The 69866-nt window shown below is 36.1% G+C and overlaps 10 protein-coding genes and 3 non-coding genes across 13 annotated transcripts in view; 7 read left to right on the forward strand and 6 right to left on the reverse strand.

Annotated features, from left to right (window-relative positions):
- Positions 1–746, reverse strand: part of LOC147559492 (uncharacterized) — a 1908-nt gene extending 1162 nt beyond the window's left edge. Inside the window, exon 1 of the mRNA XM_086659180.1 lies at positions 1–746. This exon is cut by the window's left edge and continues 29 nt beyond it. Coding sequence (XP_086515306.1) covers positions 1–746 — 746 coding nt within the window.
- A 6233-nt stretch (positions 747–6979) lies between these two features.
- On the forward strand, positions 6980–11481 carry LOC147559493 (pectinesterase-like). The gene is made up of 2 exons (XM_086661396.1): positions 6980–8284; positions 10635–11481. Exons 1-2 carry the CDS (start codon positions 7252–7254, stop codon positions 11327–11329), a joined length of 1728 nt encoding a protein of 575 aa, XP_086517522.1. The 5' UTR covers positions 6980–7251; the 3' UTR covers positions 11330–11481.
- Positions 11482–18199: 6718 nt separating this feature from the next.
- Positions 18200–30304, forward strand: LOC147559494 (pectinesterase-like). The gene is made up of 2 exons (XM_086661399.1): positions 18200–19351; positions 29480–30304. The coding sequence occupies exons 1-2, from the start codon at positions 19261–19263 to the stop codon at positions 30172–30174; spliced, it is 786 nt and encodes a 261-aa protein (XP_086517525.1). The 5' UTR covers positions 18200–19260; the 3' UTR covers positions 30175–30304.
- LOC147559495 (pectinesterase/pectinesterase inhibitor 3-like) lies at positions 18286–19077 on the forward strand. Its single transcript, XM_086659181.1, has one exon. It carries the CDS (start codon positions 18286–18288, stop codon positions 19075–19077), a length of 792 nt encoding a protein of 263 aa, XP_086515307.1.
- Positions 30305–34990: 4686 nt separating the features above from the next.
- On the reverse strand, positions 34991–37179 carry LOC147559496 (large ribosomal subunit protein eL19y-like). The gene is made up of 5 exons (XM_086661400.1): positions 36837–37179; positions 36237–36359; positions 35750–36063; positions 35336–35385; positions 34991–35222 (listed from the first exon to the last, which is right to left on the reverse strand). The coding sequence occupies exons 1-5, from the start codon at positions 36946–36948 to the stop codon at positions 35198–35200; spliced, it is 624 nt and encodes a 207-aa protein (XP_086517526.1). The 5' UTR covers positions 36949–37179; the 3' UTR covers positions 34991–35197.
- Positions 37180–37650: 471 nt separating this feature from the next.
- LOC147559497 (uncharacterized) lies at positions 37651–39264 on the forward strand. The gene is made up of 3 exons (XM_086661398.1): positions 37651–38487; positions 38595–38767; positions 39007–39264. The coding sequence occupies exons 1-3, from the start codon at positions 37762–37764 to the stop codon at positions 39086–39088; spliced, it is 981 nt and encodes a 326-aa protein (XP_086517524.1). The 5' UTR covers positions 37651–37761; the 3' UTR covers positions 39089–39264.
- A 687-nt stretch (positions 39265–39951) lies between these two features.
- On the reverse strand, positions 39952–41415 carry LOC147559498 (Core-2/I-branching beta-1,6-N-acetylglucosaminyltransferase family protein). The gene has a single exon (XM_086661397.1). It carries the CDS (start codon positions 41346–41348, stop codon positions 40038–40040), a length of 1311 nt encoding a protein of 436 aa, XP_086517523.1. The 5' UTR covers positions 41349–41415; the 3' UTR covers positions 39952–40037.
- A 3445-nt stretch (positions 41416–44860) lies between these two features.
- LOC147559499 (small nucleolar RNA snoR69Y) lies at positions 44861–44965 on the reverse strand. Its single transcript, XR_015235485.1, has one exon. It is a non-coding gene; the product is annotated as a small nucleolar RNA snoR69Y (small nucleolar RNA).
- A 96-nt stretch (positions 44966–45061) lies between these two features.
- On the reverse strand, positions 45062–45164 carry LOC147559500 (small nucleolar RNA snoR69Y). The gene has a single exon (XR_015235483.1). It is a non-coding gene; the product is annotated as a small nucleolar RNA snoR69Y (small nucleolar RNA).
- Positions 45165–45849: 685 nt separating this feature from the next.
- LOC147559501 (uncharacterized) lies at positions 45850–47297 on the forward strand. Its single transcript, XM_086657819.1, has one exon. It carries the CDS (start codon positions 45873–45875, stop codon positions 47196–47198), a length of 1326 nt encoding a protein of 441 aa, XP_086513945.1. The 5' UTR covers positions 45850–45872; the 3' UTR covers positions 47199–47297.
- Positions 47298–53108: 5811 nt separating this feature from the next.
- Positions 53109–58397, forward strand: LOC147559502 (enolase (DUF1399)). Its single transcript, XM_086661401.1, has 8 exons — positions 53109–53546; positions 53624–53738; positions 53806–54186; positions 54285–54572; positions 55878–56398; positions 56713–56840; positions 56956–57116; positions 57766–58397. The coding sequence occupies exons 1-8, from the start codon at positions 53365–53367 to the stop codon at positions 58312–58314; spliced, it is 2325 nt and encodes a 774-aa protein (XP_086517527.1). The 5' UTR covers positions 53109–53364; the 3' UTR covers positions 58315–58397.
- TRNAS-GCU (transfer RNA serine (anticodon GCU)) lies at positions 55699–55780 on the forward strand. Its single transcript has one exon. It is a non-coding gene; the product is annotated as a tRNA-Ser (tRNA).
- Positions 58398–61756: 3359 nt separating the features above from the next.
- LOC147559504 (uncharacterized) lies at positions 61757–64418 on the reverse strand. The gene is made up of 2 exons (XM_086661402.1): positions 62889–64418; positions 61757–62799 (listed from the first exon to the last, which is right to left on the reverse strand). The coding sequence occupies exons 1-2, from the start codon at positions 63058–63060 to the stop codon at positions 62000–62002; spliced, it is 972 nt and encodes a 323-aa protein (XP_086517528.1). The 5' UTR covers positions 63061–64418; the 3' UTR covers positions 61757–61999.
- Between the last annotated feature and the right edge of the window lie 5448 nt (positions 64419–69866).

Here is a 69866-nt window from a genome sequence, read left to right on the forward strand (position 1 = left end):
AGCAAAGTCCCCTTATATTTGGATTTAAGATGCGTCCCATCAATCCAAATAACAGGCCTGCAGTACTTAAAGCCATGAATACAAGCCTTGTATGCTATGAAAACCCTTTCAAACTGATAAGTGTCCATATCAAGTTGTAGCTGCACATAACTACCAGGATTCCACTTCATAATGGACTTCGTATACCAATCAAGTTTAGCATATCCAGATTCCTCATCACCAAATGCAGAATCAAGTGCTTTTTTCTTAGCATTGTAAGCAATATAGTACGGGATTTTAACACCATAATCTGATTGAAAAGTAGTAATAATAGCTTTGTTTTTCTTTTTCGGATCAACCTTTACTTCACTTTCTATCAAATTAGATACAACTCTAGAATGAACTGCTGGCTTGTTTATATCAGTAAAACCCCCACCGCAAGTGTGCTCAGGAACATATTTCTTCAAATAAAATAACGATGAAATACCAAACCTTGAACAACCATGAACCTTCCACCCACAACCCTCAACCGGACATACTGCTACTACCCGATGAGCATGGTTCCTCTTCATTCTATACCCAAAACCAAATTTGATGGAATACCTATTCAATGCAAACCTAAATTGATCGGCACCTCCTTCAAACTTCTGACCAACTTCAGTAAACACAGATCCCCAAGATTCAGACCTGAGAGGATGTTGGAACAACTTCGATGAACCAGCTTGACTAAAACAAGATGAAGCACTCGATGACTCAACTAAATCCATTTCCTGAACATCAAAACAAATCTATTAACAATGCTGCAAATACAAAAAGCTAAGTTATACTCAATTGTGCAAGCACGATATGCAGTTCTACCCAAATTGTGCAAACACAATTTGCAGAACAAAATTCATCAGAAAAATAGATGTGTAAAATCATCAGAACCAACAAACCATATATGAAAAAATCAAAACACTAAAACATAAAGCAATCTATAATACATAATCTATAATACATAAAACACAAAATTCATATATACTATCTCCCAGATTCATCAAGTAGAGGAATATAAACAAAGAAACAAATCAAAAAGATAAATAACAAACTATTATATAAATAAAACTAGGTTTAGGATGAAGAAAACTAACTTACAGTAAAGAAGATGAAGAAGATGAAAACGAATGTGAATAGTTGATGAACAAATCAAGGCGAATACAAACCTCCCGCAGAGATGGAAAAACCCTAATTATTTGTGTTAAAAGAAAACTAAAGAGAAGATGAATCAGTGATGAAACTAGGTTAAGCAAGAGAACTTCATCATCGTCTTGTCTTCGTCTTCTCTCCACCGAAATCGAAAAATCGGTGCCCTAGTTTCTCCACTTTTCCGGTCGAACAGACATAAGGTAGAGAGAGAGCAAAATAGAACTAAAAGGGTATTAATGGAATATTTGAAAAATTCTTATAAAATTTTGACCTGAATAACAATTAATGAAATTATTTTAAACCTAATCTCTAGTTAGCCTTAATATTTTGATAGCAAATAACTAATAGTTAATGATGGGGGCTTTTTTAGTTATTTTGAAATTATTTACTACCTAATAAGTCATTTTCTAATATATATATATGTAAAAAAACTTCCGACCCCATATCGGATGTACTATTCATGGTATTTCTGTAAACGCGTTTTTACTCCGACAAAAGAGAAGTTAATCCGATCTGGGTCAAAGGGTAACAGTGTTACCAAACAAAAGAGGTCCCATTAATTTGGTGGATGGAGGACTTAAAATTGGGAGGAATGCCAGCTTCCTGTTCTAGCTTCCTTTATTACACATTGAAGAAGAACAAGTGATACTTTTTCCTTTATGTCGGTGCACCCACATAGTCAATAAAGTACAACAATGACCAGATGAATATATGCAATTTTTTTTCACCCCAATGAATGAATGAAGTATAAGCCATATCTGTCAATTCTTGTTATTTCTCACATTTTTTTTCAACATTGACAAACGATTAAACTAAATATGGTAAAGAAAAAGTGATATCGCTTCAGACCGCCAGAATGAGCGGAACTAATTAACAACTTGAACTAATATCTAGAGAAGAAAAACTACATCGTTATGAATTAGGATATGTAATAAGTGGAGCTAATAATTAAGGAAAATAAACACTCAGGTGTCGGACTATATAACATATCCAAGTTGTTTTTTTCTAAACAATATCACATGTCAATCAACGTTAATGTTTAGAAAAAAAATTCAACAACTATGTTTATAAAAAATATCAACAAGTTTTGTGGATATTAGGGAGTACCATTTAAAAATTCAACATCTATGTTTATAAAAATTCAACAACGCTGATAGGGGGACTCCATGTCGTACTCCTAATAAGGGGTATTTTAGTCTTTTCAGACTTTGAAAAAGACCAAAATAGTCCTTGTCGTAGTAGCCACCTCAGGTATGAAGTATGCCATGGAATATGGTAGAGAGTACCCAATCATTTTTTATTAGGCATCTCAAAAGTGTTTTAAAAGACAACAAAACAAAAGTTCTTTGAGGGACCATTGTCTTAAATGTATTACAGCAAATTGTTTGGTGACCCCTCTTAAGTCAAGTCTTTCACTAAGGACATTTCCAAACACACAACCGAATCGATAATAAATTGGCATTACGTAGATCGATCATCCAGCATCTCACATATCTTGTCGTTCAAAGCAGAATAACGAAAAAAAATTGTAGGAACAGTGCTACTTCCGCCTTTGATGCACATTATCGAAGTTTGTTAGGGGAATTTATTTGAGATAGTTCTGGCTAGTAATAAAGAAATAGTACCATTTAATGAAGCTTTTGGGACTATCTGTAATCGACAAAAGGTGAGTTCCAATATAAAGGTGTGGTTGAGTGGATTTCAATTCTTCACCCAAATAATAACACATTTCACACTTTATACTACTCATTCATCCACCCATGTTCTTTTTCAACATTATAGCAAAGACTATAAGGTCCCCTACTCCTAGCATCTGAGATGGATAGGAAGAAACAAAAACAATTTATAAGCACAAAAGTTACCAAAGTTAATACAAAGTATGATAGATATTTCATAATAGAGTTACAGTATCTCCAATGCAACAATCCACTTGAAAAATTCAAATTGAGACTTACGACTATTTGAGTTTTTAGCAAAAGCACATTCTTCAGTGCAACACGCAGCTAGAATCTCAACATGATGTAGCAACAATAAATGTTGGTACACTCAAAAGAAAATTCATTTGTTGAGTTTTTTTTTAGTATCTCAACATTTATTGTTTTATCTCAATTAGTCTACATCATCAATTTATACACTATTAAAATAAAAAAACAAGAGTAAACGTTGAACATTTTGAGTATTGCATTGGAGAAGTATTTTGAATTGAAGATCTTAATTGTGCCGCCTATGAAAGAAAATCTCAATTCATACTTGACAAATTGGAACAGTTGAGTTTTTATTGAGTGTTGCATTGGAGATGCTCTTATAACTAAGAGAAATGTTTATTTCTTTAACATTAGACTCACGAATGGACTCCTCATATTCTTGTAATTCTATCAAAATATATTTTTGAAAATCTCAATAATTTGACAAAATTGATCGAAAATTGAAAAGCTTTGGCTAAAATTTGCAAAAGACTTGACTCTCTCTCTCTCCATAGATAGATTTTCTCTCCCTAAATTTAGGTAGTTAATGGTCATTTTGGTAATTTTTGATCATTTTTTTCGGCAACAACAACGTTTCTTTGAAGCAGCGATAAAGACGAAGGGGCGTCCCCTTCGGCTTCATCATCCCAACACATCTCAAATATGCTTGTTTTGTTAGAGAGAAAAATATAGAAAGAGAAAGAAATATTATAGTGGTCGAAAATATTGATGGTAATCGAAAGTAACGAGAAGATGATTACTAAGAAGTCAAAATTCAATTAAATACAATTTTGGTTAAAATTAAGATGCCACGTGAGCCACTTTTAATTAACTAATGGTATGTTTGGATGACAGAATCATGAATCGGTGGATTCATGAGTCTAAGTAACTTTTTTTGTTTGTTTGGTAACTAATAAGAATTCTAGGATTTATTATTATTTGAATTTTTTAGACGCTTCTATAAACTTTTCTTTTAAAGAAATTGTTTTTTTTTTCAAATATCGTTTTCTTTGAAAACCCACCATTTTTCTTCATAAATTTTTTTTTTCCAAAATAGTTTTTCCAAATTTTCGAAAACCCTTTTTCTCGAAAACATTTTCTTTTGAGAAACCTTTTTTTCGATAACCGAAATTTCTACAAACTGTTTTTTCATGAAAATCATTTTTTCCTTGGAAAACGATTTTCAGGGAAAAAAAAGTTTGCGTGAAAAAATCATTTTTCAGATAAAATCTGTTTTCTGGGAAAAAAAATTTAGAGAAAAAAGAGTTTTCGAGGAAAAAAATTATTTGAGGTAAAAATAGGTCTCGGAAAAAAACGGTTGTCAAGGAGATCAGGTTTTGGGAAAAAAACGATTTTCGGAAAATAAGAGTTTTCGAAAATTAGTTCTCCTGGAAAAAAGATTTTCGGGAATAACAGTTTTTCGAAAAAAAAATTAAAAAGAAAAAAATTCTAAATATGTTTATAAGGAAATGTTTTTTATTTTAAGTTTGAAATTTGGATTTATTAATCCAATATCTTAACAAATCTTAGGGAGTAGGGCAGGTTTTTGTTCCAATACAAATTTTAGATTTAGGAATCTTTAAGATTCAAGAGTTCTAAGATTTTTAGTAGGCAAACAGACCAAAAAAATCTTGTTCCAACACGCCATTATATTTTTCATTAGAGGCCATTTAGATTTCCCCAATGCACCGAGCTTAGTTTTGCTCTCCCAAATTAAAACCACAAGTCATCTCACCTAAAATTAAGGGATTTATGCGTTTTTGCACATGAAAATAATTTAGGGTCCGTTTGTTACGGGGGATGTCTGAGTAAGAAAATCAGACATTTTCTAATAGAAAGAAAGTCAAATTTTCTCATATAAATGGTGTTTTAACTATTTGGTAGGGTTGTTGGAAATTCGGATTGCCTTTAGAAAATAATGTATGAATTGAACTTTTAAAGGATGGTTTTATAAACTAATATACAAGTTGGGTTTGAAGGGGAGTGCCATCCGAATTTCGTTTCAATGTCTTCTTCTTCCTTCTCTTTCCCAAATCATCATCATCAATATCCCTAACTCTTAATTTTATTAATCATACTCAAATGGTTATGCAATTTAAGAAGATCAACAACACAATCATGTCAATAAGTGCACTTGCCATGAAATCATCAAATTATCTACTCCAAAGCCATTCTTCTCAATGTGAGCATGAACCCAACAATTATAGTGTTCCATGTAGCAAGATCCTTCTCGGAAATCTCTTCGAAAACCTTTCTAGCATCATCGACTTCCCAAGCTTTGCATATATTAAGACTGCTCTTAAAACATGCTAAAAACATAAACTCAATTTGATGTTCTTACAAAACGAACGATATGTTAAACTCCCTAGGGTTTAAAGCATTCCATGAAACTAACTTTTTATTAGACATTTCATCAGACAATTCATGAGCATATTTTAAATCTTCAAAGCTTCAAACCCCATGAATCGGTTGAGAGACAAGGTATGACTGAGATCTCATTAGGGTTCAATTGTTATGAATCGATTGTCATCTTCTTCGATTGGCTGCAAGCCGATCAACCACCACCACCCTTTCTTTATAGTCATTAGTTTGAAGATCTCATTAGGGTTCAAATTTCAACTTTTGAGAGACAGTTCAGAGAGAGAATTCATATGTCATCTTCTTCGACTGGCTGCAATTTATTCGACCACCATCACCGTTCTTTGATAGTCACTAGATTGAAGAACAAAATCTAATCTTTGTCTTTGGTACAGATTGTTAAAGAACAAACCTAATTTTTGTCTTCATTATAGTTGTTGATGGTGACTAAGTTACTGAGATTGAAATATAACAGAGATGCAAGAGAGAGGGAAAGTTTAGGAGATCAATAGAAAGAAGTTCGGTTGAGAAAGTGAATTTAGAGAGAGTGTGTGATGTTTGAATCAAAGGTGGATAGGATTGTTGATGGTGGTATGAAGTTGTAATATGTTGAGAAGAGGAAGAGAGAGAGAGAAAAATATTTTTTTGTTGTTGAAGATGACGAGAGAGTTATGTTGAGAAGACGATAGAAATTTACTGGAGGAGAGAGAGCGGGTTTTTTTGGTTTGGCCAGGAATAGGAATTCGATTCCTGATAGATTCCTAACTTGGTGTTTGGTTCGTGTAGGAATCGGAATATAATTTTTTGTAAAATTCCTATTATATCCTTAAACTACATAAATAAAACGTCAATTTTATTATGTACTTTAATCAGTATTATTTATTCAAAATTGCAGATATGAAATAGTAACATGACACACCAATTAAATAGTATCTAAAATGCCAACAACCTTTGGTTGGAGTCGTAAAAGGTATAATCTTCCACTTCGGAGGTCAAAGGTTCGAGGGACGCTGACCATTTAAAAAAAAATTATTTAAAATAAATAAAGGTCATGGCTAAATTTTTTTCTTTTTAAACATTATGAAATCGATTGTAATGAAAAAAGAAAAAGAGAAGAGAGAAAAAACTAGAGAGGGAAAAAAAGTTACATTTGAGCGAGAGAAAGTATTGCTATGGTGGTGGCTAACCATAGGTTTTTAATTTTTTTAGTTGTGATATTGTGTGGAGGACGATTTTAATAATAGTCATTCTAATATTTTATTAAGGATAATTTGGTCTATAAATATTAAAACAAAGCATTCCCGGGAATGGGAATCACAAACCCACCCCACTCCCTGGGTTTGCTATTACCCCATTTTGAGGGAATTCTATTCCCCCGGGAATAGGATTCCCACTGCATTCCCGCGAGCCAAACAATATCAGGATTGTGATTCCCAGGAATCACATTCCATTCCCACGCGATTCCCGCGCGGCAAACATGGCATCAATGCTCTACTAAACGGCAGAAAACAATTTACTTACGACAATCGATTTTCTTACCCACTTTATGAGCATATCAAACAGACCCTACCAGTTAGAACTAATCAATCGAAATAGCTAAACTCCACCACTCACTACTTATGGTGGGTCTATTTCATCAAATCTAAGTTAAAGAAAAAAACCTTACCTTTATAAATTATCACTCTCTCTTGTCATCTAAAACCACAAATTCCGTCTCTCTCTCTCTCTCTCTCTCTCTCTCTCTCTCTCTAAACCAGAAACAACCATGCATAATCTTAACTGGAAAAAGATCAAAACCCCCTTACTTTCTTTCCTAACAATTTCAGCAACCATTTTCTTCCTTTTCTTTACTACAATTAACACACCTCTTAACAAAACAACCCTAAATTATTCCTCAAAACCCTTACTATCAAAATCAGAGTTTCACATCCATAGAAGACATCTTCAAATTGCTCAATCAGCTTGTGAAGATACATTATACCCAGAACTTTGTGTTTCAACTTTATCTTCTTTCCCTGACCTAAGTTCTAAATCAATCTCACAAATCATAGCTTCAACAGCTAATCACACAGTCTCCATTGTTAAAACCTCTGCTTCAAACTGTACTGGAATTAAAAAGAAACTCAAAAAATACTTAGACCCACTTCAGAAACAAGCTTTAGATGACTGTCTTGAGCTTTTTGATGATACAATTGCTGATCTTAGAGATGCAATTTCTGATTTACATACCCAAACCCTAAATAATTCTACAAAATATTACCACAATTTACAGACTCTGTTTAGTGCTGCCATGACTAACCAGTATACTTGTCTTGATGGGTTTGCTTATAGTAATGGAAAAGTCAGAAGACAAATTGAAAAAAGTTTGTATAAAATTTCTCATTTAGTTAGCAATTCTCTTGCAATGTTAAAGAAATTGCATAAAAAGAAGAAATCGAAAAAACATCAGGTGTTTCCGGAGTATGGTAAAATGGTGAACGGGTTACCGGGTTGGATGTCGAGGAAAAATCGACGGTTATTACAAGCTTCGATTAACCAAATTAAGATCAACTTGGTTGTGGCTAAAGATGGGAGTGGCAATTTTACTACTATCAGTGCAGCTGTTGATGCAGCACCTAATTCTACTAGTACGGGTAAATTTGTCATTTATATAAAAGCAGGGGCTTATTTTGAAAATGTAGAGATTGTGAGGAAGAAGAAAAATATCATGTTCATGGGAGATGGGATTGGAAAGACTGTTATCAAAGCTAGTCGCAATGTCGTTGATGGTTGGACTACTTTCCGATCCGCAACTGTCGGTGAGTTTAACTAGACTTTGACTTTAACTTCTTTACAAATTTTTATTCAGGCACAAATAAGTGATTCTTAGTTAGCACGTAACTATCGGTTGGCTAATTTAGAATATAATTTAAGACAACGTTACGTACAGTTGTATAAAGTGGAGACTAATAGGTAACCTATTCCAGATATATAGAAGTTGAACTGAGTCAATCTATCTATATAAGAGTAGATTACGTACAATACAAAAGAATTTGACATTCACTCCTAACCACCTATTGATAAATACGAGATAAGCCATAAGATTAAGAGTCATATGGTAATAGTGTGCTTAGAAACTATTAACACCAATAACATTTGAGCTAATGACAATAGATTTTGAAGAAGAAAGTTCAAAGCAAAATTTGTCTTTAATAGTCTGGTCCAGTCGTCCAGATACCACGTGCAAAAGCAAGAAGTTACCGACGCCTTTAATGGAGGAAAATAATCGTATTGTAGTACGAGTTGTGATGTATCAGACAGTCTGACACACACACAAGAACTGTCCAAGTTAATGATTGAATGGTTTACTTTTATGATCGACGACTCAAACAAGCACACGTCAGATGTTACTTTTTTAACAGGATAAGATTGGATCCACGTTATAAACGAGGAGATATTTATTTCAAATGGAAAGAGATTTGTGTGGTTGTTGCTGTAAGAGAGTTCTCTTTTCCCTTTTCCTTTTTATCAATCAAGAAAAAGAGAGTCCTGTTCTTGTTTCTTGGGTTAGAAAAGTCCATTTTTTGGGTCTCGCCCCTGCCAGATTTTTTCACGAAAAAAATCAACAAAACTATTTAATAGATAATTATTTATTTTTTCTTTTCCTTTTAATTAAACAGATCCAAAAATATATTTTTTTACACGCCAATCAAAAATCAAAATAATACTATATTAAGCAACAATTCTTCACATGACAGTATGACACTCTAAAATGGTGGGTAAATTTCTAAAGAACACTTTATAAAAGAAGAAGACGCTCTCTTTCCAGTAAAATGATAAACAAAATTTATCTCTCCTTTATAAAAACTTTGGTAGAAACTTTGTTTTAGCTACAACCCTTCTATACAATAGACTTCATTTTTATGGAATTTAGATAATTCCAAAATGAAATTAAGCCGTCTAAGATTTTAAAATGTTTATTGTTTTCTTAAATCAAACACAAGAGAGCCTGAATTTAGGTATCGTTGTTTCAAATAACCTCGAATGCCTTTTATCGTATGTTTGGACGCATGATTTTGAAGTAAGATTCCTATCATTAATGAGATTTAGTAGGAATTAAGATTATTTGTTATTTCAGCAAAAAGAAATTGATGCAGGGGCACCCGGCGTGGACGCTTTTGTCGTGGCCCTAACGGCCACGTAGGCCAACCGGCCATATTGATTAGTTTAGGAAGTCCCAAATTTAGTATGATTCATAAAGAATCTAGGTTCAGGAAATTATATTGTTTTAGTATTTCCAATAATTGGAAAGGTCCAGATTTGAGTCTATCTATTTAGGAAGTTGCAGTCTTTTAATTATTTAGGAAAGTCTAGTTCGAGTCTATCTAGGAAAGTATGTTATCCTATAAAAGGAGTTTCAGTCTGTCTTTTAATTTGATGTTGAAGAGAAAATCCCCTTGAGTTAAATAAAGTTTATCAGTTTTAGAGTTATTTTAATCTTTCTTTTAATCGTTCTTCGTTTATTTTATCGTCCTCTTTATTTCCGCTGCGTTCTACATCAGAAATCATTTGGTCTGTTTGGATACTAAAAATCTTAGGATTCTTGAATTCTTAAGTCATAAATTTGTACTGAACTTAAATTTAAGAAAAAAAAGAAACAAAAGAAAATAAATAATAAGCATAATACCAAAAAAATTAAGGTACTCAGAATATAACAATAATAAATGGAAAGTCGGGTGACATGTTTGGGGAGAATGCCTAGATCATACTACGGGACACCTATAGAAGTATTGGGTTAAAATTTCGTCACTTTGATTGATACAACTGTTCTAATCCTAAGGAATTTGATATTCGGTACCTAAAATAGAATAAAAATCTGTGTAAATTTGTTGGATCTTTCGACTAATATTACCTTTAAATTTCTTAAAGTAAGAGTTGTTGCTGTAGAAAATAAAAAGAACTTTACATATTATTATTGTACCTTCGCTAAAATTTTCTTGGCTCCACCGGGAACTATGTACATATAAAAATCTATTTAAACTTGCTATGGGGTCACTTATTATTATTTTGTTATTCTTCAAATTTGATCCGACTACCCCCGCTCTTAATGACTGGATAATGAAAGTAAATTAGGGCTTAACTGTTGAACTGTTCTTCATTAATTTGCAGCTGTGGTAGGAGATGGATTTATAGCTAGAGATATAACATTTGAGAACTCAGCTGGTCCAAGTAAACATCAAGCAGTTGCATTGAGAAGTGGTTCAGATCTTTCTGCATTTTATCGATGTAGTTTCGTCGGTTACCAAGACACTCTTTACGTTCATTCTCTTCGACAATTTTATAAAGAATGTGATATCTATGGTACTGTTGATTTCATTTTCGGAAATGCGGCCGTTGTCTTTCAAAATTGTAACTTGTATGCAAGAAAACCAGATGCAAATCAGAAAAACATCTTCACTGCCCAAGGAAGAGAAGATCCAAATCAAAATACTGGCATTTCGATACTCAATTGTAAACTTACTGCTTCTTCTGAGCTTATACCATTTAAGTCCTCATTCAAGACGTTCTTGGGTCGGCCATGGAAGAATTATTCAAGAACTGTTGTTATTGGTTCGTTGATCGACGATGTTGTTGATCCAAGTGGGTATTTAGAATGGGATGGTGATTTTGCTCTGAGTACACTTTATTATGGTGAGTATATGAACAGAGGAGTCGGTTCTAATACTACTAATCGGGTAAAATGGCCTGGATTTAGGGTTATAAGCAATGCTAGTGAAGCTAGTAAGTTTACAGTAGAGCCTTTTATTCAAGGAAGTGAATGGTTACCATCTACTGGTGTTCCATTTTATCCTGGTTTGAGTTGAAAGTATTCGACCTAGCTAGTACTTAGTTTCATTCCGAAGTATAATAACCACAATTCTTTTGTGTAAAGCCTTTCTTAGATTCTATATAGTATATGTTTACATAACTCTCTGGTTATTCATATTATACAATTTAGTAGGTGCACTTTCCGCCACGCTATTGAGGGTTACTTTCGGCAATTATTTCTTTTAACTCTTGACTGTCGATCTAAGCAATTTTAGAGATGTTGTTAATGACGCTTTCTACAGCGTGTTACCCACTTATAACAAGTTAAATCACAAGTCTCAGCCAAACTATCCACAAAAGGAGCCAAAAAGAAACATTAGCCTTTGTTTTGTTTATGTTTCTTGATTCTAACTTTGCACCATTTGTGTTTAACCTTTCTTGCAAATTAGTAACAAAAAGATATTCTCCTCAAAGTTGGTAAAAAATGAGGAAACATATTTGTGTTCAGACACTAACTATTGTTTGGATACTTCATCAGTTTGAACTTCAATTAACAAAGAAAGATACCGAGCAGTAAGTTGCGCATCCAACCCAAAACTATTACTAGAAGCTCATTTCCACTCCCATTCAACCCAAAACTATTACCAGAAGCTCGTGTTGACTCAGAAACGACTCGAGGTGACTCATTTTAAATGGACCATGTCCGGTAGGGGGGATATAGATACTAGCCCATTTTGGCTCGGCCCATTAAGGACACCACTCAACAAAGTTGCAACTAGTAAGGAAATGTTTTGTATTAGTTTGTTGAAAATTGGGCTTTAAACCAAATTGAGCTAAGGCCAGGTTATTACATTAAGTAATGAGGAGTTTAGTGAATTGTAAAAAAAAAAACTATTTTTTAAATGACCCCCTACTTCGTGACTAGCTTCCCGCGTAGCCCCTTACTTTGTCAAAAATATCCAGATGGCTCCATTTTTCTGCTATCGTTAAATGTATGTTAACTCTCTCTCCTCCATCTCGTCACCTCTCTTTGTCACGTCATCCCTCTCGCCACCTCATCATCTTCTCCGATAGGGTCGTCGACCGACTAAAATTTCCGATGGTCGGTCGACGACCTTCATACTTAAAAAAACATTTTTTTTCTTTCTCACTCTCTTTCTATCTGGCCGGCGAAGGGGGAAACCCTTCGCAACTCGTCGGTCTGGGAAAAACCCAGACCTTCGAGATCTGGGTTTTCCCAGATAAAGTAGGGGGCCATTTGGGAAATAATCCAAAAAAAAAAGGTTCAAGAAATGAGATTAGATGCTTGTTGTTTTTTATGAAAAAAAAAGGTTTTTCTAGAGAGAGAAAGTAAAAAGAGAATAGTGTAAAAGAAGCTTGAAGAACAAGACATATGTCTAATATGAATCTTGTGTTTAAGGTAAGAACTAACTTCAATATCTAGTTTATTATTGTGAGAGAACTTTGTATGTTTTGCTTATTAGATTGTATAGATCTAAAGAAACTTTATTCTACAAAAATAGGACTTCGGTCAAAGAGATATGAACGCATAGTGGCGAAACAATCGAAACTGAGAATGGTAGGCACCTCAAAAACCTCATAGATGTTTTGGTGAGGAAATGAAAGCTAGACAAATATGTCAAGCGAGAATACCGATCTCAAACGTCCGAATATAAAGTAAAGAGGACCTTTAGAAAAGGAGGAGTTGGTTCAGGGCTAGACACTAAAACCCATTTCACTTCTGCGAAGAATAATTTGGGAAACGGGAAAGAATCCTAAGAAGATTCAGAGACCGTGACAGTAGAACCATTAACACCATCGCTAGGGGTCCAGCGTCAGGAGGAAACATAAAAAACATCGTCGTAGATATGAAATGAAGCTGGGGGACCACCCCCTCCCCCCCCCCCCCCCCTATACAGAAAACTTGAAGTCGAGACTCCTCCAATTACTTTCATTGACGACGACTTACTCTTAGTAATTACCTTGCACAACGATCCTCTGGTGGCCACTGTAACAATTGCAAACTGGAGTCTAAACTGAATCATGCTTGATACATGTAACTCAGATGTCATGAGCAGTGCTTGCTTCCAATTGCTGGAGGTGAGCTCGAATTATTTACAACACATTCTTAACGGGGTTCGGTGAGAGTCAAGTACTCACAGATGGAATAATCAAATTATCCTTGGCGATTGGAGAAGGAGGGCAAACATGGTAATTTATCTTAGTCAGCTTATGCAGTCTCCGCGTCCCCCTCATGTAGGCGTTTCCCTTGGGGTCCTTCGGTATTTAAAAGAAACCATCGGACATGGTCTTCTTTTATCTTCATCTAGCACACTCACTATTTCTGGGTATACAAACTCTGATGGGGTTAATTGTCCCCTCACTCGTCGCTCCACCACTACGTATTTCACCATGCTCAGTTCGAGTCCGCTCTCTTGGAAATCCAAAAAACAACTGACAGTGTCTCGATCTTCGGTTGAGGCGGAATACCATGCCTTGACTGCTCTAACGGTTGGACTTCAGTGGCCTAGTATCTATTTCGCGATCTGTGCATCTCCATTCCTGGACCCCTCATGGTCATGGTGATAACGAAGACGCTCTGCACATTGCGAGCAACTTTGTTTTTCACGAACGTACAAAATATATTGAGTTAGACTGTCATTTCGTCTATGAGAAATTAGAGGCAGGTGTCATCTAAACATCACATCTTCGTTCCACTAATCAGATTGTTGAGATTTGTACCAAACCTCTTGGATTCGACCAGTTTAGTTGTTTAGCTTCAAAGTTAGGCTTGTGTCAGATCTCTTCCCCAACTCCAACTTGCGGGGTGGGGTATTAGACGATTGGTCAAGCTGAGGGCCAACCTCCATTATTATCCAACGGCAGAAGACTATGTACAATCCAACAGATATTATTCAACGTAAATACCTTTGTTCCAATTATTTTGTGCCTCTTTAATATTCACAGTAGGGCTACAAGAAGTTGCTTATTTTGTACCCCTTTCTCTCAGTTGCTAAACAGATATGGCTTACAATAGAAAATATTGAATGTGAAACACTATAACTATATTTTTCATATAGGGCATAAATGACTACTTGAAATAGTGGAACTCTAACCTCCCCAAGTGGGAGTGTAACCCTAGCAGCCTATCAGTCGCCTTTTCCTATTACTTCAGCATTCACGAATTCTTGCCTCCGTGACTTCGTCTAGTTCTTCTATCGTTCTGTGTCATTTCTAAAGGAAAGACAAGCATAAAGGAAGAAGGGAAGGTTTCCCAAGCTTCTGTAGAAGCTGGTTCACGTAGCATTAACAAAGAGATGACGCCTTCTTAAATTAAAGGGTCAATTTCTTCAATCATTCTGGACCATCCCCAACACTTCTAAAGCATTAGATTTAGCAACGAGTAAGTTCAACTAGATTGACTGACTGACTAAGATAAACAAGAGCAAAGCTTTCATTTCATTACCTTCACTCTAGCTCGATTCATCTCGTCACTTATATTAGTTTCGTAGATTATAGTGATTATCTGTAGGAATTTCTAATTCCACCTATGTATCAGATGCACTATTCATGCCGTTTCAGTAATCGCGGTTTTAATCGACAAAAGAAAAATTAATCCTATTTGGATCAAAGCCTAACAGTGTTACCAAGCAAAGGATGTCCACTAATAAGGTGGATGGAGGACTAAAAAGTTAAAATTGGGAGGAAGACTGATACTTCTTTATGTCGGTGCACCCAACACAACAGTAACCTAACGAATATATGCAATAATTCTTGGCCCCTAGCTAGGAATGAATGAGGCATGTACGAGCCATATCTATCTATTGATGTTATTTCTTTTTCTTTTCTTTGCTAAGAACGTTTGATACTACTTTAATATCAAGTCGTCCAATATTATATCTGTAAAGAAATAAGTCATTTTTGGAATATGCTTAGGGATCAGGATAATTTTAATCTAGCTGCTTATTGTGTCACCATTCTCTGGTTTATTTGGGAGGATCATTGCAATCTTAGAAGGAATTCTGTGGGCAGCTAATTGTACTCTCAAATTCATTTATATTGAAAGTAACAACTGACAATCATAAACCACCACCAAAATCCAGCTCACAAGATTCAATTGCTGACAAACATTAATGTTACAAAGATCAAATAACTAATTCGGAATTTTCTCGAGTCAAATAATGTTGTTGGGCTTTAGGCCATGTCTTGTTGGGCTATAGGCCCGATTCTGTTAGTGTTTGAGTGGGCGGTTATCGAGCTTATCACATCTATGATGTATCAAGTGCCAAATGTAACGACATACGTAGATCGTAGTCGACTTCTTAAAAAAAAAAAAAAAGTTCTCTTCTATCCTGCAAAAAATTAATTCTCAAGTTGATAGTCTTGCAAAATGGATTAGAACAAAAAAGCGATAAGTGGAGCTAATATCACCATAAGAAAACTAAAACCCTATAAATTGGGGAAAACGATAAGTGGAGCTAATACCTAAGGAAAATAAACGCAGCCTGTGTGACTAGTCTAGATAACATGTCCAAGTTGTTTTGCTATGAACAATGTCTCGTGTTTATCAAGAACTATGTTTATAAAAAAAAAAACTATCTAACATTTAATTTTCTGAAAAGGATCCATGCTTATTTGTCACAAGAATTTCTGAAAAGGATCCATGGGTATCTGTCATGAGAGTCATATGAGGGGCATTGGTATAAAGCGTAACGGAGAATATCTTTGGTTATTTAGTAACTGGATTAATAAAAAGAGTTTTATGTAATCAATTACCTGCATTCAATAATAGAAATAAATTAGTTGTTTCGTCAATTAAATCATGATTTAGTATTTAAACGACAGTCCAAACATGATGAAGCATTCTAAGTAGGCTTATCAGATACGTGATCTGGTAAATGAAACCCTACACTAAGTGAACTTAGAATAGATTCGTCATTGCGTCCCTAGTCCAGGTCGTTGAAATGGACAACAACGACTCAAGAAGACTAGCATGGGAGATTGACTGATAGCGCAATTTCATGGGCTATGAGAATTGGAAATTCTAGTCAATTACATGGGTGTATAATTGGGAATATACACTGGATAACCCAACATGAGAGTTTTTTCAATGAGTAATGAAATACGTCATGAACTCTAATAGACAAGATTGGGGAGATTCCTTAAAACATGAGTGATCCACTCATCTTATGTAAGGAATGTCAAACGTTGGTACCGCCAAACGTCGAGCCGCAAAAAGAGGTTATAAAAACGGATTACCAAGAATGACACGATAGACATGAAGTTAAGTGGGAGTACAAGACTGGATTATGTCCCCCTAACTAGGTTAGGATTAGTATCTGCGGGCCACTAGAGGAGAAGCAACTGAAAATGCGTGACCACACTCGAATGGATTAATGAAGTTAATCCTTCGCTAGGTCAGTTATTCTCTGGATCAAGAAAGTCTGAAAGGTACGACGTATCAGATGAGATGCGAAGTGACATGGAAATCAAGCATTGCACTTGTTCTAAGGACAAGTGGGACACTGAAGGATATATATGTTCTGTCTGAAGGAGTGTCCTTCGACCAAGGTAACAATGCGATCAATTTGTCAGCTAGGATAACGATGAACTAATCATGAAGATCATCCAATCCGGTCAAATTAGGGGTCGTAATGCTTTGTCAGAAGCCGCTTACAATCGTCGGATTACTTCGGTAATTCACAGCTAACATAGATCGGATCCTACCACGAGTTACACATAAGAGGGGTAGCTTGATCAGAGAGATTTGACTAGTGGGAGCTAGACTTAAGATGGATAGGATTCAACTATATAAGCCAAAAGGGTTCGAATGGAGATTCGGAATAAAGATAGAAAGAACCGGGTTTGAAAGAGGTGCCCGGAAGGAGGCTCTTAGGGCCGTCCATGTGATGGCCGACCAAGCTAAGTGGGTCGGTCAAGTCATACCCGTAGTGGGCTGGTTTGGACGGCCACACTTATGGGGAACCCTAATCTCCCTTAAAGGGTATTAAGGGAAATTCGGGATATTATCTTTTCTGAGGCTCTTAAGGAATCTTAGTTTGAGTGAAACTCAAATTAGGAATTCCCTATATAAGGACCAGTGAGGGTTCAGAAAAGGTGTGAAATTTTCTCAAGGAAAATCATCTCTCTCACACATCTTAGAGAGGAGATTTTAGAGGAAAAACACTCATTCTATCTAGCTAGTCAAGAAGAAAGGTTCTTCTCAACCTTCCATTAAGTCCTAGCAGATATTAAGGAAGGGAGATCAAGTTAACCTACTCGGTGTCTCAATTAGAGGAACGACAATTGGAGCTCTTGATCTTCACACGCGATTGGAAAGGTTCGAGGGAAAAATTGCGATAAAGGTTAGTTTTTCTCAATTCTAGTTCTTATTAGTTCTTGCATATGATCTCTGTTAGCTAGTGTCAAACATTAGATGTTTGAGATTCCGCTTGCAACACTAGCTAGAGTCTTAGAGATATATAAATCCCAACAGGTGATGCGAAGGAGAAGAAGAAGAAACATTAAAGATGGAGAAGAAAAAAAGGAACAGGGAAGGGAAAAAAAGTGGGTTGGGGGCAGATTTGGGTGCCTCCCCAGTAGGCACACAGTCCCTCTGGACTACAGAGTGCTTACAGGAACCCGGCACGAATAACAATTCCGTTAGGTGCCTTTAGCCGCTCACAAATCACTTAGTGTATAAGCACAAAAATTAGGAAATGATTACCCTTTGGGCCAAATCATTGGCCGGTTTTATGAGTTTTTGTACATTTTTTTTTTTGTTGAAATATGAGTTTTTGTACCTGATATGAAAATAATTGAACAGCTAGAACTAATCAATCAAAATAACTTCACTTCCACCACTCACTAATTATGGCTGGTCCATTTCATCAAATCTAACTTGGAAAAAGTTAAAATACCTTACCATTATAAAATCATGGTTCTCTCTTGTCCTCTAAAACCACAAATTATCTCATTCTCCCTGCTTTCTATCTCTAAACCAGAAACAACCATGCATAATCTCACCTGGAGAAAGATCAAAATCCCCTTCCTTTCTTTCCTAACAATTTCAGCAACCATTTTCTTCCTTTTCTTTACTACAATTAACACATCTCTGAAGAAAACAACCCTAAATTATTCCTCAAAACCCTTACTATCAAAATCAGATTTTCACATCCATAGAAGACATCTTCAAATTGCTCAATCAACTTGTGAAGATACATTATACCCAGAACTTTGTGTTTCAACTTTATCTTCTTTCCCTGACCTAAGTTCTAAATCAATTTCAGAAATCATAGCTTCAACAGCTAATCACACGGTCTCCATTGTTCAAACCTCTGCTTCAAACTGTACTGGAATTAAAAGTAAACTCAAAAAATACTTGGACCCACATCAGAAACAAGCTTTAGATGATTGTCTTGAGCTTTTTGATGATACAATTGCTGATCTTAGAGATGCAATTTCTGATTTACATACCCAAACCCTACATAATTCTACAAAATATTACCACAATTTACAGACTCTGTTTAGTGCTGCCATGACTAATCAGTACACTTGTCTTGATGGGTTTGCTTATAGTAATGGAAATGTCAGAAAACAAATTGAGAAAAGTTTGTATAAAATTTCTCATTTAGTTAGTAATTCTCTTGCAATGTTGAAGAAGTTGCATAAAAAGAAGAAATCAATAAAACATCAAAATGAAGAAGATAACTCAGTTGATAATGATCAGGTGTTTCCCGAGTACGGTAAGATGGCGAACGGGTTGCCTGGTTGGATGTCGAGAGAAAATCGACGGTTATTATAATCTCCCGTTAACCAAATTAAGATTAATTTGGTTGTGGCTAAAGATGGCAGTGGCAATTTTGCTACTGTAAGTGCAGCTGTGAATGCAGCACCTAGTTCTATCACTAAGGGTAAATTTGTCATTCACATAAAAGCAGGGGCTTATTTAGAAAATGTTGAGATTGTGAGGAACAAGAAGAATATTATGTTCATCGGAGATGGGATCGGAAAGACTGTTATCAAAGCTAGCCGGAACGTCGTTGATGGGTCGACTACTTTTCGATCTGCAACAGTAGGTGAGTTTAACTATGAATTTGACTAACTTCTTACTAACTTTAGTGATGCACAAATACATGATTCTTAGTTAGCTGGTAACTATCGGTTGGATATTCCGGATGAAACTTAAGACAACCTTATACACAGTTGTATATAGCGGTAACAAATAAGTTAAATATTAATTTTGTTATAGTTCCCAATTTGTGACCAACTCATCTGTTTCGTCCCTATAAATATTCTGCAGCTCGTTTTAGTTACTAAGGCCAAAAAAGAATTCAACTTTTTCGAGAAATATTCTTAGGGGCCAAACAGGCTCCCAAGAATTTTAAAACCATTAAAATCCACCTCATCTCTCCTTTTCTCCTCAATTTCATCACCTCTCTCCCACACTTCACAACTCTCTTTTGCCACCTCGTCATCTTTTCCGACGAAGGTCGTCTGCGGGTTATTTTTTTGTCGACCTTCAAACTGAAAAAAAATAAATAAATAATATTTCTACTTTCTTGTTCTTCTTCTCTAAGTTTCTCTTCATCAACGGAAAAAGTGGTATGTCACCGACATTCGTAAGAGAAGATGATGAAGTGGCGAGAGGGAGATGTGAAGGGGAAGAGAGAGGTGATGAAATGGAGGAGAGAAAGAGATATGAGGTGAATTTTAATGTTTTAAGTTTCTTGGGGATTAATTATATTTAGGCCCTTAAGAATGTTTCCGGAGATAGTTAAAAAGAAATAGTCTTTAGGGACCAAAACGAACTGTCAGACATTTATGGGACTAATACGAGAAATTTGACACAAGTTTGGGTTCAAAACGAAATTAACCCTTAAGTGAAATATTATGTATTATATTATATACATATATATATATATATATATATATATATATATATATATATATATACAAAAGTAACTCACGTATTGAGTTTGACAGTAGTCAACACTTAGTTGCTTAAGTGGTTAATTGACAGTGTTCAAATAAACTCTAAAATCTTGGAGATCCCAAGTTCGATTCTAGAAGAGGTAGAATTCATCGTTATTTAGTTTAGGTTATTAAAAGTATAAGTAATAAGTTTGTTGGGTTTTAGGCTCTTTAATATGTTGTTGACTTTAGGCCACTTTGATTGGTGGTTTAAATTAGGCGGTTATCGCATATCTTGATGATGTGTTAATGTCATGTATTCCCTAATCCCTCCGTCTCATTTTGTTTGAACTTTTGGGAGATCCAACTTATTAAGGATTTTTATTTATTGCTTCCTAAATAAATGTATTTTCCTAAATTACCCATATTTACTTTAGAGTATTACAATGAAAACTTCATTGAAACTAGTGTAGAACCAATAGAAATTTTTTATTAGTATTAAAAGTAAGGGTAGATTGGGGAACATCAATAAAACTAGTAATAAATGAGTCTTATTTAAAGTAAGTGGACAAACATTTTGGGACTTCCTTAAAAGGAATAAGCCAAACAAAATGGGACGGAGAGAGTAATAGTTAACGTAATCTATTTACAGAAAAGAAGAGTTAGAATTTGACCGTCATTTTTCAATCATCAGTTGATAAATACAAATTCTTTTTCTTGGTCTAGTTTTTTTTGTTGTTGAAAGTTGAAATCGTCCGGTTAATAGATTTATCTTGAACTATAATTTTATTTTCAATTTATTTCAGACCTTGATCACAATACTCCTTCATGTAAGTGAAATAATAACGAAGTTAAGTCATAAGATCAAAATTACTAATGTGGCTAAAAACTACTAACATTAACAACATTTCAGTCTGTCCTCATGAGTCATAACAATAGATTTTGAACGACAAAATTCAATGCGAAAATCTACTGAAGATTTTTAGTACTAGCATTATTGATTAGTGTGGTCCAAAATCTACTTGTAAAAGCAAGAGTTTCCCGACGGCTTTAATGGAGGAATATAATCCTGTTGGAGTACGAACGTTGATGTACACAGGAACAGTCCAAGTTAATGATTGAATTGTTACTTTTATGATCAACGAATCAGAGATGAACACGTCCGACGTTACCTTTTTTAGGTTTTTGGTATAGGAAGAGCACTATTTAGTAAAGGCAGTGCGTTAAAAAGATCAATTTGTGTATTTGCTCTTCCTTTACCAAATTAGTTTAAGGAGGGCGTTATAAGGATCATTCAATAAATAGTGCCAAAATAGAAGGACTTGGATAAAAATTAATAATAAATCTAATATTTTATTCAGTTGTAGTTTCTCTCACATAAACAACAAAAACCCTAATATCGTCACTACTATCAACATCACCATTAGTATTAAAAAACTTGCAAAATTTACCATCACTATAGTTTTAGTTTCGAGCTTTTAATGATGCGTCAACATCTCATGGATGAGGAACCACCGTTAATGAAGGAGGCAACCTACATCAAGAAAGAAGATTCCTTTGACTTATACGTAGACATCGACTAAAACGAACCCATCGACTTAAACGGAGTTATCGACTTAAACAAAGACATTTATAATGAAAATAATATGTCTCAGGTAAAGAAATATCATTTAATTTCTTGTCTTCCTCTATGGTTGAACAAAATTTTAAGGGGTTTAGGTCGTTTTTTTTTTCGTAAAGAATTTTCGGTTCGATCGACTGAAAAAGACAACAAATTCGTTAGGGTCGGCTGAAAAAGACAACAAATTTCGGTCTCAACGGCTGAAAAAGATGACAAATTTCGGTTAGGTCGATTGAAAAAGATAACAAATTTCGGCTGGTCCCGCTGAAAATAGCAATAAATTTCGGCTAAGATGGCTCAAATTAGTCTGTTTTTTCAACCGCTCTGGCCGCACTTTTTTAAAAGTTTCAGTTGGTATTCATGAATTTTTATTTATGCTAAGCGAAATTTATTTTTATGTAAATGTCACTTATATATTTTTTGAGTAACATCCTTGTTTGTATACTTCATTGCAACATTGATACTTGATATCTTCAAAAGTTACTTTAATTAGTGTTAAAACCCTAAAAATTTATGGAGAAATCAAGCAATAACAAGAATTACAAACTCTCTATGGAGATGAGTGTTGTGTTAGTCATCTAGGGTTTAGGTTTCTATCTCTATATCTCTATTTTTGATCGAATCAAACTGATTTAGGGCTTTTCTCCTTTTCAGGATGTTTATCTCTCTTCTCTCTCTTTGATTTGATCGAAGGTTTTAGGTCGAACAAGATTCTCTCTTCTCTCTCGAAAGTTTTTAGTCGAACATGAGGATACTCTCTTGTCTCTCTTTTGGTCCAAAATAATTTGATGGGAGGGACCAAAGTATAAATTTGAGATATTTTTAAAAAAATGTTCATCCCTCCCTATTCTAAAAAGAGTGCTCTCCCTATCTAATGCACTGCCTTTGCTAAAAATTCTCTTCCTAAACCAAAATCCCTTTTTTAACAGGATTAGATAAGATGTGAGTAGTCGCTGTAACAGAGACTATTCTTGTTTGTTGCATGGGACATGGGTAAAATGCGGCCATAAACTAGAAAGTCTTGACCAATTTGAAAGATCCAAAAACATATGGGATCATATTTGGTTTAGAAGTAGGGTCGTAATAAGTTTTTCTTCTTATAAAGACGTAAAGGTCAAGGCAAATTGATACAGACTAGCGTTACGAAATAGCTAGGGTTCTAAGTTGAGATCAAAAACTAAAGACTACAGATTAGCGAAGTATTACATCATTAATAGCCAAAACATATAATATTCATGCATACATATACGTCGCGATGGATAAATATCCGTTATTACTTCCTCGCAGTCCAAATAAATTCAGTTCCTGACATCAATATAAAACATTATAGTAGAGTTGTTTGTATATAGTAATATAATAGCAAATAGCTGATTTTATGTTACTTATTATCTAATTCAACTTAGATTTAACTAATATTCAACAATTAAAGGAACTCCTATGTTTATCGATACTTTTGTCTCTATCAATACTAGCAGAGTAGGGTTACCTCAATATGGTTTGGTATAATTTGTAAAGTAAACAAGTGTATAGTTTTTTTTTTTTTGATGAAATTAAACAAGTGTATAGTTGAAACTATAAAGCTATTGAACTGATCAAAACAAGGTTAGAAATTTAAAAGGCCTATAAAAATTTTAAGGAATAAAAAACCTACATTTTTTTGTTGAGAAATCGACTACGTTCTATGTTAATCGTTATAAGACATTGATGCATCATGAAGATGTGATAAGCACGATAACCTCATAAGTTATACCAAAACATGAAAGAGGCCGAAAACCCAACAATATGAAAGAAGCCCAAAGCCCAACAACTACATTGTTTATACAATTATACTTATAACAACCCAAATTCAATATTCTCCGGATTTACACTTCCGGTGGATCTAATCTGGGACGTCTGCATTGCAGAGTAATGCACTAACCAATTGGGCTACCAGTTGTTGACAAGAAAAAACTTACTTGAATCAACATCCAAAGATGTGAAGGAACCCCTTTTCTCCTTGTTCCTTCTTCCTTTCGCCTTTATTTTTAATTCTACCATATTCTTTCTCTGTAGCTCCCCTTTTTTCAGTTTCTGGCCTAAAGAAAGGAAAAGAAAAGGATAAGGCTTCTAAGGGTTTTGTTATTTAAGAGGTCATTTGCATGGTTATTTTAAAAATCTCCATTAGAGAGGATAAAATTTACAACGTCTGTAATTTGCCACTTAAAATAATCTTAAATGAAGAAAGTTTTTTTGTAGTCTTTCTTGAGTTTCCCCCTTGGAGATGCTCTTACTCTAGGCCATTACTACTATTTTGCTATTCTTTAAATTACATATACAAGCATCCTTTGAATTTGAATGTGACCCACTCTTAATGACAATTGTTAAATTGAGAAACACAAAGATAATTTAGAGTTCAAAGGGTATTTTTATTTATGTGGTGAACAATTATATATAGAGAATTACAATGGAGAAGTTTACATAAGAGAGGGAATTAAAATAAGGAACTATAATTACATGTATGGAAAGAACCTAAATCTAATTACAAATAGCAAGGAAGTAAAATCTTTTGTCTTCATTCTTCTTTCTATGTTGAGATAGTTGATTGGATTTGAGAGGCAATATTGCCAATCGCCTAATTACGTCATTACCCCCCCGCAAGTTGGAGCGGAGGAAGAAAGCTGAGTCAAGCCTAACTTGGGAAGTAACTTGTGAAACTGGTCAGAACCCAAAGGCTTTGTAAAAATATCCGCCACCTGATCGGTGGTGCGAACATGAGAGATCTGAATAAGACCACTTTCAAGCTTCTCACGAACAAAGTGGCAATCGAGTTCGATATGCTTCGTACGTTCGTGAAAAACTGGATTGGCAGCTATATGCATAGCCGCCTTATTGTCACAGAAGACCTGAAAAGGTTCTGGAATTGAAATCCGAAGGTCCTGGAAAAGGTATTTCAACCATTGGAGCTCGGCGGTAAGGAAAGCAAGGGCACGATATTCTGCCTCAGCGGATGATCGGGAGACGGTCGGTTGTTTCTTAGATTTCCAAGACAACGGACTCGCACCAAGCATTGTGAGGTAGCCGGTGGTGGAACGGCGTGTAATGGGGCAGCTGGCCCAATCAGAGTCAGTAAAACCCGAAAGTGTCAAAGAGCTAGAGGATGAAAGGAGGATCCCATGATCGAGGGTCCCCTTTAAATATCTTAGCACTCGAGTCGCTGCATCCATATGTGTTGAACGGGGATGATGCATAAATTGACTTAGATAATTCACTGAAAAGACGATATCAGGCCTCGTTACAGTGACATAGAGAAGTCGACCAATTAGACGCCGGAAAGAAGTGGGATCGTCTAACGGTGTGCCATCTGTAGGTAACAATTTCAAATGCTGTTCCATAGGAAATAAACTCGGTTTTGCACCGAGAAGTCCAGAATCACGGATAATATCTAAAGTGTATTTCCGTTGACAGAGGAAAATACACTTAGGGGACCTAGATACTTCTAGGCCTAAAAAATATTGAAGTCGTCCGAGATTTTTAAGAGAAAATCGTTGCTCGAGACGGTGTCGAAGGGAGTCAATTTCCTTGTTGTCATTGCCTGTAATGATGATATCATCTACATAGACAAGAATATAGATAGTAGTCGGACCATTAAAATAACTAAAAAGAGAATGGTCTGACGAAGATTGAGAAAAACCTTCGGCTTTTAAACCAGAGGAAAATTTGGCAAACCATTGCCTAGAAGCTTGTTTCAAACCATATAATGATTTGTTCAAGCGACAAACTCTAGTGTCACCTTTGTTGCTAAAACCTGGAGGAATGGTCATATAGACTTCTTCTTCCAAGTCTCCTTGGAGGAAAGCATTATTGACATCTAACTGATGCAACGACCATCCTTGGATAGACGCAAGGGATAAGAGGACACGAACAGTTACCAATTTGGCAACTGGAGCAAAAGTATCATGATAGTCGACACCTTCAACCTGGGTATACCCTTTGGCGACGAGGCGTGCCTTATAGCGTTCGATGGATCCATCCGAACGATATTTAATTTTGTAAACCCACTTACAACCAATGGGTTTCTTGCCAGGTGGCAAGGAAGTTAGAGACTAAGTATTATTAGTCTCGAGGGCTGAAATCTCTTTAGTCATCGCCTCACGCCATTCTGGAGAAGTAGAGGCGATTTTGTAAGATTTGGGTTCTTCCGTGGTGATGACGGAAGTCAGAAAAGCCTTATGAGAAGGACTAAAACGGTCGAAACTTATATAGTCGACCAGTGGATAAGGAGTTTGCGAAGATGTCGTTTCTGAACTAGAAAGAATATAGTCAGCCAAATAAGCAGGCGGATTCCTAACACGAATGGGTCGTGTAGGATTATCAGATTCCTCGGTGGGAGAGTCGAGTGATGAAGTGACACCGGTGGTAAAAGGCCGAGGAGAAGCGGAAGCAGAAAAGTCTGGAGAAGATGCACTATCAGAAGAAGCTACAGGCACCTCTACAGGAGATGATGAAGGTATATCCTTGCTGGGATCAGAGGGAGTCAGGGGCCTACCTGAAATAGGAGGCGTCGGCTCAATAAAAGGCAAACGAGGGGAATCGACCGAAGGCGAGGGAGAAGACTCGACTAAAGGTGGAGGTGGAAAAATATTGTGTCGCAACGGAGTCTGAAAAGTGTCGGGAGAAGGCACATGGTCATCCAAGATATTCAAAGGAGTAAAAATGTGTGAGTCAGATGAAACGTCAGTAACCGATTCAAAAGGAAATTTGTTTTCAAAAAAAGTTACATTTCGAGAGTCATAGAGAGTTTTAGTCTCTAGGTCATAAATGGTGTAACCCTTTTTTCCATAAGGGTACCCGATAAAAATTCCTGGTTTAGCTCGCATATCAAATTTAGTAGTAGCTTTAAGATTATGAGCAAAGCACAGACACCCGAAGACACGGAGGGTCGAATAGTCTGGTGGAGTATCATATAAAACCTCATAAGGTGACTTAAGTGATAAAATTGGAGTTGGCATCTGATTAATTAAGTAAGTTGCCGTTTTTAAACATTCACCCCAAAATTTGAGGGGGAGATTAGCTTGAAATCGCAGGGCACGAGCGACATCCAGCAAATGTCTATGTTTGCGTTCGACGACCCCATTTTGTTGTGGAGTATGAACGCAACTGCGTTGGTGGATAATACCATTCGACTGAAACCAAGACTGTAAGTCCTTAGTGAGAAATTCAGTTCCATTGTCGGAACGAAAAGTCTGAATAGGGCAGGTAGAGTTGGTTGCCGAATTAGAAGAAACAGACTTAATAGTCTTTTGATACTGTTTAATTGTGAAATTGAAGAAATATTCTAAATATTTCTTAGTCTCAGACTTGGACTGCATAAGAAATGTCCAAGTATATCTGGAATAGTCATCAACTAAGGTGAGAAAATATCGCTTATTTGTGAGCGAAGGAACAGGAAACGGTCCCCAAATGTCAGCATGAACTAACTGGAAAGGAAAAGTACTAACTGTTGTACTTTTCTGAAAGGGCAATTTAGATTGCTTAGCCATAGGGCAAATTGCACAGTCATGCGTGGAGTCGAAATGAATAAAATCAAATCGTTGAGATAAGTGTTTGAGGCGATTCAAACTTGGATGTCCTAGTCGGCGGTGCCAAATGTCAAGCGACTTATGTAGAGTAAGTGCTTTAGAGGTACAACGTAAAATATAGAGGTCGCCAATCTCATCAGCCTGTCCAATCAGACGGGTTGTCAAAACTTCCGTAAAGACGCAGTGGGTAGGTGAGAAAGTCGCAAGACAATTTAAAGATTTACATAACTGTCGTACAGAAATCAAATTAAACTTGAAACTTGGAATATGATAAACATTTTCTATATGTAAAGAGTCAGAAAAAACTACTTTACCGATATGTTTGACGGGAAGGGTGCTTCCATCAGGAATTTGAACGTAAAGTGATGGAGGAGCAAGTTCGTACGAACTAAAACACTGTAATGAAAAACAAACGTGGTTTGAAGCTCCACTGTCGATAATCCACGAAGTAGGGTGGATGGAAAGAATAGTTCCTGAGAAAAGTGTCGTAGCCGTAGGGCTAGGGTCACCAGTATCTATACCGGGAAAAATCGTTCTCCATGAAGGAGAAAGAATATAAATTATGGGTCGAGAAAAATTAGTTGAAAAACTCGAGAGAATAAATTTTAAAAAATTTATGATGAAATTGTAATGTACCGTAGTGGATGTCACGATATTTGTGAAAAAGAAGTTGTGGTTGTCAAAACCAGAAAAATAAAAATGAGAGAAAAATAGTGACACCAAAAGTGATGTTGTAGTTTTGTTCGTTAGAAAATGCATTGTTAAAAACATATTGAAGGAGAAAGTACCAAAAATAGGTTGTAGAAGTGACAACTCAAGTAATGTTTTCGTTATGTTCGACAAGAATATCTTTGTCGAAAAAATGTCAAATATTGATTGAGTGAACGATAACAAAAATAATGTTGTTGTTTTTAAAGTCGACAAATAAATCATTGTCGGGATGCTAAAATATTGAACGATTAGTAACAACCACAGTGATGGTGTCATGGTGATAGTCGACAAATGATGCATTGTCGGAAAGAATGTGTCCAAATTTGACACAAAAATTAACAACATAATTGATGTCGTGATTATAGTCGACAAGAGATTCATTGCCATAAAAAGAAGTCAGAAATAAAAGTCTGAAGTGAACTAGACAAATGTTGATATCGAAAATGAAAGTCAACCAGAGAACAAGCTCTCTGTTGTGTGAGGTAAAAAATCTAGATTAAAAAAAAAAATCTAGAGAGAGAGGTAAAGAATCTCTCCTCTGGTACACAAGAATGAAAAAATCAAAGGTAAAAAATCTCTACCTTGGTACACAACAAAGAAAAAGGCAAGTGCAAGTTGTGATTTTCGAGCACTGCTAGTTAGTTAATGGCATTAGTAGCCAAGCAAGTGAAAGCAAATATCTTAGGGTATTGGTCGAACAGGAAAAGATTTCCTGTTGGTGTCTTCCAGGAACCAGAACAGAACGTACCCAGGTCTGACCTGAGTTTGAAATAGACAAAACTGGTTCTGGAAAAAAAAATCAGACCTAAATTTGGTCTGGTTATTGGAAAGTGAATGAGAAAACACCAAAAGTATTAATGGGAGAATGTAAATGAGTGAGTAGCTGACCTTTGAAAGTGGGATGATTGATGATATAGAAGAAAAATATAATCGTTTAAGCAATGTTGATGATGATCGAACAATAAAGAAGGAAAATATAATCCTTAAAACAATGTTGATGATGATCGAACAATAAAGAAGTAAAATATAATCCTTAAGCAATGTTGATGATGATCGAACAATAAATCCCGAAAAAAAATCCTTATGCTCGTGATACCATGTTAAATTGAGAAACACAAAGATAATTTAGAGTTCAAAGGGTATTTTTATTTATGTGGTGAACAATTATATATAGAGAATTACAATGGAGAAGTTTACATAAGAGAGGGAATTAAAATAAGGAACTATAATTACATGTATGGAAAGAACCTAAATCTAATTACAAATAGTAAGGAAGTAAAATCTTTTGTCTTCATTCTTCTTTCTATGTTGAGATAGTTGATTGGATTTGAGAGGCAATATTGCCAATCGCCTAATTACGTCATTAACAATTTAGGGTTAAACAATTCTTTATTAATTTGCAGCTGTGGTTGGAGATGGATTTATAGCTAGAGATATAACATTTGAGAACTCGGCTGGTCCAAGTAAACATCAAGCAGTTGCATTGAGAAGTGGTTCAGATCTTTCTGCATTTTATCGATGTAGTTTCGTCGGTTACCAAGACACTCTTTACGTTCATTCTCTTCGACAATTTTATAAAGAATGTGATGTTTATGGCACAGTTGATTTCATTTTCGGAAATGCGGCTGTTGTCTTTCAAAATTGTAACTTATATGCAAGAAAACCAGATGCAAATCAGAAAAATGTCTTCACTGCTCAAGGAAGAGAAGATCCAAATCAAAATACTGGCATTTCGATATTGAATTGTAAACTAACTGCTGCTGCTGATCTTATCCCACTTAAGTCATCTATCAAGACGTTCTTGGGTCGGCCATGGAAACAATATTCAAGAATCGTTGTTATTGGTTCGTTAATCGATGATGTTGTTGATCCAAAAGGGTATTTAGAATGGGATGGTAATTTTGCTTTGAGTACACTTTATTATGGTGAGTATATGAACAGAGGAGTCGGTTCTAATACTGCTAATCGGGTTAAATGGCCTGGATTTAGGGTTATAAGCAATGCTGCTGAAGCTAATAGGTTCACGGTAGCGCCTTTTATTCAAGGAAGTATATGGTTACCATCTACTGGTGTTCCATTTTATCCTGGTTTGAATTGAAAGTTTCGAATTAGTTAGTAGTATCATTTCAAAGTTTAATTACCACAATTCTTGTGTAAGGCCTTTTCTATATTCTATGTAATATCATTGTCTGTACAATTGGAAAAATAAATTATCCAGTTTTTCTGAAGGTACTATTGGCAACGGTGTCTTCGAACAGCTGACAGATGATTTAAGCAGTTGTATAAACTATCCGCAAGTTTGTCGAGGAGTAGTGATACCGACCCGTTTTGGCTCGGCCCACGGGCACACTACTCAACAAGTGGTGTTTAAGCGGTCAGGTCGGGCTGCGTGTCGGGGCAGCCAATCCGTGTTGAAATAGTCTCAAGTCCGGTCCAACCTGGGTTGGCTACATCCTGACTTCGCCTAAGACCGGGTCAACGGGTCGGACCGAGTCATGCCCGCTCAGAAGGAGGCCCAACTTAAGAACAATACTAGATCCGAGTTGGCATGGGTCGTTTCCGGAAGGTCAGACCTGTACAGACCGGACCGGTCTCAGACCCCACCGGGTCGGCTCGACCTTTTAAGCACCACTGACTCAACTAATAAGTTCCAACAAATAGAGAATCTTTTCGGATTATCACTAGATTTCCCTTTTTTTATAAACTAATATCATTAGAGGTCGTGCCAACAACCATTGGTTGGAGTGGTTAGAGATTTAATCTTTCACCTCCGAGGTCAAGGTTTTGAGGCACGGTGACAACTCAAAAAAAAATCATTAGAGGTCGTGTGTAAAGCCCCTTAAACTAATATACTCCCTCAGTCCCAAAAGGAATGACCTAATTACTATTTTGGGTTGTCCCATGTTAGTGTCCTATTTCTAAAAATAAAAAAATGAATTTTTCGCTATTTCCAATAATACGCATTACTATAAATTTAATGACAACTTTATTTAAAGGCAAGTTCAACTTTTTCATTGTAAATTAAAATAGTTAATGAAGATACAATTGGAAAATACATGTTATTTTTCAAAGTCAAACACCAATTAATGATGTTCCCTTAATAAGTTGGGAAGCTCCCTTAATAAGGGAGTATCTTTTATTACATGATATATAAGAGCAAATCCGATATACGGGGTTCAAACTCTCGACTTTGGAAGCTCCTGAATTGTATGAATTCCTAAACTTTTCTAATTCTAATGTCGGGCTCCCAACAGGGGCTTCAAATCCCAAATTATATTCGTGTGCGATTTACGTGGATTGAATTTTGATTTCAGTTTTCAACTACAAATTATAGGTTCCAAATATATAATTTAGATTTGATATTATTGTAGAGAGAATTTGAAAAAGATAAACGACAAGAAAGAAATTGAAGAAGAATTTTAAAAAATTATTAAAGAAAAATTGATTTTAAATAAAATTTAAACAAAAAAATAAAATGGGTGCATCCTCTCTTTTAGGGGCCACCTCAATTATGACCGCTGGAGACCCTCAACAGTCATAATTTGGATCAGGAGCCCCTCCCTTCGAGGAGCCCAGCTTCTGGGCTCCCCTGTTGGAGCCCCAATCCAAGCACGTTGGGTTTGTTTGAAATGCTTCGGGGTGACGATCAAACTGCCCAAGTAAAACTTAACCGAATCAAAACGAATGTGTCAAATCGAACAATGTTCGACTCAGTTCAGCTACAAAAGTGATCAACTTATCTAATTTGATCGATTTTGGCATTAGTTTTTGAAAAATGCCGAGCCAAGCAAACCAAACTAATAATAGGGATTGCAAACAAGTAAATAACTTTTTTTTTAATTAAAACTAATAATAGTTTAAAATTGACTTTAGCTTTTTAACTTCCGTTTCTTTTTCTGCTCAGTTTTACTTTTTTCTCATGCTTCGATTTTCTTAAATGAGTTTGTCCAACTGATCAACCGATCTCAGATTCTCAGTTGAGTGAAACCGAACTGAGTGAAACTAAGTCACTTGACAATTTATCGGCTCAACTATGGCTTATGATTTAACCAAACTGCTATTGGTCAGTTTGACTTCGGCTTGATCTTTAAATGGTTAGCAACCGACCTCTTGCTCACGCCCCTAAGTGCTATACCTATTCTAAGTGAATGTGTTTTAGATACCTTATTCAGTTTCTTAGGTGTCGTTTGGCAACACTAAAATAAGTTACTTTTTTGTTTATTTAAGTAGAAAAGTCAAAAAGTCAGTTGGTACGCAAAAATTACTGACTTCTTTTAAGTTAAAATTTGACTTTCTTTGAAAGTTAAAATTTTTAGCTTTTGACTTCAAAGTAAAGTAACTTTTTTTTGAGACATGCATGAATTTTATTTCACGAATTTTTTTTGTGTATCTTCGCTCCACTACCGCAACTAAACTTCTACCGTACCATTCTACACCCACCACCACCACAACAAGCATTTCACCACTCTACCTCAACTACCACCGCCACACCTTAACTACCACCTTCGTACCACCACCACCATACACCACCACACCTCGACAACAACCACCTCGTATCTCCACCACCACCACGGTACCTTCACCACCACCACCACCACCATACTTTCACCACCAACACGGTACCTTCACCACCACCACCACGATACCTCCATCATTACCACCTACATATCTTATCCACTACTTTTACCACCATCACTATACCACCGCCACCATAACTCCGTCACTATCACTCACGTACCTTATCCACTACCATCACCGTATCCCAACCATCACCACCACCGTACTTCCACCACCACCATACTTCCACCACCATCGCCACAATCATACCTCCACCACCACCCATACCTCCACCACAACCACCACCGCTGCAACCATCTTACCTTATCCACCACCACCACCACCGTATTTCCACAATCACCACCACGGTACTTCCACCACCACCATACTTCCACCACCATCGCCACCATCATACCACCACCACCCATACCTCCACAACCACCGTCTTTGCCACCATCGTACCTCTAGCACCACCATCAAACCTCAACCACCACCACACCCCTTCATGGCACCACCAGTACCACCAGTATTCACCACTACTTCGTATACGAGAGCAAATGTGGAAATCAAAAATAAATTCAATTAAAATCAAGTATCTCTGTGAGAAAGAAAAATAAAATTATCAAAAGTAAATTGAGTTACCAAACTAACTTTTTGACTTTTTTACTTGTAAGTAACATTTTTGCCAAACATACTATCAAAACTTTTTTACTTTTTTAAAGCAGAAGAACTTCTACTACAAGCAAAAGTACTTCTACTTTTCGTTGCCAAACGACACCTTAGCATCCAACTCAAAATCAGTTAACAGAGAAACCTCAATATCATTCACTTGGTTGCAGGCTTTACCTGTATTATTTTAATGAATCTCGAAACCAAAATTGTATCTAATCATTTGTCTAATTAAACAATTGTTAGTAATCTTGCCTAACGTATCTATTCCCAGGGAACCCATATCTTCTTTTTGTGATATAACCGCCCAAAATATGATTTCTTTCCACAAGTGGAATCTAAAGGGATTTGAAATATGGTACGGTGATAATTTATTTTGAGTTTGTAATTAAGATTCTAATTAACTTGAGGATTTGAAAACTAAACAACCCAATTGGAATATCAACTTTGTTCTATGAATCAACTTCTATTGGACAGTTCAAAGTAGGTCGAATATAATCGATCACCTTAGCATAAACGATATTAACGACATTACTTGAACAAACAACCGAAAGTGCAAGCTATCGGAGGGTAGAGAAACATAAATTAAAAGTACTATATATATAAGAAGGGTGGGTTGATAGAGAAATCAAATTAAGCAACAAAAACATTGATCAGCTAACCTATCTGTCTACTTACATCAATGGCAGACCTTCCACAAATTGGAACAGAAGGGTTTAAGATGGTGGAGAAATACTGGCTCAAAGTCAAACCTCAACCACAACCTTCTGGTCACCACCTTCTTCAGACTCATCATCACCAGTTTCCACCAAAAAGAGACACAATTGATTCCTATGAGGCAGCTCAAAGATATGGAGGTATGTTGATGGTTGATCATCGCCCCGCAAACACTCAACCTAGACGACAGCCGCCGCCACCACCACCTTTCTACTCCTACCAGAGACAACAAACTAACCACGGCGACCGTGTCGGTGGTGACAAGCCCAAAATGATACTGTTCCGTAAACCTTACTACTACTTCTAGTACCACACACAACCACTTCTAGTACCAAACACAGCCGCCCGCTGTCTCTGTGTCTCTCTCCCTCTACTTTCTCCTTAGTACTCTCTCCTTATGCTATGATATGTACCTCTTCCTTTATGGTTGTTGACGTTTGATCTGTATAGTAAGTATTTATATAATCTTAAAGTTTAGCCTTGTTTGAATCATCACAAGCTAACCTAGTTCGCCTTGTGGAATAGGTGGCCAACATATGGATATCACTCTAATATACTTCACTCATGCCCTCTAGTTATTATTTCAACTCTTCCCCTATTTTTCTCCATAAACCCTAGCATCTCTTCTTCTTAAATGAACTCTTACGACTAGTATAGGTTAAAGTTAGGGGATATATATAAAATTGTTATGTACTAGCACGAAAATCAAACTTCTAGCTTCTATAGCAACTTACAAGAAGGTGACTTTTTGGTAACTTTATTTCATAAAAGATCGAAAAAGACAGTCCTTTCTAAGCCGAGATAGTTACTAGAGAGCTAGAGTTTTTTTCTTCACCAAAATTGTAGTGTTAGAAAAACAATCTACCAAATTCTAGGAGTATACCTACAACAACTACCATAGCTTCTTTGTAATACAATCTCACAACAGAAAATTTCAGAAAACATAAAATTATCACTCAAAACACAACCACAAACAAAAATCCAACTAAAGATGGTTCAAATATCTCAAAGATCCAAACTTTCTTACTTAAAGAGTATTGATGAACAAAGAGATAAAATAAAGGGGAAAAGAGCTCGATAAATCTAGTTCTACCAAGACCAAAAAAAACATTACTACATACCAGAAGATACATAGATTAGAATAAAATTATCGGAACTGTTCTCGTCAATTCAGTATCTCATTTCTTGGTTTTCTTTGGTGCCCTACAAGATCAAATGCAAAACTTTATCAGTATTCTTCACGTTAATAACTTCTTTTTATCACCAAGACATAAAAATAAATAGAAAAGAAAGTAAATATCGGAAATAAAGCTTACACGGCAGCTGGTTGAGGTGCAGCAGCTACTGGTACCCGTTCAACAGGTCCCTATAAAAGCATAGAGCAAATATCAGATTCCAAGTCACAAACAGAATCAAGCAAACACAAACCTAAATATGTTAATTACGTGGTGCATCATTATCCCACTCTTTATAGCCAACCGGTGTGTACTGTGCTTGGGGCTCGTTGGGTATCACTTGGTTTTTGTTTTTGAAAATTCAATTGAATTAGGCTTTGCACGACCCTAATTGGTTGGACGCTTGCCAAAACAATTCTTCGAAGTATAAAGGGTATTCCAAATAGCATTTTGAGGAACATGATATTCTCAGCCAGTTCAGTAAAATTACAGAAAACTAAAGACGCAAACTACCCTATTAAGAGATATATCTATGAAACATAATAATTATATTACCTGTGCAAGCCTTTCCTCTCTTCTAGCATGCTTCCTTTCCCTGCTAGCCTTGTTCTTGGCCCTCTTAGCCTCAAACTGGTCTGATAAAGTCTTCTCTCTTGCTTTCTCAGCCTTAGACTTGTGGATGCTCTCCATCAAGACTCTCTTGTTCTTGAAAACATTACCCTTAACCTTCATGTACATATCATGGTACATATGTTTGTCAATCTTCTTGGTCTCTCGGTACTTGCGAAGTAAACGCCTGAGTACACGCATCCTTCTCATCCAGAGGATCTTGGTTGGCAACCTTGCCTCTCTGGTACCCTTACGCTTACCTGCAAACATTCATAAGAATATCAATTCAATTAATTTAGAGCTAAATTATCGGCGATAAATTAATAAACAATACCAATTTAATTGCATTTTGAAGACATACTTTAACAAAATAGGTAAAGGTTACATAGGTTTACTAGGCCTTAAAAAATTCTACAACTCTTGAACAACATACCGTATCCAGAGTGCCTTCCCTTCCTCTTGGCCTCCTTCATGCGGCGAGCACGAGCCCTAGAGTGGATCTTGGTTGGTTTTCGGATGATGAAACCATCTTTCACAAGCTTTCTAATGTTTTGCCCTGTACTCCACAATAGACAAGTTAAACTAGTTATGAAAAAGCATTCCGATACGAAAGAAAATATTCATTAATCCATTATTTTCACAATGATTTGTTCAAATGGTTCATTACTAAGAAAATTGAAAACCCTAAAAACGTTCAAGTATTTCATTTTACAACCACCAATACCTACACTTACCGACACAAATTAGTGAACTTAGTATAACATTTAGCTATTTTCTGCAACTTTAGACCTACCCAATTAGCTTTAACTCATAAAGACCGTTCATTTGGATCTATCTATCAAAGAAATACAGAAATTTCATTGAAAATATAATGGAACTACGAATAATAGAGATGATTTGGATAAGAACTAGCTGAAATAAATTAAACCCTAGATCAGAAAAACAGTATACATCAAAGATGTGAAGATTGGTGAGTTAAGCTATATAAAAAAAAATACAGATGAAAACTTAAGAGATAGAGAAAGAAACGTACTGGAGTTGGCAGCTCCGATCTCGGTGGCTTCATTTGGGTCGAGCCAGACCTTCCCTTTCCCGCACTTGAGAACACTGGCGGCGAGCCGCTTCTGAAGCTTCAGTGACACCATCTCTCTTCCTCACTCTCTCTCTCTCTCCTGGTTTGCTGTGCCGAAAATAGAGAAATGTATAGGAGAGGGTAAAGAAGCTTTTATATTAGGGTTAGGGTTTTTGTTAGGGTATTTCTTTCTTCCTCCACTCTAGGGCATACTCAATGGCAATGGGCTGGGCCTGTTTGAGTTTTCATTTGGGCACCTTTTGAGCACGGTTTGTGACATTTTTTTTTTGTTGAAAAATGATGTAGTATTTTCCTCAGCACTATCTCTCATCGATTGTATTTTTTGAAAATTATAAGGAACAAATTGTATCATCAATATATTCTTGAGATGCATATCTCAGTATCGAACTAATCTACCACATCCTTATGATATCTCCGACTAAGTTTTTATTAAGGTGTTTGTGATAATGCTATACAAAGCTTCGCCACAAGTGTCACATATTCTGTTATTTCAGTAGTTTTTACAACTCCGCGATTAATCGGCTAAGAGTAAAACAAGTCCTATGTTATATTTCGTACCATCATTTTTATGCCCCATATTAATGGACGGTATAACCATCTCTCTCCTCTCTTACTAATAATGGAGCTGCCAAAGGTAGGAGATAAAATGTCAATGGTTGAGAAAGCACTGTTGTTATATTCATTCACAGAAAAACAATGGTTCTCTGTTTGACTCTTAATTTTGACAATTTTATTTTGACCCTTCACTTAATAGCTGGAATCAAAATAGACAAATATATAATGTCCTCCACAACTATGAACTCTTTTCCATTCACTTTCATCTTTTTTTGAGCTTGAACTCCAAAGGTTTTCATCATCCAAACCAATGATTCTACTTAGAAGTTCATCAACACCCACCATATCTTCAATGGTTGATGTAGGACGAAGCTCGCAAAACTCCTCGACGACAGGAAATACCCGTAATTTGGTATTCTCCGTCGACCCATCATCGATTAAATGGCAATCTACGAACGGCAGACGTGTGTCCTCCGAAAGCAACTTGAATGGAATGGTAGCAATCGAGGAAGCAACCAGTCAGGTTGCTGCAGACTCACCCATTAGGTTCATTGAGGTCATGCCAATGGGTCGGACCTCTAGGAATAACAATTTCAAGTCCAAGCCAAAACTAGAACCAATTTTATCGTTCTCTAATTATGAAAACGACGATAATGATTGCACCGATGAATATCCCAATGATTCAGATGATTGCGATATGAATGTTGAGTTTAGTTTTCCTTTGAGTACGGTTACATGTATGGGCACGGGTACGGGTGATATGGAAGATTATGATAAAGGATTTCAGTTCTTCAACTTCTCAAAATGGAACAATTTTCCCAAGCCAAATTATAATGGTTCCGACCAAATCCACTCTCAAGAACCCACATCTATGTCTATGGCTGCCGGATTAGGGATCAATTCGACCAACACGAACCTGTTAATTGACAATATATGCATCGATGACGATAGGACAACACGATATTACGAAAAAGTCATAAGAGAAAATCCCCGCAATTCTCTTATACTGAGAAATTACGCTCAATACCTATACAAGGTGGGATTTTTGGGTAACATGAACAATTTAGGCCGTGCATACTGTCAGATAACTTCGATAAAATAAAAATTGATGTTTTTTTTTCTTATATTTTTGTATGGTTCAAGACCAAGGGAGATTCTAAGAAAGCAGAAGAACTCTACTCGAAAGCAATAATGGCAGAGCCAAATGATGGAGAATTGCTATCCGAATATGCAAGGCTAAGATGGGAAGTACATGGAGAAGAAGAATCGGCTACTAACTACTTCGTTAGTTCTGTACGTGCGGCCCCAGATAACAGGTTTGCCATTAACACGTTTTCTGAAATGTGTTTCCTCTCATCTCAACACACAAAGCCCTATGTTTCCGCCATTAACTTCACATTAAACTTTTCTGAAACCTGACTCATTGAACTGGATCGTCTGAATCAAACTTATTTTGGTCAAGAGCAACATAGTTACTTCAAGTTAGCTCGTGAACATGCTCTTATTATCATCGAAGTATTAATAAGGACTAACTTATGTGTTTCATAATTTGCAGTGACGTACTTGCAGCTTATGCTTCATTTTTATGGGAAACCGAAGAGAGAGCAGATGTCCCATATACTACCAGGCAGCATTAGAATTTTGTACTCCAAAAACTCAGCATCACTTCCGAACCGTGGTGTGATGATATACATTTTTCCACGACACTCCCCTATTTTTTTTCTTTTTTTTTTGAATTTCTTTTTATTTTCATGATCATGTAATCATATACCTTCAAGAGTATCAATAGCAACAGGAAACATATACAACTCAATTAAGAACAAGGAAGGAATTTAGAGTTTAGATGTAAAGAAAGGTTATCAAGTCATTAACTAAGCATTTGTGACAGATCAAAGTTCCAACATTGCTAATACAAATTTAAGAATTTCAAACTGTAGTGATATGTCGCCCCTGATAGCTGGAGAGCTCAAGATCTGGCTATTCCTTACTGAGTAATGAATATAGCGAAAATTTTCACCTTGATTTGGATTTTGGTGATCCTGTTGGACCGGTTCTAAAAGAACATTTTCAAACTGTTGTGATATGTACACTTTCATCTATATGATATCATTGACAATGTAAAACAACTAGAAGTCAACAAACATGTGAACCCCCGCACGCAAAAATTTTGATTTACAGATAAGACAATATTTGGTATAAATTGTGGAAGCGCCCAGGGGCATGAGGCGCCACGAAATCCATCATGGGTCGATCTATGACTGGTAGAGATTCTCATGTGAATGGGAAGTCCCATAGTGGGAGTAAGGGCTATTTCGCTTCGGTCTGAATCCACTGGGGGAGAAGAAAAGGTATGATGTACTTTAGGTTCTTTTAACACACAAGAGATACTAAACTTGGTAATTTGGTAACCCCTTGTGGCCCATGGGAGATGGACCTGACCTAGTCTGCCTTTTTCAAAATGCAAATAACATCTCAAATAAGAAAAAAGAGTTTCACACTGTGAGAACTATAAGCTGAATGTATTCATGAATGAAAGAATAAAATACAAAATTTTGACAAAGAAAGCTAGTTTGGGGAGATCTCAATTCACTCAAATATACATTGATTCGATCGAAATGTCGAATTTGAAAGCAATCCAACAATGAGTTTCTCAAGTCTTTTTGATCCAGAACTAGGCCTAACAATATTTTCATTCCCCATTACTATACATGGATCATCATAATTCTCATCATCACCTAAACACCACCCACCTTCCATAATCCTTCCCTGTCCACGATTCAATACCTTTTCATCAATTTTATCAAGAACAAAATCATCATCTTTGCTTAATCCTGTAACAAATGCTGCTCCATTTTTAATCATCTTTTCAAATTCACTACTATTTCGATTATTTTTCGATGATGATGATGAACTCCATTGCCAATGTAGATTGTGATTAACAATAGTCTTATTGAATTCCTCAGAATTACACCCAACAGTTTGGAAGTAATTGGATTGTGAATTAGGGGTATTTGATAAGTACATTAGAACTGTTCTTGGTAAATTATCAGTACCCATTATACAAAACTCCATAAATTTTCTACTTAGAATTGATGAAGAAGACGAACCTGTAAATAATTTGTAAGCATTAGGCATTTCTCTTCTTTGGGTACCATAGAAAATCTCACTGGTTTCTGTGAGAAATAGACCTTGATCAACCATAATACGTTTCAATCTTCTTTCAGATTCACTCAATCTGATATAACTAGTATGATTAATAAAGTTTAGATCTTTGGGTAAGTAAGATAAGATATGAAGAAGATCATCTTGGCGGAGAAGTGGGTAATCGTTAGAACAGAGAGATATGAAATAATCCCAATCTGAATTTAATCGGAGAAGAAGAGATGCGGCGTGAAGAGTGGAGGAGATTGAAGAAGAGCCAAATGGGTTAGAGAAATCTGGTTTTCCAATGACATTGACGTTTGAAAAAATGGTGAAGATTGGGTTGGATTGAATTGAGAGAGCGAGTTGGATGCGTTGAGAATTTGAAGCTAATGGATCTAAATGGAGAAGATATTGGTTTCTTGGGTGGTAGATTGAGTGAAGAAGACGAATGATTCGATCTGATTCACCGTCTGATCCAGAAATGTAATATGCTATTGAAGGAAGGGGTGGTGGTGAATTTGGGTCAGATTGGATCTGAAGATGATGATAGTTTTGTTTTCGGTGGTGGTGGTGGCGGTGGTGGAAGATTGAGGTGGAGGTTGTGGAGGAGGAAAAAGCAAGAATGGAAATGAGAGAAACTAGTGATATTGCTAATAAACAATAAGGGTTTCTGCTACTGCTATTGCTGGTTTCTTTCTTGGGGGTGGGGGTGGTGGTGGTGGTGGAAGGTGGTGGTTCACTCCCACTCTGCATTTTCAATGGGGGAACTTGTGAAAATGAAGAAGAAGAGATGTTGGAAATTTTGATGATAGATAGCAAGAGAAGCATGTGTGGGCCAGCACTAGTATGGGTCTTAATCAAAATGGGTTAGAGCAACTCCAACGTGGGGCTCGGGCTCCCAATTTTGGGAGCCCCTGAATTTTGGGAGCCCCGGGGCTTAGAGCAACTCCAACGTTGGGCTCCTAACCGGGGCTCCCAAATCAATATATTATACGTGTGCGAAGTATGTGTGCGAAATTTTGATTTTAAATTTCGACTATAAATTATTAGATTTCGACTATGAATTAAAATGTGATATTATTCGAGAGAGATAATTTCAAAAAGATAAACACAAAAAAAAACACAAAAATAAAAATTAGAGAAAAATACTTAAAAAAGTAGTATTTAAAATAATAAGAATATTAAAAAAAAAATTAGTTTAAAAAAAAAATTAAAAAAATTAAAAAAAAATAAAATAAGGTGGGGTGGATCCCCTTTTTAGGAGATCCACCCCAAAATAGCCGTTGGGAGACCCCCAACGGCTATATTTGGGGCTGGGAGCCCCCCAGCCCGGGCTCCCATTTGGGAGCCCGGGAGCTTGGGGCTCCCAGCCCCACCGGGAGCCCAGCCCCGGGGCTCCCGGGTTGGAGGGCTGGGGCTGGGGCTGGGGCTCCCAAAATTTGAATTGGGAGCCCCAGCCCCCCCAACGTTGGAGTCGCTCTTAGGGCTCGTTTGAATTGGAAAAAGTTCATCTTTTACAACTATTTAGCTCCAATATTACCTACAAGTCGCAAAGAGAGGTGAGACTAGAAGGTTGAACTACTTACTTGACTTTACTATCAAATAAAGTAATCATGACCTAATGAGGTAATGTTGGTTGCCACTTTACTCCTTGTCTATACGAGTAATTTGTAGTATATTTTTTCTAAACAATAAAAATAATTGCTATAGATGGTCAATAGGACATTAAACATTATTTGTCTGCCTAGTATGTTTTTAGCTACTTGAATTTATCGAAAAGAATCAGTAGAAAACCATCTTAGAAGTTGCTTATCGAATTGGAGATGATATATAATCTACATTGGTCTTTGATCTTTTGTCATTTCATATGATATTTCACTGTTTTTTCTAGGCTACAAAACATTGAAATCGATTCAATATTTAACGTCTTGCGAAAAAAGTAAAACCCTTTTATTTTTGGGTTATTTCTCAAACGACCCCTTGTTCGTAACAAGTTTTTCTTTGGCTCCTCATTTATGCTAAACACAACAGTTTTTTATTTTCGTTTTACTTTTTAGTTTTTTAGTTTTTTCTCACCTCTTCATCTTCTTCATCTCTCCCCTCTACTGCAACCACCTCCGATGATAATTTTTTTTCCTTCTTCCTCTTTCCTTTATCCACTCTCCTCTATTTTATTTCTTTTTCTCTCCCTTTCCTCTTTCCCTCTCCTACTTTTTCTCATTTCTTCATTTCCCTTCTCTCATTTATTATTCGGTCTGACGAAAGGGAAGGGACCCCTTTGCTGGACTTCTCGTCTGGATATGGAAGATCCAAATTTAGACAAAGGTATGGTAAAACCAAACGATCAGGAGCTGATCCATGTGTAAATCATCCTGCGCCTTGTCCGTACTGAAATTTCTACGTTTTCCTATAGAGACATAGTAGATATGCATTTATAGCTCGGTCTTGGTCGCTAGAGGTCGGGTGTTTTAAATCACTTTCCCCTCACTTCCAATTTCTTATTTTGCTTTTTTTGATATTTGGGGTAGTGTTAAGACGCCTCCTGTAAGTATTAAAGGCGACTCTATTATGGCAAAGTTTGCGAGGGAAGCAGGTGCATTTAAAACATTTTAGAGGAGTCTTGAAACAACCCTTCTTCTAACTAGACAACTAATTATGTCTGCCCTTGTAATATGACAAGCTCACAAAAATGGCCCTCAAATCTTCACAAACTTCTAAAAATAACCCATCCTCAAATCTCGACCAACTTCTAAAATAACCCATTCGGTAACATTTTGTTATCATTTTCTTTCATAAGTCTTGTTTAAGCCTGCTCTGGCTAGCTGAAAAGTTCTGGTTCCGCCCCTGCGAACAATTTTTTCCTGGTTCGACAAAGAGTTCTCTTCACCTTCACGAGACAGGAAAACAAGAGAGATAATGGAGAAATGAGGAGAGACAGGGGAGAGGAAAAGGGGCAAGGAAAGGGGAAAGGGAGAAGAGAGAGGATAAAGAGAGATAAGATAAAGTGAGAGAGAAAGCGAAAAATAAATATGTCCTCTTAAAACGTCATTTCTTCATCTCATCGTATAATTAAATGTTTGATATGAATTTTTAGGAAAATACTAAATGTAAAAAGAATCTTTGACAAGATTCTTGACAAAATACTAAGTGAACGGTCCCGATCAAAGTCAAACTTTGATCAACTTTTGTCTTTTAGTGAAAATCAGTCTTTTAGTGAACAGTTATAACTAATAGTGTAGTAGTATTGTAATTGACAAGAAATATTTAGAAACTTTTTTGTTTGTCAAATAACCATAACATTTTGGTTCAAGGATTTATGATAGTTACTGCAAAGTCTAAAGATTCTTTTTCGAGTTAGTTGTCCCGTGGAGACAGAACAAAAAAATTATGGTGGCGTATAATCTTCCAACTTAGAGCAAATCCAATCACATCCCACCTGAGGCCTCAACCCCCACTGCAACTTCAGTCGCACCTAATATTAGGGGCGAATGAAATCTCCCCAAAATGACCGTTGGGGATTAAATCTAGCCGTTGGATGTGATCTAACGGCCAGATCTGGCTGTTGGATCACATCCAACAATCCAAATTTTTTCTTTTCTTTTTGTTTTAATATATTGTCTTATATTTTTTTAATTTTTAATTAGTACTTTTTTTTAATTCTAAAAAAACTATTATTTAGAAAATAATTCCCCAATCTTGGAAAAAAATATAATTCCGAAAATAGTCCAACAACATCGCGCATACACAAGATCACACACGTATTTCACGCGCACCTACAAAAACCTCGGACGTGCATTTCCTGAATTTTTGAAGATGAGCTGACCCAAATTTTGAGTGAAAAAGTGGTTGAGATGCTCTTAATCAAGGGTTCCTAATTTTTTTTTTTTTTTTGGGTCATTCTCTCTTCCACTACTCTGTTTTTTTTTTAATACAAAGGCCTTCACTGTTCCCACGAAGGGAAGTAATTCAAGGTCCTCTTTCTGATTCAGTTCATTCCTGTGTTTCAATCCTAATTTTATTAATAAACACATTAATCATCGAGGGGGCTTTAAAGCCATTCATTATGGGTATCTAGGTTCCTTCCGAACGATATCAAAATGCAATGAAGAATCGAGTGTTTTTCAGGTGACGGTGGTAGTGGTTGAAGATGGAAACCTTCACCTCTGCCACAAAAAAAGATAAAAGCAAAAAACCCCAATCTTAAAAATCAAAAAAGGTAATTTTTTTGGTAAAGAATTGAAGGTGGAATTAGAAGATAAGATTTGGTGAAGTTCAGAAATTGTATTTGGGTATTTTTCTTTCTCCCTGATCAGCCACAAAGGAAGATCTCAAAGAGCTGGGATTATAACAATATCATCATCACATTCCAACATCTCAATTTCATACTAAACAAAACCCTAAACTAAATATTTAACAAACAAGATTTCTAAAACAAAATGAGAAAATCAAAAGAAAATTAATAGGTTTGAGAGATTCAGAAATTGTATTTGGGTATTTTTCTTTCTCCTTGATCAACCACAAAGGAAGATCTCAAAGAGCTGGGATTATAACATTATCATCATCATCTCCATTATCTGAATTGATATTTCAAAAAATTATAAAAACAATTTGAAAAATCTAAAGAAAAAGAATTCAATGTACAAGAAAATGTGAGGCTTTACTACAGATGAGTTGCAGAGAGAGGGAAGCAAGGTTGGGTGGGTCTTATAAAGGTAAAAGCCAGAAGGTAGATTAGGGTTTCAAAGTTGATTATAGTTCCTATATTATCCTCCCTGTTTCCGTTGAATTACGGATACATCACAGAAGACATTTAGGCTGAGGGGTGCTTGTAGGAATGGAAATCGGACTGGGCTCGAATATGTTGGGTATTTATACTTTAAAACTCATTGATAATGTATCTTCTTAGGACACCTCCCTTAAAAATAAGTATCTTTATTTTAGAGTCTACACCTGATTCTAGTAGACGTTCTAAGAGCAAGTCCAATCCCAGCCTGTCTTAGGCCGAAAAAACCACTTTTTCACCTAAAATTATTGGCCTCAGCTCAGCCTCTAAAATTCAGCTCCAGCCCCAGCCTCTCTTGAGGCCGAAAATTTGAATTTCCCTCTTTTCTACCATATTAAATATTATTAACTATCCAACCACCATATTAAATATCTCATATTTCTCTATAAATACATCTCCCTTTCTCTACAAACTCATCAAACTTCATCTTCTTCTTTCTCTACAAACTTCATCTTCTTCTTTATCATCAAACTTCATCTTCTTCTTTCTCTACCATGGATCCTATGAATATTATGAATCCCATAAATCCTTTGAATCCCATGAATTCCAATTTTACTTTATTAATGTTGATGTTTGAAGAAGATGAATGGGCTCGACAAAGAGATGACGATGATCGTAGAATGTTAGAAGAAATGGAAAATAACACTACACGAAAACGTTCTCGTTATGTTGGTTCTGTTATTGGTCGCCAAACTATAGATCGTAATAGACAACTCGGTCATGAAAACATCATGAGAGACTATTTCAATGAAACTCGAACTTATGATGACACATTGTTTCGCAAACGCTACAGGATGAATCGTGCTGTATTTTTGCGTATTCTCAATGCTGTTGGGGGGTACAACCCCAGATTTACTGAAAGAGTTGATGCATTTGGGCAAAAGGGATGTTCACCTCATCAAAAAATAACAGCTGTAATGAGGATGCTTGCATATGGATGTGCGGCCGACTTACAAGACGAATATTGTCGGATTGGTAAGTCTACTGTCATTGAATCTTTAAGAGAATTTCTAATCGGAGTCATCCATGTGTTCGGCCCTAGATACTTGAGAGATCCGAGTGAGTTAGATATATCTAGACTCCTAGCACTTGGTGAATCGCAAGGATTTCCTGGAATGCTAGGGAGTATTGATTGTATGCATTGGGAATGGAGTAAATGTCCCGCCTCATGGCACGGATCCTACACTGGCCATGTCAAAGCCCCAACTGTTATCCTAGAAGCAGTTGCATCGTCAGACCTCCATATATGGCATGCATTTTTTGGGATGCCCAGATCCTGCAATGACATTAATGTTCTTGAACGTTCACCGGTTTTTGATCAACTGTTAAGCAATGAGAGTCCCCCAGTTAATTATGTAGTTAATGGCACACAATATAATATGGGTTATTATCTTGCTGATGGGATATACCCTCCATGGGGTACTTTAGTTAAAACTATTGCTAATCCACATGGTCCAAAAGAAGCATATTATGCCAAAAGACAAGAGTCGGTTCGAAAAGACGTTGAACGAGCTTTTGGTGTACTGCAAGCTCGTTGGGGAATTATTCGTGGACCGTCACGTTGGTGGGACGTAAAGACCATGAGTGACATTACGAAGGCATGTATCATAATGCATAACATGATTGTTGAAGACGAAGGTCCAAATGCTACAACCAATATTGAGGGATGTGAAATGGGTCCGATAGAGCGTGGAGAAGACTTATCGGACGAAGTGCTTCAACGTGTAGGTCGAATTAGAAGCCAAGATACTCATTCTCGATTGAAGGCAGATCTTATCGAACACTTATGGAATACGAGATCAAACGATGACAATGAATAACTTTTGGTCGTTGGATTATTAGTAATGTGTTTTCTATCGTCGGATTATTAGTTTTGTGTTTTGGATCGTCGGATTATTAATGCAAAAGTCGGTTTGTATTAATATAATATCATTATTAAAAGTTGTTTTGATTTTTGTTATTTTTTAGCTTTTTTAAAATTTTATTTTAATTATTTGATGTACAGATTTGACAAAGTTTGTACATATGGAACCTCATTAATTGACATGATGTCATACAATTTGATGGCCCCACACGTTTACATATTGGTCTGCAAAAAAGTGTTTACCTAAACTCCAAATACTCGGAGGTCCTAAGTTCAATTCTCACAGGAGGTGAAATTTATAGTTATTGAACGTGGGTTATTAAAGGTATAAATAAATAAATAAATAATATAATAAGTATGTCGGGCTTTAGGCCTCTTTCGTATTGTCGGGCTTTAGGCCTCTTTCCTATTGTCCGGTTTTAGGCCTCTTTCATATTGTCGGGCTTTAGATCTCTTTCGTTATTAGTTTAAAGTAGGCGATTATGGTGCTTATCACATCTTTATGATGTATCAATGTCTTATAACGAATAACGTAGATCGTAGTCGAGTTCTCAAAAAAATGTAGAGCAATGAAAAGGTGCCTCTATAGGCGTCTTTTTTTTGGGGCACCCATATCTTGGCCTTCTTCTTAGGTTTCAGACGGAGCGTTCAAAAGCTCATGCTTTGCGACAACCCGAGAACACCTGTGTTGTTCAATCCCAACACAGATTAGACTCTCTCTTAGTATCCACGAATTATTCCGGTACCTGGGGATGCTACAAGATGAGGTCCAAAAGTAGAAAATAGGGCCGCCTGCACCCGAAATAAAAGTGCATACAATTCAAAGTTTTTTGAAATAAACAGACTATTTATTTCCATCCCGAAAATTGTGTGAACAGTGAGCATCCATGATGAAGACCCTGTCATCCAAGACTAGATTTTAGAGTTAATTCCTATTTGGCCCTCTACTTTGTGACTAGCTTCCTTTATGGCCTCTTATTTTCTGTAAATTCAAAATATGACCCCCTTTTTTGATGTAAATGTCCTAACTACCCTTCCTATTTTCAACAAAAAAAAAACTACCTTTCCTATAAATATTTTTTCAAAAGAAAAACATAACTCCACCACACTTCCCTCTCCAGTCATCTCTCTCTCTCTAACTCACCACTCTCTTCTCCGATGAAGGTCGCCTACTGGAAAATTTTCGGGCGGTGACCTTCAAAAAAAAAAAAAAAATTATGTCATCTCCGGCGAAGGGAATCACCTTCGCCGGAGTGGTTAGAGAGAGATGAGATATTTTTTTTTTTTAGTTTGAAGGTCGCTGATCGGAAATTTTCCGGACGGCGACCTTTGTCGGAGAAGAGATGGGAGAGAGAGATGACATAAATATTTTTTTTTTTTAAGGTCACCGGCCGACGGCCTTCGTCGGAGAAGAGAGTGGTGAGTTGGAGAGAGAGGTGAGTTAGAGAGTGAGATGAAATGAAGAGAGAGATAAGTGATGAAGAGGAAAGTGAGGTGGAATTTATGTTTGTGTTTTTAATTTTATTTAGAAAAAGTATTTATATGAAAGGTAGTTAGGACATTTACATAAAAAAGGAAGTTGTATTTGAATTTACAGAAAATAAGGAGTTATAAAGGAAGCTGGTCACAAAGTAGGGGGCCAAATAGGAATTAACTAGATTTTATCACCCTTGTAAGATGTACTAATTCTAGTTTGTCTAATTAAGATTAGGGTTATTTCCCAAATGACCCCCAACTTTGTGACCAGCTTCCTGCCTGGCCCCCTACTTTAACAAATATTCTCGTATGGCCCCCTTTTTCCGTTATCTTTAAATGTCCGTTATTCTCTCTCCTCCATCTCATTTTCTCCCTCTGCCAAGTCACCTATCACGCCACATAATTTTTTTTTTCTTGAGAGAGAGAAAATAAAATAAAGTTTTTTTTAATATTTGAAGGTCGCTGGCTAGCAATTTGGTCGGGCGGCGACGCCTGCAGGAGAAGATGATGATGTGGCGTGATAGGTGACTTGACAGAGGGAGAAAATGAGATGGAAGAGAGAGAGAGTAACGGACAGTTAAAAATAACGGAAAAAGAGAATTATACGGGAATATTTGCTAAAGTAGGAGGCTAGGTAAGAAGCTGGTCACAAAGTTGGGGGCCATTTGAGAAATAACCCTTAAAGATTACTTCCCATAGAGTGTGACGTTTACGTATCAAAGTTTTAGAGTCTCATTTGAACAATTTAATTCGACCATTCAACATCCATTCAAACCCCCCAAAGCACACCTAAGTTAGGTTTAGATAAGACACTCTCAAATCACAAATGATTGATAAGTTATAGCAATCCACGTGGTTAATTCTCAAAAGACATCATAAATTCAATTATGGCACTATTTTTTTTTGTGGAAAGCATGACACCATGTTTGGTGGTTTTCACTTGGAATAATGGGGTTTGGTCCAATAATATATCACATTAGTTTCTGAATTAAATTCTAAGTAAAAAAAGTGTACATATTGTAAACATTAAAGTGTGTGTCAATTAGACATTTATCATCTCATTTATAAAAATAAATTAGTCAATTTTTGGGGATAATTACGATTATCTATATTTTTGCTGAAAATTATATGTAAGGGTATATATGGTATTCTCATATTGTTAGCAAAAAAGATACAAGCAAGGTGAAAACCTAATCCACTTAAAAGAAGAATAAGAACAATAAAAATTGCTTCAGAAAATAGAAGAAGTTTATATTACACCACCACGAAATAATACTTAATATAAGCATACCTCCCTAAAAAATAAAAAATAAAATAGAAATGAAGAATTCTCCTTATTAAATCATATCTTCAATAACCACCCTGTCCAATTATGCCTATTAAACGAAAATCAAAGAATACAAATTGTACTCAAACAAATAGTTTGGTAGACATAATATACCTTCTGTATCTTCTACATCTCACTCAAATGTCTTAAACAAAACCTAATTGATTTTATTGCATTTACACGTAGATGGACAACACAAATTATTTAATTTTTCACTTATTATCATCGATAAGAAATTTCTTTTTGTTAAAAAAAAATTATTATTATTGTTCTTATAATTTTAATAAGATCTTTTGGCTCAAAGCTATACAATATTTCATTGTATGTAAAAAGAAGAGAAACTTCGAAGTGCAATTATAAATAGGGTTATTAAAAGTATAAATAATAAATTATCGGGATTTACGCTTCCTTAGTATGTTGTTGGGTTTCATGCCTCTTTCATTTCTAGTTTAACTCAGACGGTTATCTTGCTTCACATCTTGATGATGTATCAATGCCATGTAATGCTAACTTAAATCATAGTCCATATTAAAAAATAGTAATACAGATAAAGGTATATATTGGGTAACAAGGAGGCGAGGAAGTTGAAGAGGTGCCTCTGTCAGCATTCCATGTCTAACCACCGTCTTGAAACTTCACTACAAAGAAATCTTTGTCCTTACTTATTCAAAATTTCCTTTTTATTTATGACACAAATCAAGAGGAAGTTGACGAATCAATCCGACCCCCCTAATTTTGTCAAGAACTTCCCTTGCTAGATCATTTTTCTTATCTTTTCACTGCCAATAACTACTTATATGAATGTTCTTTTTGATATTAACATAGTTCAAAAACTATTTATCATTTGAGTGGCAATAACTGTTATACAATAAAAATAAGATAATATGTAAAATCGAATGCTTTATAACAATTATTTTCATCCAATATTTCGTCAATCTTCCAATTTTTAATAATATTTTTGGGTTAATTTCAGTTTATCAATACGTGAGCAACAAAAATTTTTGGCCCTCAAATTTGTTCGATATTTTAATTTGGCCTCCCACGTTATAAATCCCGTGGTCAAACTAAACATTCATTATTATTTCTGGGACATAATTAACTTTTGGGACATAAAAATTATTTTCTCAGTGTGAAAACTTTATAGCCAATCAGACTTAACTTAAGAAGTACTTTTGTTTTGAGTCAAAAAATTAACTTGTTTGTGTTTTTACCCCTTAATCTTCATCTTCACCCCTCACTCTCACCTCAACTGCTGACTACCACCCACTAACTCTGATCACCACCATCAAATAATCTGTCTCTCCATCCTCTTCTCCCTATCCCTTCTCTCTGTTTTTGGCGAAGGAAACATATCCCCTTCTTTGGAGGTTGGAGGTTGGAGAGAGAGAGAGAGAGGGAGGGAGGGAGGGAGGGAGGGAGGGAGAGAGAGAGAGAGAGAGAGAGAGAGAGTGATGATGGTAGCGATTCAAAGTTATGGTTTCGGCCGGAAGAAATGGTTAAAATGAAGATTAGGGAGTAGAAATTAACAAGTTGAGTTTTAGACTCAAAACAAGGTTGCATCAAAGTCATAATGATCTATCAAAGTTTTTTTTTTCTCCTGAGAATATTTAATATTTTTGATGTCAAAAAGTTGCATCATTTTCTTTTCGTTTTTACTTTTTCTATCTAAAGTTGTACCTTCTCTATTTGAATATCTTTTGAATATAATTATTATTTCGAAAGTGTCATGTAAAATCCAAATTCATGAGACCCTTAAAGAAGTGGGGGTCTAAAATAGTCCCTTTGGTTACTGAAGGTCTAGGGCCCCCTACACGCAACTAAAACTAACAACTGAAGCTTCGACCAGAGCTTAAATTGAAGCTTCAATGTGATTGGTTGAAACAATTGACACTTAGGCAAAAGTTTCAATTGAAGCTAGGGTTTCAATATTCAATCTCGTCCATAGATACGATATGCTCATGGTAGAAATGTGGCCCTCTAGATGATAATGATCTTTAAAAGGTCTTTCTGGGTCAAGATGTCTTTGATGCTAGTAATTATCAACAGGGACGGAACCAGGATTAAAGAACGAGGGGGGCCAATGTAATACGAATTTGGTTAAAACTATGTCATTTAACTTTCATCACTTGAGACCGTCTTCTAAATAGAGATTTTTAGATTAAACTTTTACTAAGTGAGTCACTATTTGTTTTTATTTCCAATCTATGTGAATTGTGCGTCTCTTTCTAATACTCTAAAAAAATTAAAATTTATCGACTTTATATACGAGTTTTTCAACAAAAGTAAGTTGCATGTGTTTTAAATACAAATTCTGTATTACAATATTTAAATTTATAAGAGAAATTAGATGGTTTATATACCATTTCCAAACACACCACCTAGAGAAGTCTTAAAACTCTAGATTGTAAAAAATATGCAGTGTCAGGGGGATCGAACAAAGGTCACTCAAGTCATTAGCAAACAGTTCTACCAAGAAGCCATCAACTCATAGTTGTCACGCTTAATGTATTCCTTACAATAACACTGTAATCCTTGTGCATTAGGGGTTAGAATGATAGTCAATACGTCTAGGCCGAGGGGGCCATGGCCTCCCTCGGCCTAGCTGTAGTTTCGTCCCTGATTATCAAACTATTCATTCTTGTACTTATTCATGATGTATCCATGATAATTTAAAAAAATATTAGTTTAAATTATGTGGTGCATACCTTCATATTACTCTTGGGCTTCTCTCTCTCTTCGCGCCCCACTGATTAGGTCATTTGAGGACACTCGAACTGGACCTAACCCGTTTTGTATTTGAACAACACGGATCAGACATCGTCCCAAGCCCATGGTTAGTGCCAAGAGAAAGTTGAGCTAAGAGCCAAGGACAGGCCCTCTAGAGACACCTAAATAATGAGGCATGTATGTATAGACGTAGGACCCATGAAAATGATTCTTCAAATCCAGACTACTTTTAATGGCCTCCCATGAAACAAACCCATCAAATTTGCTGTGACCCCGCCTAAAAGATTCCCACGTGGCCAGCTCTACTCACCCTTTTTGATGTTAGGAATCCCACTCGCGCGTGAATTAAACTCCCAAACTCAAGTAAACATGGGTTCTTCTTCTCTCTTCCCACTCAATCCCATTACAAAAATCAAAAAATCCAAATCAGATACATAAAAGTAAGACAATGATTTCTTCATACTTTCTCTCTCTAGGGTTTCTCAACATTTCTACTTTATAATCTTTTTTTTCAATTCTAGACTTCAATCTTTATCAGTTTTACTATAAATCTTCCCCAGAATTAAAACACCAAATAATTAAAAAAAAAAAAATGAGAAAAAATGATTTTAGTGAGAAATCAGATTCATCAAGAACAGAAGAAGATCATGAATCAATTTTCAGATTAAGTTTTGATCTTGTTACATCAGCTAGAAGAAATATATGTTTTCTAAAAAGGGTTTCTGAATGTCAATGGTTTCATCATCATCCTAGTCTTCTTCTTGCCATTAAAAGGTAAAATTTTCCATTCAAAAATTTCTGTTTTTTTTTGTTTGGAGTAAATTTTGATCAGTTGACTGACTTAATTGTAGATATGATGAACTTTGGATGCCATTGGTATCTGATCTTTATCTTGGATCAATGACTCCCATGGTCCTTCCTCCTTTAGATGTTCAATGGGTTTGGTTCTGTCATACCCTCAACCCAGTAAGGAACTATTTCTCTCTCTAGTTTCAATTGAAAACAAAATTCTAATGAATACCCATTTTTGCAGGCAAGTTATAGATTATACTGTGAGTCAAGATTCTCGAAATTAATCGAGAAACCAGCAATATTTGATGATGAAAATGAAGAATATGCTTTAAATAGATGTAGAGATATTTGGGTTTCTAAATACCCATCTGAACCTTTTGATCTAGAACCAAATTCAGATGAAATTTTGGAATCCACTTCAAATAAAACTCTCATGAATGAAGTTCTAAAGCATAAATCTTTGTATTCAAAGTTCTCTAAACCTTATATGTCTGAAATTGTTTACTTAATCTCTGCAAGAAAAAGATATCAGAGATTTCTATATTTGTTGCAGAAATTTAGAGATGGGTATTCCAAATTAGTACCCACTTTAGATATTCAATTGATTTGGTTAACTCACAAGGTAAAATCCCTTTCTTGTTCTTGTTCTTGTTGTGTTCATCATTTTCTAATGAATCTATTTGATGATTTGGGGTTTGAATTTTGTGGATTTGGATACAGAGTTATCCAGTGGTTTATGCAGGGGAAGTGAAAGAGATGGAAGGAGATTTTGGGAAAGTGGTGGGGATTTGGGAATCTTCTATTGGTGATGAAGATATAAAAGTAACAAAGAAATTATGGGAGAGAGGTTTTGATGAATGTTACGAGAAAGCAGGGGCAACTATTGATGAGATTATTAAAAGGTCTTTATCTTCTTCTTCTTCAATCAAATCACCAATTTATTGGGAAGTTTGGGATTATGATGTTAATACAAAATACAAGTCATTGGAGCCTAGATTCTTACTTGAGGTTAGTATTGTGCTTCACTTTTTTTTTTCCATATAAAAGTTATTGAATCAATGAATCTTTGTCTCACAAAATAGAGGTCTAAGGGTGTGGGGTCTAGCTAGCTAGGGTATCGAGAGTACTTTTATGTCTTGATCCGGAGGTTCGGACCTAAATCAGCTCAGCTAGTCGGCTACCACAAGGCGAGTGTCGACATGTCGTTGCAGTTAGGTGGGAGTCTAGCTAGCTAGGCCTTGTAGTTTGTTGTGGCTGGTTTGTGACCTTCTCCCTCCTTCGGACTTTGCATAAATGAGTTCACAACGTACGTTTGGAGCTGCCCCCTCGTCGTGCACCCTACCATCCTATACCTCTAATATTTGTTTTAGTTGGCCAAACAACTTTAGATGTTCGATATTATGGTACAAATGACTTCGATGTTAGGATTTACTAGCATTTGGTAATGCAATTGCTTTATTCCTTAATCCTTAACCATCATGTTATATTCCACCATAGTAGTATATAATGACACACCATAAAGTAACATCACTCAAGAAATTATATGCACTATTAGGTGAATGTGTGTGATATCACTACCAATTTTTTTTTTTTTTTTTGTTGAAGGATATCACTACCAATTGGGAAGATCTTTTGAATGCAATTGGTCTTATTGCAGTAGGGTCATGTGGGGTCACATTGGTTCTATTGGACCAGTAACCTTGTTTTGTTAGTTGTCAATTGGCTTATCTATTTGACCAAATTTCCCAACAAAAATGTAAGGTGAGTGGGTCATGATAGTGTGTGGTCTATTATTCTAAAGTAAAAGCACTATATACACGTATGCATCAATATATTACTCTTATAAGGGATATAATTTTATGTTATAGTTCTACAAAAGAATAGTTTATGTTCCAAGTTTCATTATGTACCTAATTTTTTGCAAATAATTTTACTATATTATGTCAATTTTATACCTTATAAAGTGGATTTGGCTGATATAAAATATATGTGAACATAACTACCCTATTTTTATTTCATCAAAAAAAAAAAAAAACTACCCCATTTTTCAACATTGTCATATAGTTTTGAGGGAGGGCTGTTTGCCTATGATTAATTTAGTTATAAACTGAAATGAGTAAGTTGAAACAACAACGACGCTTTGGCCGAGTGGTTAAGGCGTGTGCCTGCTAAGTACATGGGGTTTCCCCGCGAGAGTTCGAATCTCTCAGGCGTCGTTTCCTATAATATTTTTTTTTTCCATTTCTTTCTTTCTTGATTCTTTTCCTTCTCTTCGATTTCATGCTAGTAAAAATCTGAATATGGCTCCATCAGGTATGCATCTCAGTAAGAGCTGAACGAAATGTTAAAGAAACCCGAGAATCATATCTTCGCCTTCGAACCTCTCGATGTCACAGAGAACTCAAAATCGATAAACCCAATAACTCAGTGCCATCTGATACTTGGCAAAGAATGTCTCATCTCTATTGTGAATTCGGCACTAGAGGTGTGTTACTTGAGCTCCGACATCGTGGTGGTGGGAGTAGGAGGTTTTGTTGTAAAAATAGTAGCTCGAGAAGTACAATTGTATTCCCATGGAATGACCTACTTAGAGCACAGTCTCTCACACTTGAAAGAGAGATGGAAACACAATTGAGAGTGGTGGTTTCAATAACACCACCAACTCAAGCACCTTACCTCTTAAAATGTGTACCTGATCGGGTCACAGACGATTCTGGTGCGATGATATCAGATTTAATTTTGAAGATGAATCATTATCGTCCTCAGGATGGAAGGTGGTTGTCTAGGACGGTACTAGACCATGCCGGACGGGAGTGTTTCATTGTGCGGATCAGGTATGTAATTTCTTATATCCTCAACCTACAAGAACGGTAGATCGTAACAGTTTACCCAATGCCAACAATACATAGCGATACTATTTTGTCAATTGAAGTGTACCATAACCTTAGAACAGTCATAATACTGTGAGAGTTGTCCCACGTCGACAAAGGATAGCCTCATAACCAAGAAAATCTCGTCTAAGTTTCTCAGTTCATTTTCAATTAGTACCGAGTTGGATGTCCACATACTTAACAAATACAGTTTATCATCTTTGTAGAAAGATCTCAAAGATGTCTAATGAAATATCTATATGTCTATGGTGAGGCAGAGTGGGCAGTGGGATTTGGAGGAGGGGAGGGGAAAAACCAGTGGGAGTGAAAATGGAGGATAGGATTATAGAGGCGAGAGAAGGTTCATGGACTTATGTAGCTGGTGGCTCCATTGGTAAAGCTCCTGGTATGTTCTATCTCTAGTTTATTAACTAATCTAATTAGTCTCTTTCTCCTACTTCTTTACTTCCATTAAAAGAGCTTAACAATCAACTTGAAGTATTGGGTCTTTGTTGTTGCAGACAAGGTAGTAGGAACTGCAACACCAAAACTAGAAGAAGGTTTAGGAGATAATAAAGCTTTGTGGAGTCTCTCTAATGGAGATGAACTCACAATACAACGTAACTCGTCATCATCTGGTTTTACTTTCAACCTCCACACTAATCAAACATCACACGACTCGGTAAATTACCTTCATTAATCAAAAGAACTCCAATTTCATCTTGTCAGAGGCGGCCTAGGCTTGAAACAGTAACTTTGAGCCACAAAAGGACAGTTTTATAGGCATTACCGTTTCACGAAGTAATGGCATTGGCCCTACGTAGTGTTTCACAATGTGCGGTGGGGGCACACGGATGGCCCTTTAAAGAAAAGGCAAGGTTCGGTGCTATACGGGCAATTGAATCCGAAGGGGCCTTGCCACGACCCACATAATGCCACGGTCAAATCCCGTTTGGCCACGCCAAGCCTTCTCAATAACAATAAGTACATACCTTTCTGGTCGATATAGATATACTTTCATAGATAAATCACTATTTCTAGTTCAAAAGTGATAAATGGGCCGAACATTTGGGTGGCCAAATGTCGATAGCTGATCTGGCCTGCCCAGATTGGCTGGGCATGTTAGAAAAAAAGATAGAATGGCCAACCAATCGGGGGCGACCACATCAGCTCTAGGCCTTTGGTCGACCCAGACAAGTATCAGATCTCCTTCTAATTTTGTAGTTCTACAGATGTTGCATACCCAACTTGTCCTCACACCTCTTATTTTGCACTAATGTGGGACAAATATAAAAGCCCTTAACTATAAATGAACTGATATATCCTGGCAGGTAAGGTTATTGAAAGGAAGACAAATGCAGTACCAATTAGTTGTAGCATCAAAGAAGAAAGAAGATGAAAAGAAAGAAGATGAAGACGATGATTTCGTGACTTTAGTTCGGTATACAGAAGAAAACCCAAGTGGAAAAGCAACAGCATTAATAAACTGGAAACTGTTACTAATAGAAGTAACACCAGAAGAAGATGCAGTTATGGTGTTACTCGTGTCTATGGCGATACTTCGAAGTGTTACAGAGATGAAGAAAGAAGACGTGGGTGGGTTATTGATTAGAAGAAGATCGAGAGAAACAAAACTTGGGTTGAGAGATTGGGGTTCTGTGTTACTTCATCCTTCATTACTCTCTTCTAATTCTGGTACTGGTGCTAACAATTCACCATTATCATCTGTTCACCTTCAACCTTGGTATTGGAATCCTAAAGTTGTAATGGCTCCTCCTGTTGAAGTTGATCATCATAAAACACTTAGACAACCTATGGTTTCACATTATTCATCTGCTGACGGTGATGACAATTTGTACAAGAGAACAATCATACCTTAGTATATAGACATATATTATATGTATGTGTAAAATATGATGTATATTTTGAGCAAAAAATTAATATGTGCCTTTCACTTGGTAAAGCAACTTTGCTTGGTTTAACTCTTTGCTTCGTATGCCATGACCACTTGTAAATGCTCATGTTGAAAGTACATAGATTAAACCTCTTTTGAGGTTGATTTTGATCATTTTTACTTTGTGGATTCTTTATAGAATCATCAGGAGCATATCTATAGCGACATTTGGAAGCAAAATGTCCCCATCTTTTGCATATGCCACAAGGAACAGTGCTAAAATCAAAATCAGACGCTGATTCTCCTAGATTTTGATTAGAAGAAGAAGAAGGTCCTCTATAAGAATTAGAAGGTGACTTTCCTTGATCTACTTGATAAGAATTCCTATAATTTTGATGTGATTGAGAAGATCTATTTGGATTAAAAGACTTGTAAACAGCTCTAGATGGAAGATTTTTTACAAAATAAGCAGAACTTTCATCCTCTTGAGTTTGAGTTTTCATCCATTGTTCATGATGGATTAGACGAGTTCTAAGTTCAGAGAAAGTTATAGGTGTTTCTCTATTATGAATAGCTATAACAAAAGATCGATAATCTTTTCCAAGACCTTTGAGAACAATTCGACTAAGTTCCTTATCAGATAATCTATCATTAACAGCAATTAAAGAGTCAGATAATACCTTGATCTTTCGAAGATACTCAGTTGTAGAAGAATCGCCTTTCTTAATGGTTTGAATTTGCTCACGAAGTGAGGCAATCTTTGCCTCATACTCTTCAACATAATTTTGCTCAAGATAGCTCCAAATCTCTCTAGAAGTTTGAAGTCCAAGAACATCCGAAGAGATAGAGTGAGTGAATGTTGCTTTCATACAGGATTTGACAAAATTGTTTGTTTTCCTCCATTGAAGATAAAGAGGATTAGGAATTTCATGATTATTCTCTATAATTGACTTTACTGGAGGAACAATTGAGCCATCAACGAAACCAAAAAGATTAGTACTGATTAGAATTGCTTCGAATTGATCCTTCCATATTAGAAAATTCGATCCATCAAGCTTCTCCGAGACAAAACTTGCTATGTTAGCTATGGAAGTATTTGGTGAAGAAAGATTTGGTGATGAAACTGAATGTGATGATTGTGAAGCCATTAGAGATTAATGAGAATGAATTTCGATTTCTAGTGAGAGAAAGTGATTCGAAGAAGAAGAAGAAACAGAGAAAAAAAAAATCACAGGCTCTTATACCATGATAGGAATCAGAGAAAGATAAGATTTCATTAATCGATTGAATTTCATAATAGTTCTATCAAAGTGAATGAGCTTATATAAGCTTTTACATATTCGGTTATAGAGAGAGAATGGAATAACAGATTCTGTTAATCCTAGCAACTACTAACTACCAAGTTTGTTATTCTTCTAAAGGCACCTCCATTACTTATACCTTTTCTCACTTACACCTTAGTTACACCTTCTTCTTCACTTATGTTGACACTTAGATTACACTCATACTTGTGTTCATTGTCAGTTTTCGAAGTTCAAACGCAGATAGAGCTCTATTGCGAGGACCTCCGTTAATGAAGGGTCTTCGATAGATGAGAGAAGAAAGGGAAGAAGAAAGAATGAGAAAGATACAAGGAGAAAAGAAACTCGAAGGATGGTAAAGTAGGAAAACAATGATAGTTTTAACTTATTTTCATCGAAGAGCCAAAACGGGACTGCGATTAACTTTTTTTTTTTTTCTTTTGTCATTGATAAAAGCTTAAAGAATCCACCTCAAGAAAAGCTCATGGGAAAAGATAAAAAAGGAGCTTAAATAGGAGGAGATAACGGACTGTCAAACTATACTTCCACTGATGGTTAAACACGAAAGCAAACAAAGAAATGGCTAGAGCAATTACCAAGTTGAATTCCACCTTCTAAGCCTCAGTTTCGTGATACAAATACATATGTGGAGAAAATAAGGCCCTGAAGATCGAAGTCTGGCCTAGAAGCCTGAAGCTTGGGTACGATAGGCAAAAGGGCTAATTGAAGCCCGTTATAGGTTGTGCATGTCTCCCCCCCACCCCACCCAATATAATGGGTGGGTTTGGTCTCACCCAAAAACCCCTACCCAAGCACATTACTCATTTACAGAGCCTATGAAGTAAGGTCGTTCGTTATGAATATTTTGTTGGCTCGCACACATGAAACAAACGTGAAGCCCGTATCACCTTTTATATGAAATGACCATTTTACCCCATGTCTTATTTGATGCTGTCAGCGAAGTCATTGGAGGGGGTACTTTCTCATTTTCCCAAAGTTCAATCAAAATATACTAGAAACCCAATTTAGACAATCTCAATTACTAATATGAAAGTAAAGGGAGAGTCTATATTTTGTGTTTCCGCTCTATTTATTCTTCTCTTTTTTCTTTTGAATTGTCAGCGTGCCTCGAACTCTTGCCCTGTAAAGTAGAAGACTAAACCTCTTACCAATCCAATAAAATGTTGTTGATGCCCTAGCTGCTTCTTCAACCGTAACCAAATTCAACTATCTTTTTTCCCTGTACCCTTTGCTTCTTGCAGGGTTGAAAAAGATTTACTTTTGTTTCTTCATTCCTTTATTGCCTCAAAATATTCACAATAAAAAGAATATACTAGAAACCCAATTTAGACAATCTCAATTACTAATATGAAAGTAAAGGGAGAGTCTATATTTTGTGTTTCCGCTCTATTTATTCTTCTTTCTCTTTTTTCTTTTGAATTGTCAGCGTGCCTCGAACTCTTGCCCTGTAAAGTAGAAGACTAAACCTCTTCTAAACCTCTTACCAATCTAATAAAATGTTGTTGATGCCCTGGCTGCTTCTTCAACCGTAGCCAAATTCAACTATCTTTTTTCCCTGTACCCTTTGCTACTTGCAGGGTTGAAAAAGATTTACTTTTGTCTGACCTCTTGGCTTACCCACCTCTTGTACCTATAAAATGACAGCCAGAAGTAGCTAAGCTTTTCAGTGGGCGTCCAAAACTGTGGCCAATGGTTTTCTCTCTGTTTCTTGGACAACAAGAATTTGGCACTTTCTTTTATTTTCTCCGACTTCCAAAACCAGCGGCGCAGCTCCTACTTGTGCGACAACTCAATTTACAGTCCTCTCCCCACCTACCAATGTCTGCTAGCCTACTACCATATGCATGAATCTTGGATCAATTTCCTTCCAACCATTTTGACACTTTCACTATTCCCTTTATTAGTATTTTATGGCAAAAAAGAACAAGAAAATAGGATATTCCCAAGTCTTATTTTTGAGTTTGGTTTGACCTAATTGTGAGTTACTTGAATCAAAACAAACACCATATAATTGACCTCATCTCCCCCTCCCCTTGACTCCAATTATGGGTTCTTAATTTAAATTGACTCACCCACTTCAAAGGAGATTTTAATCAACATTGACAATTTGTACATAATTTTGATTTCCTCATTCCTAAATCCATTTTTACAGACTTCAAAAAAAAAAAACAACTTTTGATGATTGTCTCAAAATTCTGATAAATTAACAAACTAATCTTATATTACCTACTAAACAAGAAAACAAAGAAAAACAAATTCAATAAAACATTAAATGAGGAATTTTTATTTCATTTTGAGCTTCTTCCTCTTTCTTCTTTTTGTTCTTTGACAGAACAAATTTCTGATATTTCAAGCCATGGCAAGATCATCAAAACTCCATAGCTGTAAGGTTGATGAAGGATCAACAATTACACTTTCATGAACAGAATTTTGTGGAGGGACATTACTACCATCAAGATAAGGGATTTCATAAAACTTCATATAAGATTCAAATGCCATTAGCTCTTGATTCAGCTTCTCTACTTCATCATTTCTATGATTCTCTTTACTTTTTATTACCACATCTTGTTCATTTGATTTCAATTGTTCATGTTCTTCTTTCTCTTGATTCTCAACACAAAAATCACCACCCAAGAAATCCATAGTACTATTTTCATCTACTAGTTCAGAAATTTGAATGCCTTCATTAGACATATTAGAGTTAGGATTTATCCCATTATTACTAGAGTAAAACCCATTAGTTGGAAATCCTCCATTTTTGGTGATTTCATCACCAAACCCAAAATCCAAATTCTCTGATAAATCTTCATAACTGAAAATGTTTGAAGAACTTTGGTGGTAAATTGGGATCTGGGTCTTCTTACTTTGAAAAGATTGATTACTTTTTTTCTTGATCTGAGGAGGAAAAGATTGATTATCAACTTCTTCATTAGGGAAATTAACTTTAGCTTTCCTTCCTCTTATCTTCATGGCTTCTTTATCATAAGCCCTAGCTGCTTCTTCAGCTGTATTAAAGGTACCCAACCAAACCCTAACCCCTTTTCTTGGGTCACGAATTTCAGCTGCCCATTTTCCCCATGGCCTTTGTCGAATTCCTCTATACAGATTCTTTCTCTGTTTCTTGGCTTTCTTTTCCATTCCTCCATCGCCTGTTCGACGAAATTCCACAGAGAAAAATCAGAAACCAGAGAGAAGATGATTTAGTGAGAGGATTAGAGATAAAGAAAAAGGGTTTTACCTGAATGTGAAATCATTTTCTTGGGAGGTTCTTCATAGCCGAATTGAAAGGATTCAGTGGCGAAATTGTGATCAATTATAGCAAAAGGGGAATTAGGCCAAAGATCGGAAGAGGAAATGCGTCGACCTCGACTGCGTGGAATGAAGTCGGAGATGATAGCACCGCCGCACATTTTAGAAAAATAAACAGTAAATCTGAGTCTGGGTTTTAGTGGTTTAAGTATTTAAGAGGGAAAAACGTATATATATATAGAGAGAGAGAGAATGATGAGCAGAAAAGAGTTGCAGAATTGTTTAGAGGTTTTAGAGAGAGAAAGTCGGTGAATAAAACGAATGAGGGTATGGCAATATTTATAGGAAGGTGAGTTTTTTTTTTGTTGAAGAGTGTAGGAAGGTGAGTTGGTGACAAATTTATGCAGAAAGGAAATTTCTTTACATGTTGCTTGATCAGATATAATGTTTCAACTGGCATGCTACGTGGCAAAACACCTATACTAGTGTGGATGACATGTCATATCTTTGATATATATATTTAGAGCATCTCCAATGCAAAACTTAAAAAAACTCTATTTGACTTATGTATTGAGTCTCAATTGAGATTCTCTTTCCTATGTGGCTAACTTGAGTGTCTCTAATTCAAGTCCTTCTCCAATGCAACACTTTAAAAAACTCTAATAGATACACATGTCATACATACATTTAATAGGAAAAAGTGGTTGAGAAAGAAAAGCTTTCTATTGGTTCAAAAATTAAATTTGATGACTAGGACACTTAAGACTCTCAAAAGAGATCTCAAAAATAGAGTTTCTAGTTGAGACATCTTAAAACTTAATGCTTCCACATCAACTTAAGATCTCAATTGAGTTTTGCATTGGAGAGGTTTTTTCTCAAAAAAAACTCTAAAGTCCTAGGTGGCACTTAAGATTTTAAGATTGAGTCTTGCATTGGAGATGCTCTTATGGAGTTTTCCTCACAGAGAGAGGGAATCTGAGATGATGACTATGATGGTGGCGGCTGTCGTTGTTGCAAAAAAATAGGCGTTTGAGTTGAAATGGAAGGTGGAAAAATAATCGATGCATAAAATCACGTTGATCACTAGACTTCAAAGCTCGGTAATATCGATTCTTTTAGACAGTAATTCGCCCCCTTCTGGTATGAAACCACGAGTACACAACGGTTCAGGAATTATGCCTTCAGGATACGATGAAGTCCTTCAACAACTGCTTGGTTCAAAGTATGTAAGCTTTGACCAAGACCAAGAGCACTCTGTATTAATAATCTGATAATGCCAAAGAAAAAACCCGACTTCGAATTCGACAAACAACTTTGTATAAACAAATACCCAAGATAAACCTTAACACTTGATATGATGTAAAAGATGAGAGCAAGACAGAGATAGAAATAGAATTTCGTTGTTTTGCTAACTATATCACTTCTATGATAGAAAAACCCAAGAATATTTTTACATTTGTCCATAAAAAGAAAAACTCAAGAGATAGAGAGAGAAGGAATTCGTTGGATATATGTGTTCACTGGTGGATTGGTGAAGTGACTTATTTATAGTTTTCCACTGTATATCACCTAATGGGTGCATCCCTTCGCATTGGATATGTCCGTGAAAAGGGATGTGTCCATCCAATACCAACAATGGGAATTGTACCCCTTCCGTATTTTGAAAATATCCAACAGTCGTTTGTCTGCTTATTTAACTTGATTTGTTGAGTCACTCGGTCTCGACTTGGTCAACAAGTCAATTACCCTTAAAATGTTTCAACAATAGAAAAAGGATTACCCTTAAAATCTTTTGACTCCTCTCAGAAATCACAAGACTTTTTTTGAAATTTTAAACTTTTTTCATTTAGTCTTTTGGTGTGGTTTGAAAGGCTGTGGTGGTGTGTGTGCAAGGTATGCTCCCGCACAGGACTCCCCACCACATGGGCCCCAAAATGTTTTTACTTTCTTGGACTTCTTGGATTAAGGTTAAAAATTGAATACAGACCCAAGTCATCCAATGAGGACATGAGATTAGGGGGTGACTCACAACCCTAAGACCTACTTTTCCAATTCATCTCCTCCTTTTTTTTTCTTTTTTTTCTCTCTCTTATTACCTTTCCTCTCTACCCAGATTATGAGATTCCTTGTTTTATTCTCTCTGTATATAATAAAAATATGAGAATTCCTATTTGGCCCCTACTTTGTGACTAGCTTGCTATATGATCTCCTATTTTCTGTAAATTCAAATATGGTCCATTTTTTAATGTAAATGTCATAATTACCCTTCTTATAAATATTCTTCCAACATTTAAAAAAACTTGAATTCCGCCGTACTTCCCTCTCCACCACACATATCTTTCCACATAATCTCTTTCTTTCTCTCTCTCCATCTCACCTCACTCTCCAACTCACCTCTCTCTCCAACTCACCTCTCTCTCTCCAACTCATCTCTCTCTCTCCAAGTCACTCCTCTCTTCTCCGACGAAGGTCACCGGTCAAAATTTTTTTCGGCCGGCGACCTTAAAAAGAATAAAAAAATAACTCTGATCTCTCTCTCTAGAATCTCCGGCGAAGGGGGTTCTCCTTCGCCGGAGAAGGTCTGTCCGTGAACAAACCTTCAAGGTCTGTTCACCAACATACCAGATCTATTGGTGAACAGATCTTCAAGGTCTGTTCACGAACATACCAGATCTATTGGTGAACAAATCTTCAAGGTCTGTTCACGAACAGACCTTCTCCGGCGAAGGGGAAACCCCTTCACCAGAGTTTCTAGAGAGAAAGAGAGTTACATTTTCTTTTCTTTTTTAAGGTCGCCGGTCGGAGAAGAGAGGAGTGACTTGGAGAGAGAGAGAGAAGTGAGCTGGAGAGAGAGGGGAGTTGGAGAGACAGGTGAGATAGAGAGAGAGAGAGAGAGAGAGAGAGGTGATGTGGAGAGATGTGTGGTGGAGAGGGAAGTGAGGTGGAATTCAAGTTTTTTTTTTTAATTTTATGTTGAAAAAATATTTATAAGAAGGGTAATTAAGACATTTACATCAAAAAAAGGGACCATAGTTGAATTTACAGAAAATAGGAGGCCATAAAGGAAGCTGGTCACAAAGTAGGGGGCCAAATAAGAATTAACTCTAGAAATATTAACTAATGACTACTATTGTCCACTAGCTTTGTTTCTTGTTATTAGGAATAAAAATAGAGATTATTAATTAAATCCAAAGATCAAATTCGACTATGAAGATTTAGTTGATAATTGTGCTTTGAAAAATGCGAAGAGAAAAAAATTTTAAAATACAGCTACTAATTGAAATCATATAGTTCAAAATTGCCATCAAGATTCAATTCATCGATGAAATATTTTCTTTTTATGGTTAGATCATTTAAATTTTATGTTTATTATTCTATTTAAAAAATTGGAATATGTAATAAGCCCGTTAGTATTTATTATTCTATTTAAAAAAATTGGATATGTAATAAGCCACGTTAGTATTTTTGGAACCGAACCCCCAATTTCTCAGCCACGCCACTAAGAAAGGTTGTTCGTTAGGATCTACTTGCAGGTGCGGGGACAGGTTGTATCTCGCCGATGAGGTTATGATTGCAGGTTGGTTGGAAGGCTGCTAGATTGGAGATGTTTTGTGCAGTTACTTAGGATACAACCTTGCAAGTTATAATTGGGGGATGAGTTTCTAGCTTTATTTTTCACATTTTAACTTGTCTGTTGTGTCTTCATAAAAAAAAACTTCTCTGTTGTGATTTAATTTATTTCTTCTGTAACTTTTAAAATAAAAATAGTACGATCTTTCATATTTGGAGAAGATGTTGGTTTGAGGTCTTTACTAAACTTTATTTACCGTAGTAATTCGGACTGGAAATTAAGCTTGGAGATATACGATAATACGAAATGTAAATTTCATGAACCTTCCAAAGAATTAGAACAAGTAACCGAATAGAATAAACCAACTAGTGTCATTTAGAATTTATTTAACTCCTATCAACCCAAAAACCATCTAATTAGTGAGTGGTTTGGTACCTGGTTTAGACTTACAAGTTGGATGCCATATTCAATATCCATAGGTGAGACTAAAATAGAGTAGAACACCAATTACCTAAGGAAATCAAAGATAAGAATCCATGCGTGTTAACCACTTAACCCTAGATAATCTATCACTATCCATGCAAGTTGAGCTAAAGAAGTTGATTAAATGACTAAGTGAGTTGTATAAACAATTTATGTTGATGATTAATAAATATAGAAGCTACTAAACCCCACAGAGACATCTAGTGGAAATTTATTAGATGGATCTCAATGACTAATCTCAATTAGCTTTATTAATTAAGTAATTTATGCTCCCTATTGATTCGACAAGAAACTCTCCGGCCCCCACCAATTAAATTGTGCTTAATTTTAAGCATCTCAACTCATATGTATGTCTTTCAATGCTTATCCTTTGTATGATTGTACTACAAAGGTCTTAAATTTGTACTTCTTTTTGTATTCTATATTTAATTAGACTATCAAATTTATTATAGTCTACCACTATTTGGTATTGTGGTAGACTATAATAAATTAACTAATGAAATCAAAGATAACTAAGCTAACTAATCTTAAAACGTCCATTACATAATGAAATCAAAAATAAGAATTGATGCATGTTAACCCTAAATATTTTATGGGAGATGCTAGAGAGCCCAAATTTTTTGGGCATTTTAGTGCCCAGCTGATGTGGAATCACTAAAAGACAAGGTTTTTTCAAAGTTTGACTACAGTGGGGACCGCTTTTATTTCTAAATGAGGAAATATGTCACCCTCTAAGTACCAATTTCTAAGTCATTCTATCATTTCCCATATTTTATTAAAACCCATGCAAGTGTAGCTCTAGAAGATGACTACATGAGTGTTTAGTAGTTTAAGTCTCTTGTGTGTTTCGCCACAAAACGATATTGTTTGCCTATAGTTAGGTTACTCGGCAAATTTGAAGAAAAGCTAACTTATGTTCGACTTGCCAGTGCTGAAGAATAATTTTCGCACAAGTAATACGTGACAGTACTGCCTAGTCATATTTTACTTCGTGAAATCTAGGCATCTTCTGTTTCAGTTAGATTTGCCAGTTTGCTTTGAGCAGGGTCCTTACTTTTGTCAAAATTTAGTTCTCTGCCTCTCACTTTATGTTGTTTGTCTGCTTATTTAACTGGATTTATTGAGTCATTCCGCTTGGACTTGGTCAGCAAACCAATTTACCAGCTACCACGATCTCTTCGAGTTATGGTGAGACATGATTTCTCTATCGTCAGAATATTGGGGTTACCCTTAAGAATCTTTTGACTAGGACCTTTAAGAAATCGGAAGATCTTTTTTAATATTTTGAATTTTTTTCATTTAGTCTTTTGGTGTGGTTTTGAGTTGAGTGTGGTATTGAAGTTGTGGTTTCAAGAAAGGTTGTTCTTAGGGTCTACTCGGAGGTGTGCGGGCAGGTTGTATTTAGTGGCTGACATTATGGTTGCAGGTTGGCTGGTCAGGCTGGAAGGGTGCTATTCGAGATGGTTTGTGCAGTTGCTTGGGATACAACCTTGCGATTTATAATTGGGGAATGAGTTTCAAGCTTTATTTTCAGTTTTTAACTTCTCTGTTATGATTTTGGGGAAGTTTATAGGGCCCTCTCATTTTTGTTAAAAGGCTTCTCCATGAATTCATTGACTTGGTAAACAGTCATTGACCTTGTTTGGTTAAATCCATGCAATGGTTAAAAAAATCCCACTTTAAGGGTGTATATCACCCACATTAGAAATCTATATATCCCAACCCTAAATCTCTCCAAAATTCAAATCCCTAAACATTCATCTTCTTCCACTTTGGTGATAATCAAACTTTCAAAAAACTAAACCTAAGGTTTGAGGAAGATGAAAGAGTAAGAGATGAAGATGAAAAAAGGGAGAGAGAACGAGAGAGAAACTAAAAGAGAATGAGGGAGAGATGAAGACGAAAATGGTGGTAGTGATAGAGGTGATAGATTTTACAGAGAGAGATAAGATAAACTGATGAAGAAGATGAAACAGAGCTACTGGTGCTCCTGACCTAATTTTCAGTTGCTCAGTCCGAATCATGCAACATTTTATGGCGGACTCAGTCCAAATTATGTAACATTTTACTGTGGACTCAGTTCGAAAATATTGCATAATTCAATCTGAACCCACCGAAAATTGGTCCACTAGCTACTGGTGCTACTGGCCAAATTTTCAGTGGATTCAAGCTGAATTATGCAACATTTACGGCTCGACTCCACCGTATTTGCCACCAGTAGCTTTTGGGTCTGGTGCGAGCGGAAAGCTCACTTGAGAGTTTTCTTCCTTTCTTGATTTTCACCCATTTCCAGATAAAATGCTTCCAAATAAGGTCTACAAATCTTCTTTCTTGTGTTGCTAATTAGTAGATTCAAGTATTCAAACAATGTAGTTTCAAAAAATCGAAAAAAACTACACCTAGAGTTACGAGGAAGATGAAATGAGAAGAGATGAAGGTGAAAAGATGGTGAAAGAAAGAGAAACCGAGAGACAATGAGAGGGATATGAAGATGAAAATGGCGGTAGTGATAGAGGTGATAGATTTTACTGAGAGAGAAAAGATAAACTGAAGAAAAAGAAACAGAGGTTATAAGGAAGATAAAAGAGGGGTGAGGCAGTTGATCGGTCAAGAGAGTTTTTCTTGGTTTGAATAATTTCGACCTAACGGTGTTAACTTTATCGTTAGGTCAAACTAGAGAAGGGAAAGTGCCTTTTTGTGGAGGGCCCTTCTAACTAAAATGAGAAATTTGAGAGGCGCTCTTAAAGGAGGGGCCTTTTTAACAAAAATGAGAGGCCTCTATAAAATCTCCCTTTTGATTATTTTCTTATTTTTCAGTTTTAACTTCTCTGTTGCGATTTTGTTTATTCTTCTATAAACTTTTGAATTGCGATTTTTTTTATTCTTCTATAAACTTCTGAAATATAAATAGTA

Source organism: Eschscholzia californica, unplaced genomic scaffold, assembly GCF_041429995.1.
Source record: "Eschscholzia californica isolate CP2 unplaced genomic scaffold, dmEscCali1.0.p SCAF_2, whole genome shotgun sequence".
NCBI lineage: Eukaryota > Viridiplantae > Streptophyta > Magnoliopsida > Ranunculales > Papaveraceae > Eschscholzia > Eschscholzia californica.

Coding starts and splice junctions, on each gene's coding strand:
- LOC147559504 (XM_086661402.1), bottom strand. CDS start 63,060: ATGTGCGGCGGTGCTATCATCTCCGACTTCATTCCACGCAGTCGAGGT. Junction 62,800..62,888: donor GAAAATGATTTCACATTCAG/GTAAAACCCTTT, acceptor TTCGTCGAACAG/GCGATGGAGGAATGGAAAAG.
- LOC147559495 (XM_086659181.1), top strand. CDS start 18,286: ATGCATAATCTCACCTGGAGAAAGATCAAAATCCCCTTCCTTTCTTTC.
- LOC147559496 (XM_086661400.1), bottom strand. CDS start 36,948: ATGGTGTCACTGAAGCTTCAGAAGCGGCTCGCCGCCAGTGTTCTCAAG. Junction 36,360..36,836: donor GATCGGAGCTGCCAACTCCA/GTACGTTTCTTT, acceptor TGTGGAGTACAG/GGCAAAACATTAGAAAGCTT. Junction 35,223..35,335: donor GCACCTCAACCAGCTGCCGT/GTAAGCTTTATT, acceptor TTGATCTTGTAG/GGCACCAAAGAAAACCAAGA.
- LOC147559494 (XM_086661399.1), top strand. CDS start 19,261: ATGTTCATCGGAGATGGGATCGGAAAGACTGTTATCAAAGCTAGCCGG. Junction 19,352..29,479: donor TTTTCGATCTGCAACAGTAG/GTGAGTTTAACT, acceptor ATTAATTTGCAG/CTGTGGTTGGAGATGGATTT.
- LOC147559493 (XM_086661396.1), top strand. CDS start 7,252: ATGCATAATCTTAACTGGAAAAAGATCAAAACCCCCTTACTTTCTTTC. Junction 8,285..10,634: donor TTTCCGATCCGCAACTGTCG/GTGAGTTTAACT, acceptor ATTAATTTGCAG/CTGTGGTAGGAGATGGATTT.
- LOC147559498 (XM_086661397.1), bottom strand. CDS start 41,348: ATGCAGAGTGGGAGTGAACCACCACCTTCCACCACCACCACCACCCCC.
- LOC147559497 (XM_086661398.1), top strand. CDS start 37,762: ATGATTCTACTTAGAAGTTCATCAACACCCACCATATCTTCAATGGTT. Junction 38,488..38,594: donor ACGCTCAATACCTATACAAG/GTGGGATTTTTG, acceptor GTATGGTTCAAG/ACCAAGGGAGATTCTAAGAA. Junction 38,768..39,006: donor CGTGCGGCCCCAGATAACAG/GTTTGCCATTAA, acceptor CATAATTTGCAG/TGACGTACTTGCAGCTTATG.
- LOC147559502 (XM_086661401.1), top strand. CDS start 53,365: ATGAGAAAAAATGATTTTAGTGAGAAATCAGATTCATCAAGAACAGAA. Junction 53,547..53,623: donor CTTCTTCTTGCCATTAAAAG/GTAAAATTTTCC, acceptor ACTTAATTGTAG/ATATGATGAACTTTGGATGC. Junction 56,841..56,955: donor CTCCATTGGTAAAGCTCCTG/GTATGTTCTATC, acceptor TTGTTGTTGCAG/ACAAGGTAGTAGGAACTGCA.
- LOC147559501 (XM_086657819.1), top strand. CDS start 45,873: ATGGATCCTATGAATATTATGAATCCCATAAATCCTTTGAATCCCATG.